The 72,089-nt window shown below is 37.2% G+C and overlaps 1 pseudogene; it reads right to left on the reverse strand.

Annotated features, from left to right (window-relative positions):
- Window positions 1–33,852: 33,852 nt before the first annotated feature.
- LOC137205557 (E3 ubiquitin-protein ligase Mdm2-like) lies at window positions 33,853–54,283 on the reverse strand (annotated as a pseudogene).
- Window positions 54,284–72,089: the final 17,806 nt, after the last annotated feature.

Consider the following 72,089-nt stretch of genomic DNA (forward strand, 5'->3'; position numbering starts at 1 on the left):
ACACTGCTTTTAGGCACTGAGGACATAAAATCTATATTCTTAAGAAACATGTGAATACTTTCTGTTAGTATTGAAGGCTAAGCATTGGATATACAAATGCCCCAGTGACTTATTATGATTAATATTAAGTCTACTGTTCAAGTAGAAGGTTTTGGAACCTAGAGGAACAGAAAAGCCTCTTGATTTACAGTGTACTAATTTCTATTGTTTTCTTTGTGTGGGTACCAGATATGGACTATTTCTTCTCTGAGACTAAATGCTTGTCCACTTTTACAAAATGCCTTTTGTTCTGATTGGCTTATCTTTTATAACCTTCTATTTGGTACATAAAATGATATGGCAAAGGGAAGTACAGCATACAGTGACTTTATGGAATGTAAAAGGAGGAGCTGGAGGCTTTGGGAACAATAAACATCAAAATCCTCTACTTATGAACCCATGGTTGCTTGAGTTTTCTTGAGGAGAGGAGAAGGCTTATTTGTGAGAAGACTGAAAATAGAAGAAGACATTGAAATATGGAAACCAGCATTCTCCACTCAGGGTCTTCGTAGAGTTGGTAGAAAAGTGTGCACTCTATTTATGTGCCACGACCGTGATATTAGTATAGCCCAAGATTTTGTAACCTAACCCTACGTTGCCCTCAAGACTGTAGGAGGGCTGTAAGAGGCCACTACTGGGAAAGGTCCGGGTATTGACAATATTTTTAATACTCTCTAATGCTGAGCTTATATCCTTCGAGGATGGATTTATTTATTACAACCAGTCCTGATTCTTTAGGTCCAATTATGGTGAATAAATGAGGATATTAGATCGGGGTACATACATTTTAAAATTATTTCCCTAACCTGGTAGTTTATTAATTATAGAACTAATATATGCCTTTGGGTAAAAAAATAATCCATGCAGCAAAGAAAATTTTTAAAAATTAAAAGCTTCCTTCCCCCACCCAAACTTAATCTCACTCCCTAGAGACAAATAGTGTTAAGAGCTTATTGTTCTGTTTTTATGTGGTTATCTTTTCTCTTTAAACAGTGAACTCATAGATATGTGCTATGTCATCGATAGATAGAAATTTTGAAATAACATGAAAATTAGAGGTATATTATATTTATACCATTAAACACCTACCCTCTACAACTTTACTGCCTAATTTTTAGGACATATGTATGAATGTGTGAGCAAGTATTTCATTTCCCTTTTGATTGACATCATTAATTAAAATAATCAGTTTAAATTATTATTCCTTGACGCATCCATGGTAGACAGAATCTGTTGTTCTTTCTTTAATAAAATATGTGGAATTAGGGCACTTATTGTTTCTTTACTAACATTCCTACTAATTCTTTTCCATTTATCTTAGTCATTCTGTTATTTTACATCAAGGGTTATAACATTACCTTCCTCCTGAATCTATAATTGGATTTTTAAAATTGTGTCTATAGTTTGATTTTATTTATTTATTTATTTATTTATTTATTATAACCTCCAAGTCCATCCATGTTGCTGCAAATGGCAAAATATCATTCTTTTTTATGGCTGAGTAGTATTCCACTGTGTGTGTGTGTGTGTCAGTCATATCTTTTTTTAATTTAATTTTTTATACAGTAGGTTCTTATTAGTTATCTATTTTATACATATTAATGTATATATGTCAACCCCAACCTCCCAATTCATTCCGCCACCACCCCAACCCCCACTTCCCCCCTTGGGGTCCATAGGTTTGTTCTCTACATCTGTGTCTCTATTTCTGCTTTGGAAACCAGTTCATCTGTACCATTTTTCTACATTCCACATATATGCGTTAATACACAATATTTGTTTTTCTCTTTCTGACTTACTTCACTCTGTATGACAGTCTCTAGGTCTACCCACGTCTCTACAAATGACCCAATTTCGTTCCTTTTTATGGCTGAATAATATTCCATTGTATATATGTAACACATCTTCTATAACCATTCGTCTGTCAATGGGCATTTAGGTTGTTTCCATCACCCGGCTATTGTAAATCATGCTGCAGTGAACATTGGAGTGCATGTGTCGTTTTGAATTATGTTTTGCTCTGAGTATATACCCAGTGGTGGGATTGCTGGGTCATATGGTAATTCTATTTTTAGTTTTTTAAGAAACCTCCATACTGTTCTCCATAGTGGCTATATCAATTTACATTCCCACCAACAGTGCAAGAAGGTTCCCTCTCTCCACACCCTCTCCAGCATTTGTCGTTTGTAGATTTTCTGATGATGCCCATTCTAACTGGTGTGAGGTGATACCCCATTGTAGTTTTGGTTTGCATTTATCTCATAATTAGTGATGTTGACCACTTTTCATGTTCCTCTTGGCCATCTGTATGTCTTCTTTGGAGAAATGTCTATTTAAGTCTTCTGCCTATTTTTTGATTCTTTTTCTTTTTTAATATTGAGCTACATGAGTGGTTTATGTATTTTGGAGATTAATCCTTTGTCCGTTGATTTGTTTGCAAATATTTTCTCCCATTCTGAGGGTTGTCTTTTGTCTTGTTTATGGTTTCCTTTGCTGTGCAAAAGGTTTTAAGTTTCATTAGGTCCCATTTGTTTATTTTTGTTTTTATTTCCATTACTCTAGGAGGTGGGTCAAAAAAGGTCTTGCTGTGATTTGTGTCAAAGAGTGTTCTTCCTAGGTTTTCCTCTAAGAGTTTTATGGTGTCCAGTCTTACATTTAGGTCTTTAATCCATCTTGAGTTGATTTTTGTGTATGGTGTTAGGGAGTGTTCTAATTTCCTTCTTTTACATGTAGCTGTCCAGTTTTCCCAGCACCACTTATTGAAGAGACTATCTTTTCTCCATTGTATATCCTTGCCTCCTTTATTGTAGATTAGTTGACCATAGGTGTGTGGGTTTATTTCTGGGCTTTCTATCCTGTTCCATTGATTTATGTTTCTGTTTTTGTGCCAGTACCATATTGTCTTGATTACTGTAGCTTTGTAGTATAGTCTGAAGTCAGGGAGTCTGATTCCTCCAGCTCCATTTTTTCCCTCAAGATTGCTTTGGCTATTTGGGGTCTTTTGTGTCTCCATACAAATTTTAAGATTTTTTTGTTCTAGTTCTGTAAAAAATGCCATTGGTAATTTATTAGGGATTGCATTGAATCTGTAGATTGCTTTGGATAGTATGGTCATTTTCACAATATTGGTTCTTCCAATCCAAGAACATGGTACATCCCTCCATCTGTTTGTGTCATCTTTAATTTCTTTCATCAGTGTCTTATAGTTATCTGAGTACAGGTCTTTTACCTCTTTAGGTAGGTTTATTCCTAGGTATTTTATTCTTTTTGTTGCAATGGTGAATGGGATTGTTTCCTTAATTTCTGTTTCTGATCTTTCACTGTTAGTGTATAAGAATGCAAGAGATTTCTGTGCATTAATTTTATATCCTGCAACTTTACCAAATTCATTGATTAACTCTGATAGTTTTCTGGTGACATCTTTAGGATTCTCTATGTATAGTATCATGTCATCTGCAAACAGTGACAGTTTTACTTCTTCTTTTCCAATTTGGATTCCTTTTATTTCTTTTCTTCCCTGATTGCCATGACTAGGATATCCAAAACTTTGCTAAATAATAGTGGCGAGAGTGGACATCCTTGTCTTGTTCCTGATCTTAGAGGAAATGCTTTCAGTTTTTCACCATTGAGAATGATGTTTGCTGTGGGTTTGTCATGTAAGGTCTTTATTGTGTTGAGGTAGTTTCCCTCTATGCCCCCTTTCTGGTGAGTTTTTATCATAAATGCGTTTGAATTTTGTCAAAAGCTTTTCCCGCATCTATTGAGATGATCATATGGTTTTATTCTTCAGTTTGTTAATGCGGTGTATCACGTTGATTGATTTGCGTATATTGAAGAATCCTTGCATCCCTAGCATAAATACCACTTGATCATGGTGTATGATTCTTTTAATGTGTAGCTGGATTCTGTTTCCTAGTATTTTGTTGAGGATTTTTGCATCTATATTCATCAGTGATATTGGTCTCTCATTTTCTTTTTTTTGTAGTATCTTTGTCTCATTTTGGTATCAGTGTGATTTTGGCCTTCTAGAATGAGTTTGGGAGTGTTTGTTCTGTTGCAATTTTTTGGAAAAGTTTGAGAAGGATGGGTATTAGCTCTTCTCTAACTGTTTGATAGAATGCACCTGTGAAGCCATCTGATCCTGGACTTTTGTTTCTTGGAAGATTTTTAATCACAGTTTCAATTTCATTACTTTTGATTGCTCTGTTTATATTTTCTATTTCTTCCTGGTTCAGTCTTGGAAGGTTTTACCTTTCTAAGAATTTGTCCATTTCTTTCAGATGTCCATTTAATTAGCATGGAGTTGCTTGTAGTAGTCTCTTATAATGCTTTGCATTTCTGCAGTGTCCATTGTAACTTCTCCTTTTTCATTTCTAATTTTGTTGATTTGAGTCCTCTCCCTCTTTTTCCTGATGAGTGGCTTTTGTTTATCTTCTCAAAGAACCAACTTTTAGTTTTATTGATCTTTGCTATTGTTTCTATTTCATTTATTTCTGCTCTGATCTTTGATTTGTTTCCTTCTACTAACTTTGGGTTTTGTTTTTTCTTCTTTCTCTTGTTCCTTTAAGTGTAATGTTACTTTCTTTATTTGAGATTTTTCTTGTTCGTTTAGGTAGTATTGTATTGCTATAGCCTTCCCTCTTAGAACTGCATTTGCTGCATCCCGTAGGTTTTGGATCGTCGTGTTTTCATTGTCATTTGTCTCTAGGTATTTTTTTGATTTTCTCTTTTATTTCTTCAGTGATCTCTTGGTTATTTAGTAATGTAATGTTTAGCCTCCATGTGTTTGTGTTTTTTACGTCTTCTTCCCTGTAATTGATTTCTAATCTCATAGCATTGTGGTCGAAAAGATGCTTGATATGATTTCAATTTTCTTAAATTTAATGAGGCTTGATTTGTGACCCAAGATGTGATCTCTCCTGGAGAATGTTCCTTATGCTTTTGAGAAGAAAGTTAAATCTGCTCTGTTCAGATGGAATGTCCTATAAATATCAATTAAATCTGTCTGGTCTTTTGTGTCATTTAAAGCTGTGTTTCGCTATTTATTTTCTGTCCATTGGTGTAAGTGGGGTGTTAAAGTTCCCCTCTATTATTGTGTTACTGTCAATTTCCTCTTTTGTAGCTGTTAGCAGTTGCCTTATGTATTGAGGTGCTCCTATGTTGGGTGTATAAACATTTATAATTGTTATATCTTCTTCTTGGTTTGATCCCTTGATCATTATGTAGTGTCCTTCCTTGTATCTTGTAACATTCTTTATTTTAAAGTCTATTTTATCTGATATGAGTATTGCTACTCCAGCTTTCTTTTGATTTCCATTTACATGGAATTTCTTTTTCCGTCCCCTCACTTTTAGTCTGTATGTGTTCCTACGTCTAAAGTGGGTCTCTTGTAGACAGCATATATATGGCTCTTGTTTTTGTATCCATTCAGCGAGTCTGTATCTTTTGGTTGAAGCATTTAATCCATTCACATTTAAGGTAATTATCGATATGTATGTTCCTATTACCATTTTCTTAATTGTTCTGGGCTTGTTTTTGTAGGTCCTTTTCTTTTCTTGTGTTCTCCACTTAGAGAAGTTCCTTTAGTATTTGTTGTAAAGCTGGTTTGGTGGTGCTGAATGCTTTTAGCTTTTGCTTGTCTGTAAAGCTTTTGATTTCTCCATTGAATCTGAATGAGATCCTTGCAGGGTAGAGTAATCTCGGTTGTAGGTTCTTCCCTTTCATCACTTTAAATATATCATGCCACTCCCTTCTGGTTTGTAGAGTCTCTGCTGAGAAATCAGCTGTTAACCTTATGGGAGTTCCCTTGTATGTTATTTGTTATTTTTCCCTTGTTGCTTTTAATAATTTTTCTTTGTCTTCAATTCTTGTCAGTTTGATTACTATGTGTCTTGGCTTGTTTCTGCTTGGGTTTATCTTGATTGGAACTCCCTGCATTCCTGTACTTGGGTGGCCCTTTCCTTTCCCATGTTAGGGAGGTTTTCAACTATAATCTCTTCAAATGTTTTCTCGGGTCCTTTCCCTCTCTCTTCTCCTCCTGGGACCCCTCTAATGCGAATGATGGTGCATTTAATGTTGTCCCAGACATCTCTTCAGTTGTCTTAATTTCTTTTCATTCTTTTTTCTTTATTCTGTTCTGCAGCAGTGAATTCCACCATTCTGTCTTCCAGGTCACTTATCCATTCTTCTGCCTCAGTTATTCTGATAATGATTCCTTCTAGCATAGTTTTCATTTCAGTTATTGTATTGTTCACCTCTGTTTGTTTGTTCTTTAATTCTTCCAGGTGTTTTTTCTTTAATTCTTCTAGGTCTTTGTTAAACATTTCTTGCATCTTTTCAATCTTTGCCTCTTTTTCCAAGGTCCTGGGTCATCTTCACTATCACTAGTCTGAATTTTTTTTCTGGAAGGTTACCTTCTCCACTTCATTTAGCTGTTTTTCTGGGGTTTTATCTCATTCATTCATCTGGTACATAGTCCTCTGCCTTTTCATTTTGTCTATGTTTCTGTGAATGTGGTTTTTGTTCCACAGGGTGCAGAATTGTAGTTATTCTTGTTTCTTCTGTGTGCCTTCTGGTGGATGAGGCTATCTAAGAGGTTTGTCCATGCTTCCTGATAGGAGGGAGTGGTGGTGGGTAGAGCTGGATGTTGCTCTGGTGGACAGAGCTCAGTAAAACTTTAATCTGCTTGTCTGCTGATGGGTGGGGCTGAGTTCGCTCCCTGTTGGTTGTTTGGCCTGAGGGGACCCAGCACTGGCACCTACAGGCTCCTTTGTGGGGCTAATGATGTAATCTGGATGACTCATGCCAGGGAGTTCTCCCCAGAACTTCTGCTGCCAGTGTCCTTGTCCCCATGGTGAGCCACAGCTCCCCCCCCACCTCTGCAGGAGACCCTCCAACACTAGCAGGTATGTCTGGTTCAGTCTCCTATGGGGTCACTGCCCCTTTCCACTGGGTCCTGATGCTCACACTACTTTGTGTGTGCCCTCCAAGAGTGGAGTCTCCCCATAGTTTGATTTTAAAACATGATGACTAATATCAATATAAAACTTCAAGCACAATTCACTATGGAGGTAAATAAAATGAATGACTCTTTAGAGAAGAAAATACAACCTAGTGTGATTAAAATTACGGCTTAAAGAAGAATCTACCAAGTGTCAGTAATTGATGAACTCCACTTTCTAGATCAGGTTCAGTTACCAATCTGTCTTTTACCCATGTGAACAGAGTTCTTTTACATTTGTTCCCTATATCTCATGCGTATTAATGGTTTGACTGTATCTCCAAGTCTCTGGAAAATGTTTTTCATCCAAATTGTGAAGATATATCACTTCTCTATTCCTGATAAGAAGTCTGATCATCTGGAATAAGTAACTTGTTTTACTTTTGAACAATTTTATAATGTTCTCTTTATCCTTGTAGTTGTAAAAAATCATGAATGCATCTCAGGGTTTAAAATTTTTTCATTAATTCTGTTTCAGTTAACATGGATAGACATTTCAAATCTGACCATGTTTTCCCTTAGATCCATTGTTTCTCTGATTATTTCCTCCCTTCCATTGTTCTTCTTTCTCATTCTGGACCTCTTACTAGGAGTAAGCTGAAAACCTGTGGCTTACTTCTCAGTGTGCTTACTCTTTGCTCCTCTTCCGTGCCTGTGTTCTTTGTTTATCTATTTTCTGAGCATGTGTTTCAACTATATTTGCAGATAGCCGTCTTTTTTTTTATCCATGTCTATTTTGTAATTTATATTGTCTAGTTTTATAAAATTTAAGCAAGCTATCAAATGTATATATATTAAAGTTAATAAATAACACATATAATTATATATATGCATATGGACATAAATTTTTATTGTCAGATTGCTTTATTTAAAACAGTCTTGTGTTGTTTTACGGACACATTTTGTACTTGCTTCTCTTTACTGGTTTGTCTGTTTTCCTCAGGGTTATTGTTCATTCTTTCATTGTTGGCATTCTCTTTAAAATTTATTTATCTTTCCTCTTCTCAAATGCTTAATGATGTCTAGTTATCTGTGATTATCTGTGAATGAAGAATCTGTTAGGAGGAGATTGCAAAGGAAAGGTATAGTCATGGCGGATACCCATTCCCTCTCTGAGCTGGAAGACTTTCTATTCTTGGACTGAAATCCAGTATAAAAAATGAAATAATGAGACTTTTATTTTTTGTCTTGTAAATTTGCATTGGTATTAACAAAAGTAGGAATTACCAGTTAGACAATTACACCATCGCTGGGAGCACAATGTACAAAAATGATGGCTCTTTCAAGGAAAAACATCTTGTTTGGATGTAAAATCTAAGTCTGTCAACGTATTTTTATATTGGAGTAGTCATAATTCACACAATGCCAGATAAAAATAAGAAATTATACTACTTCTTAGTTGGTATTGTGTCAGTAAGTTTCTTGTTCAGAAAATTTGTATCAATATGTTTGGGTTATCCAGTCCCACTGATACTGGGCATTCTGTGAAAAGGTGTCTAGGCCTGGGTGTACAGAAGTTGATCCATTCATTTATTTATTCATTTAACTAATATTTGCTCCGTATGTATGATGTGCTAGGCATGCCACTGAAAACTGGGTTTAAAGTGTTGAACAAAGCACAGTAGGTCTCTTTCCATAGTGGATTAGTAGGATGTAAAAAAGACACACAACAAATACATTACAGATGTAATATGTGATGGAAAATCACAGGGCTCTAAGAGAAAATAAATAAGTACAAGTAATCAAATACTATCCTTCAAAGAAGTAATATTCAAACAATAAGATAAAGAGGAAAAGAAGAAAAGGGCCTCTGATGACAAAGTGTGGCTCCTGTTGCAGAAACAAGATGGGTGCATTTTGGGGTTAACTAAAGAGTAACGTTATTTGAAAGGAAGCGAACTGTGCAAGGCAAAGTTGGAGAACAAGACAGAGGCCCCAACATGTAGGGTTTTGTCCTAAGGAAAATTTGAAATTACTAAATTATTCTAAATGTGTGAATAGCGTGATTAGATTTACAATTTAAAGATCAACTTGCTTCTTTGTGGATGACAAATAAATCAATGGAATTCAGTTGAGAATCCGGAAATAAACCCATACATATCTGATTAATTTATTTTCAATAAGGATGCAAGACAATTCATCGGGGAAAGAACAATCTTCTCAACAAATGATATGGGGCAACTTTATATCCAGATTTAATCACTTTGTCATGTCATATTTAACTCATACTAACTCAACATGTGTCAAAAACCTAAATGTAAAAGATACGACTGTTAGAGTCTTGGAAGTAAACTTAAGCCTGTGACATTGGATTAGTCTATAGTTTCTTAGATCTGACACCAAAAACATAAATAACCAAAGAATAAAATAGAAAAATTGGATTTCATCAACACTAAAAACTTTTTTGTGTGTCAAAAGACACTATCAAGGAAGGGAAACGACCAGAAAATGTGATAAAGTATTTGCAAATCATATAACTGATCTAGGTCCAGTATTCAGAATATGAAAATAGCACTTGCAGCTCAACAATAAGAAGACAAGCCAATTTTAAAATGAGCGAAGGGTTTTGGTTTTTTTTTTTTTGCGGTACGCGGGCCTCTCACTGTTGTGGCCTCTCCCGTTGCGGAGCACAGGCTCCGGACGCGCAGGCTCAGCGGCCATGGCTCACGGGCCCAGCCACTCCGCGGCATGTGGGATCTTCCCGGACCAGGGCACGAACCCGTGTCCCCTGCATCGGCAGGCAGACTCTCAACCACTGTGCCACCAGGGAAGCCCGAAATTCTGTATTTTTAATCTCATATGAATTGTTCAGCTCTGGGCTGTCCTCACAAATTTCATTGTCCATTATTATAATGCTGCTCTAGATCTCAGGGGAGAGAAACTTTCCATTCCTTCAAACAACCCAAAGATAAAACGCACTAAATGACACATTGCCCAGACAATTAGAAAGGGAGACCTAAGGTATACTGATTGGACACACACTAAAAGGGGGTGACAGACTTAATGCGTTAGGAAAACTGAGACAAGAATTGAATGTATTTCATGCCGTTCTCCTTTAGCTCTGGACAGGGTCAAAGCTGAGATGTCAGTGTTGGCAGTAAGAAAGAGGAGGTTGGTAAACTGACATGTAAAATTAGGGGAAAGGAAGAGATCCTTGTAAGCATGAAATTTACAACTCTAAAGGGCTCAATGGAGCTCCCGTGGGCAATTAATAAAGATTCTGCACAAACATGCATTGGCAGATAGGTGGCTCCGAACCCAGCCTTTCCTGCAATGGATCAATAATTGTAGAAACTTCAGCTGATCTGGGAGTAGGGGCCCCTGGGGAAGAGTAACTGAATAGAAAGCATGGATTTCCGAGACAAAATTTCAGAGCAGATTCAGCAGTTTAAAATGCATGGTTCAAAAGAGTCTCAGAGAAAATGGCCTTTCCCTAATGGGAGATTGTTAGAAGCAAGTAAGTAGGGCTGAGGCTTTTGAAATATCTACCTTAAGGGTAAGACTGAAAAGTCCATCTGACTACAAGGAGTTTGGGGCTGAGCTTTAAATCTTCCTGTACATCTTTAAGCTTCCCCTAATGCTAGGGCAGTCTCCTCAGGATATCATAAAATATCCCTTTGGTTTTACTAATAAAAAATAATGAGTTTCCAAATTTTCCTCTTCAGTCCTTAAGTGTTTTAATTGCCTAGAACTGAGCTGTATCTCAGGATTCAGCACACTGGGGGTAAGCTCTTACTTTTATCCAATCATTATTTAAAAAATAAAACAAAAAAAAACTTGTTTAATTTTCCTCTATGCTCATAGAATTTTTCAGTAAATTTTAATTATCCTAACAGATTCTCTTTAAAGTATTGACATTATCTCAAAAAAAAATCTATGTATTTGGTTTCAAAATTATCATACTCATAAATTTCTACAAGCAATACTTATAATTTTGACTAAAATGTAACCTTCAGGTTGGGTTTTTGAGTTTGTCCAAAAATCTTGCCATACATTTCCCCAATCTTTGCATTAACATATGAACTGGGAAGATTGATCATCCACTACAGCCATCCCTAGGTACCTGTGTGTGATTGGTTCCAGGACTCCTCAGATATCAAAGTCCACGATGTTCAAGTCCCAGAGCTGGCCGTCCATATCCACCATTCTGCATCCAGGGATTCAACCAATGGCAGATATGTCGTACTGTTGTATTTACTGAAAATGTGGCCTATATGTGGACGCTGGCGATTCAAAACCATGTTGTTCAAGGGTCAACTGTATTTTGTTCTCAGCTAGGTGCTGGGAGCCTGGTGAGCAAATACATTTATATTAACTAAATAAATAAGCAAGAACCCATTTGGTCTACCAAGATTTTCAAAGATCTGGTTTTCAGGAAGGCTTTGAGTTCTGCTAATGCTTCAGGACACCAAACACTACATCATCAGAAGAAATCACTCTCTTTGATTTTTATAAGGCATAGCATTAAGAATTGTATGGTGTTTCGGTCATAAGTAGGCACATGTAGTAGATACTTAACAAATTTCACAACATTCCCTAAAGTCAGATAGCATTAGATACATGTTGCTGATATGGAAACTTAAGTTCAGAGAGGGCAAGAGAATTCCCCAGGTGCCTACAGCTAGGAGGTAGCCTAGTCTGTATCAATCTCCACTTCTCCAGTCTATGCTATTCTAAAGCCTTGTTTTTTTCTAACAGGCTGAGTGCCTGTCCCTCAGTTACCATTTTATGGGGCTTTGAGAAGTACCTTGTTATTTGAGTATCTGTATTTTGGATTCCAGGTAAAATGTTTTACCTATAGTAGCTAAATTCCCACTGGTGTTATCATTCCCTGTAGCCTCTTCGGAAAACAGTGAACTGGACATGCTAACCCAGGCCCTTTCTCTCACTTTCCTGTGAGATAAATCCGTGTTCAGGCTCCCAGAAAACATAAGAAAACTCTGCCCTTTCATTTGGACAGTGCCTCAGAACAAGTGATTTTTTTTTTTTAATGAAAACTTATTTATTTATTTATTTATTTTATTTTTGGCTGTGTTGGGTCTTCGTTTCTGTGCGAGGGCTTTCTCTAGTTGTGGCGAGCGGGGGCCACTCTTCATCGCAGTGCGCGGGCCTCTCACTATCGCAGCCTCTCTTGTTGCGGAGCACAGGCTCCAAACGCGCAGGCTCAGTAGTTGTGGCTCACGGGCTTAGTTGCTCCGCGGCATGTGGAATCTTCCCAGACCAGGGCTCGAACCCGTGTCCCCTGCATTGGCAGGCAGATTCTCAACCACTGCGCCACCAGGGAAGCCCCAGAACAAGTGATTTTTGTGACAGGGTATACGATTGGGGGCTGGTGAATGAATAAAATGGAAGACTTAGAGGATTTGGCTGTTCTTATGTCTCAAATGTAAAATGTTTCTGAAGCCAGCATTCCTGCCTCACAAATGATAGTCGAAGTGTGCAGCCCTGTGATACCAAAGCTTAATGTGGCCAGACCTTGAACTTTCTGTCTCCATCTGACTTTCCAGCATTTAGCAGCTAGAATACAAAACGCTCTGCAGCATCTCTGCCTCCCAGGTGTCGGAAAGAGCAAATGCAGAAGGACTTCCAACTCAGTGGGCTTCACACAAACTATACCCCAGAGAGAAAATCTAACCAGTGCTTCAGCCAGGTGCATGATGTGGTTCAGAGGCAGAAAACATTTGATTCATGAGCAGGAGGCACTAAAATAGAGCTTTGGGAAGAAAGGAGGGATCAAGTGTTGATGGAAGCAATATCGTGCGTGAGTTCCAACATGTGCACTGCTTCACCTGCCATCTCTTCGTCGCTTTAACGATCAGAAAAGATCAGAGAGAGCAGGTGAGGCAGAGGGTGCGACAGGAAGCAAACCGACCCCAAAACATCCTGAAGAGGGAAGGGGCATTACTTCTTCCAAGGAGAGAAGGGGGCTTGCGCCTCAAAAGAAAAGATTTCCAGGACCTTGGGATTGGCGCAAAGGGCAAGAAAGCATTAAGACCACATGGGATGGTCTGATTTGCTTGAAGAGGGTAAAATAAATTGTTGATGGTGTTGCTGCTGCCCCCCCATTCCCCCCCGTCTTCTTCCCCTGCTTCTTCTCCTCTTCCTTCTCCTTCATTTTCTTCCTCTTTTACTTTTAAAAACATTTTTTTGTTGTTCTGAAACAGGCTTGGCAGAATTTGTAACAAAATTTTTTGAGCACGCTGTAAAAGTAAATCTTCCTTTGGGTACTCCTCTCTAACTGATTTAGTCTGTAGTGACCGCGAAGACTGGAGCTGTTTTCAGGGCTTGGGGAGAATTTCATGGATTTCAGAACAGCCTGTATTTGCTCACCAGACAGCCCTGGACATTATTTTTAGGACAAAATCTTCCTATGGGAATACTTTGTAATCAGAAACTTTTAATTCTCTGTCCTTTTCATCATCACATAATAAAGGCTAGGGCTGCAAGCGAGGGATTGAATGGCAGTCAGCATGGGAACGCTGACAATGAAAACAGAAGCCCTTAAGTTGGCAAACATTTAGGTGTACCAAGGACTGGGATTAGCACTCAGGGAGTAGGTGGAAATACCAAAATGGATTTAACAGGATGTTTGTCCTTGTAGGCTACCTCTTCTAGATACATTTCATTGCATTTAATTTGTTTGTATTGATGATATTATTCTCAAAAATCTAAGTCCTTTAAGGAAAAGTCTGATTTGGCAGAATAAATGGTGAGGCCAATGTGAACATTGTTTGTTGATCCTTATTAATACAGATCTTCCCAAAGGTTAACCCATCAAATGGGTTAAAGTAGCTTGTAGTATTTATCCTTCCAGCCCCTGTGGAGGCTGGGTTAAAACTCCAGGCACTCACAGCCCCTGGGCTTGTCACTTCTGGCCTCAAACAGCCTTATCAAATTACCACAGTCTGCTGTACAAATATTATCATACTCTGTGTGTACTGACATCATTATGGACTCTACTACCTTGTAATCTCTAATCATTTGATGTCAACAGACATGCAGAAGAATGAACGAAGTAGTGGGAGCCATTTGTATACCCAAAAGACAGGACTCACACTCGCTCAAGAGGCTAATTTTGTCTACAAATCCTGAAGTTCTATCTACAGTATTGTCAAGTGTTGGACACAATAGTAGCAGCCCTTTTCCAACTTGTTTTTTTTTTTTTCCCCATAAAAGATGACCTGCTTGAGAATTGTCCTTCTTGATACCATGTAGATGACTCATGCATTTTAATTGCTGCAAGTTATACAGCAGAGTGTACCTCTCCATTTTATCCCGCTCTTGCTGGTCAGATAGGCTGTTATTTTTTTCACTGTAGTTGCCAAGGCTCCTGTGTATAGCCATATGCAAATATGCTGAAAACACTTCAGGGAAATTGTTCACATGTGTTGGGTGTACTCTCCTCCTGGGATATGTTTGGAAATGTATCTGTGCAGCTTGTTCATACTGATATCTGGAGGACACTACCGACAATTGATACCAGGGGGCCAGGGATGAGAACAAACGTATGGGCACCAAGGGGGGAAAGCGGCTGGGGGGTGGGGGTGGTGGTGGGATGAATTGGGAGATTGGGATTGACATGTATACACTGATGTGTATAAAATGGGTGACCAATAAGAACCTGCTGTATAAAAAAATTTAAAAATTAAAAAAATAATTAATATCCTACAAAAAATTCCTGGCACAGTAATGAATTAGCCATCAAAAACACCGATACCTCACCTGTGAATAAAGAGTGCTCAGGGTGTATGCTTAAAAGTGAAATTGCTGGGTGTGACGGATTTAGTAGATTGGTACTCAGCTTCCATTTTAGATGGTCCCTTGTTTGCCTGACCATATCGCAAAATCTGGAAAGTTAGGGGTTCCCTTCAATCTGTCATAGCAGGCTTGTTTTAGATTTCAAGTCAGATATTCACGTGGAAACTCGGAAGGGAAAAAGTGAGGTGAAGGCGAGGCTGTTCTGCTGATAAGCAGGCACAGAGGCTTTTTGTTTCTTTATTTTTCCAGCAACAGGCAATGTCCCACCATCCCACTGTCCAGATCTGGGATACAGGGCACCCTTTTGCCTGTGAACTGCAGGATCTGACAATTGTGGTGACAGCTTCTGGCCCTGGGATAACAGCTATATGGTGGTATTCCATCCTGATGCCCCAGTGTCCTCACTGTGGCAGGGGCACCAACATCCCAGGTGGGCCAGAGAGAGGGGCTGCCATGGAAATCATTCTCAAGGGCCCTGCACGGGGTTTGTTCCTTCAGCCTTTCTGACAATATGATATGCTCCTACCCTCCTGTCTTGAATTACTTTCTGTTTCCGATCTCTAGTTTTGTTTTCATTATATTCAACTGAAACGTGGCTGATGCACTTGATTTTAGAAATTAGATATCTTAGTTTTTACTAAATTTTGCCCTGCTGCTCTTCCAAATAACTAGATCAGTTTACACCACCACATATATGAGTCCCCGTTTCCATAAGACCTCAAAGACTTTGGGGACTGTCGGAGCACTACTACTTCTCCTTCTCCGCCTTTTCCTCGTGGTCCTTATCTGTCAGTCTGATAATTGTAAAATAGCAAACTGCTGTCGCTATTTGAGTGTCCTGATTATTTGTTAACTGAGCGCTTTTTCATGTTTACTATTTGCTTTCCTTTTCTGATAAATGCCTGATGATTTCTCTAATCTCTTGTGCTATTGATTTGTTTATAAATTTCTATGTCAATATGTAGAAGTTCTTAGTATCCCTTCCACCCCGGTCATTGGCTGGAAGCAGCCCAAGGGAGTGTAATCTGGGGATAATTCAGCAATGATTCCGAAGCTCAGCAGCTGAGGTCCTTTGTCAGTTACACTCTGTGAGAAAAGGTCGGTGAGATGCATCCTTCCTTCTTGCACTGTTCAGGTCTGCTTCTTTACTCAGGCTTGGGAGCAGTTCCTCCACGTCTTCTGTGGCTTTCTTTTCTGAGGGGAAACTCAGAAGAGGACAGTTAATGGGATGAATTAGAGGCCCCATTGCTGCAAATGATCTCAGGCTGCAGCTGAGCCTCCACAATACATTCCAAGTCCCCTTGTCCTCAGCTACCCCTGCATCAGGGCTGGGTGGCTCACCTGGGGGTGTGACCCAAACCTTCCTTCCTGAATGGTATGAAGCTCTGCTGGTCCTTCTCTTTTCAGTTCTGGATGGCTGCCATTAACCATGCATAGCTTAATGTGGCAAGCAAGTACCAGGAGGTGCCCAAGCCCACAGGTACTGGGTTCACAGGTATTTCTCTTTGCCTCCATATTGCATAAAAGGACACTTATCTCATCCTGTTGACCAAGGTCAATTACACCTGCTAATATAATGACTTCCTTTTTGCCTGCCTTTCCCTGGGAACAAGGAGTCCAAAGTGCCTGGGTTAGCCTTTAGTTCAGTAGGATTCCTATCTGTGTCCCTTAGCAAGAGTGTAACCCTTTGGGGACCAGGACCTCCAACCCTGAAGAGCCTCAAGTTGTGGGGACAAAACTATGAGGTCCCCCTGTGAATCATTGGGAATGATGGTAAGCAGGGCCACTCAGGCCTCCAGCCCTTGGTTTCCAAACACACGAGTACTTCCTATGGGGACAGAGCACCTTATAGAGCAATCTTTGTTTTAATAAGTGCGCTGGGTTAGGAAGAGTGGCACCCATTCCTTTCTGGATGTTTGCTTTGAATTGGCATTTCCGCTGCACTTTTAGGGGTTCATCATAGTGTTCTCTGAGTCCAGAAGCCTCTCAATGGCATCGTGTATGATATGACCCATGACTGTCATAGGCGGGGGCCATTCCAGCACCACCTTCTCCTTCTGTGCTTCCTTCACTTCACATCAGTCCCTGATCTGATGAAGTGTGTAGGTCATGTCTGTGGATCAGGTATGTTGTAAGCCCGCAGATAGCTGTGTGGGGGAGGAAGAGAAAGCCCATACCCATATGAGGTTGAACGGATGGTCTTTTCAGGATAAAAAGGGTTCAATGTAATCAACTTGTCCGCAATAGCCAGTTGGTCTCCTCAAGGAGCAGTGCCATACTGGGTGTTCAGTGTTGGTCTCTCTTACTGACAAGTTAGGCATTCAGAGGTATCAGTAGATCTGCCTTGGTAAGAGGGAGTCTGCACCGTTGGGCCCATTTATAGCCTCTGGTTTTATCATGACCACTCTGTTCATGTGCCCATCATACCACTCCTGGAGTGGATGATGACAAAGGCGGGCTAAGGATAACTGACTCAGTTACATTGTAACATTACTCAGTTACTATCTTTCAGGGCCACTTAGGAATGTGGGCCTGCAGTCACTGAGCCCGTTTTGTTTGCACTCACATACCAAGCTGAACTAGCCATAAACCAAGGCTGGCTGCTTCCCTCCTCCCTCTGCTGGAGGAAACCTCCTGGTGGCCATAGGTGCAAACTGATGGACAGGCAATGATGCAAAACTCTACAGGTGGTGTAGCGTCTGGTCTGTATATCATGGATGTAACGTGTGCTCTCTGCTCCTGCTCAGGTTCATTTCCAGGTGTGCATATAGACAGGTGCTCTGTGACCTCATGACCTCATGAACCTGACAGAACCCAGCTCATAATAGGAAATTCCAAAGGCATTGTCACTTTGTGTCCTGCATTCTAGTGCTCCAACACTAACAGGACTCAGTATGAAGTCAAAAGATGTTTATTTCTTAAAGAGCTTATAATTGTAGGTGGTCAATCACATGGCCCTAGAATGCCAGGGGCCTGCATTGTGACTCTCCCACTAGACCTACCATAGTGCATCCTTTCCCTCCAACACCATAGTGTTTGCTAGATTGTGTGGCCCAAGTGGTGGCACTGATTGCACTATGGCCTGGACCGGCTCCAGTGTCCTTTCTTACTCCAGGAGACCTTATAGTCTTTCATGTTTCCCAGTAATTATTCCTAGGTGTGGTTGTGTTGCCTATAGACCCAAAGGGGTCTATCAGGCACTGTGTTTGTGGTGGAAGATGCAAGATGCAGCAATTCGTCTTTTACTTGGAAAGGACTATCATGGCACTCTTCTGATACTAGGTCCCTCCAAACTGTACTGAAGTGTCCAGTCTCTGAATCTTGGAAGGTTTATTTTCCCTTCTCTGGGATGTGCATCTAACCAAGGCCTAGAGAGCACTAGTCACTTATTTCTCGTCTTGCCAACTCAGCATGATGTCTTTGGGGTAATGAGGCAGCGTGGTGGTGGTGTTCAGATGCCCAGGTGGTCCAGATCTCTTAGGACTGTATTATGACAGAAGGCAGGAGGCTTAACATAGTCCTGAGCAGAATTGTAAATATTGTCGTCTGTCCCACATGAATACAAACTGTTTCTGACCTTGTTTTCTAATCTGAATGGAAAGGAACACATTTGCCAAGTCAGTGGCTGCACGTCATGTACCTGAGACCTTATTCATCTATTAGTTTAGCACCACACTGAGCACTGCAGCTACAACTGGACCTACCACTTGATTAGGGCTCTCATAGAATGCAGCCTTTCTCCAGGATCCTTCCAGTTTCTCAAGGTGCCACATCTTTGAACTAAATGAAGATGTGAGAAAGCTTGAATCTTTTAGGTATTTAAAGGTTGAACTAACCTCTAACCATCCCCTCCAGAGTACAATAGTATTTTTTAAATAACTTATTCTTGTGAAATTCACAAGACATAAAACTGTTTAAAAATGAATAACTAGGGACTTCCCTGGTGACACAGTGGTTAAGAATCCGCCTGCCAATGCAGGGGACACGGGTTCGATCCCTTATCTGGGAAGATCCCACATGCTGCCGAGCAACTAAACCCGTGCTGTGCACCACAACTACTGAGCCTGCGCTCTAGAGCCCCCAAGCCGCAACTACTGAGCCCACAGGCCACAACTATTGAAGCCCACACTCCTAGAGCCCGCGCTCCACAAGAAGAGAAGCCACCACAATCAGAAGCCCCTGCACCGCAACAAAGAGTAGCTCCTGCTTGCCGCAACTAGAGAAAGCCCGCACACAGCAACAAAGACCCAATACAGCCAAAAATAAATATAAATAAATAAATTTATTAAAAAAAGAAATGAATAGCTAAGTGGCATTTGGTACAATGTTCTACTAAATGTTACAATGTCATGTAATCATTACCTCTATTTAGCTCCAAAACATTTCCATCTCTCCGGAGTAAAACCCTGTACACATTTCCCCCTTTCTCCAGCATCTGGCAAGCAATAATCTATATTCCTTCTCTATGAATTTATCTATAATAGATATTTCATGTAAATAGAATTGTGTGATATGTGATGTTAGGTGTTGTAGGTTCATCCATGTAATAGCACGTATCAGTACTTCATTCATTTGTATGGCTGAATAATAATTCCATTATATGTTTATAACATATTTTCTTTATCCATTCCTCCATTGATGGACATCAGGGCTATTTCTACCTTTTGGCTATCGTGAATAGTGCTGCTATGAACATGCATGTACATGTATTTGTTTGAGTTCCAGTTTTCAATTCTTTGGGGTACATACCTAGGAGTAGAATTGTGGGGTCATGTGGTAATTCTATCTTTAATTTTCTGAGGAACCAACAAACTTCCGCTGCCACTGAACCGTTTTGTTTTCTTATCAGCACATACAAATTTCCATTTTCTGCCTTTCCTCACCAGTGCTTGTTATTTTCCACTTTTCTTATTCTAGCCATCCTAATTGGTATGAAATGGTATCTCATTGTAGTTTTGATTTGCATTCCCTAATGACTAGTGATGTTGAGCATCTTTTCATGTGTTTACTGAGCCTCTGAATATCTTCTTTGGACCAATATCAATTCTAGTCCTTACTCCATTTTTAAATTTAATAATTTTTGTTGTTGAGTCATAAAACTTCTTTGCATATTCTGGATACTAGACCTTTATCTGATATATGATTTGCCAATATTTTCTCCCATTCTCTAAGTTTTCCTTTCATTCTCTGTATGTTTTTTGATGCCCAAATATTTTATTTTATTTTAATGAGGTCCAATTTATCTATTTCTTTCTTTTTTTGTTCATGCTTTTAGTGTCATAGCTAACAAGGTAATTATTACTTTTGTGTTAACTTTAACACTCAACATAATGACTCAACATAATAAAAGTCCTGCCCTAAGTTTCACCAGGCTTACTTAAAAACTTGGTTTAGTTCTGTCATAAAATGTCATGGACTCACTTTAGTGATCATTACAACTTATGAATGTCCTTTAAATCACCTTCTTTATTGTTTAATAGTAAAAGTAAATGAGTACATTGGTTCATCCCAATATATTTTTAAGTCCAAGAGTTTTTCAAAGAGATAATTGCAAGTTTCCAATTTGTCTGATTTACTAGAATTTTTCATCTTGGGGATAGAAATAGATTTAAGGTCTCACTTTCCAACTTCTATCAATGCAGAATTCCCTTTGACTCCTTGTAGATGAACAGTCTACTTGAATTCTCCCAGTGACAGGTCAAACAGTACTTCAAAAGGGTCCCATTGTGTGGTTGGACAGCAGTAATTGTTAGAAAACTTTTCTTTAAAATGAGATAAAGCCTCACGTATTACAACTGTGCCCCCTTTGACCTAATTTTATTTTCTAAAGCTACACAGTAGGAGCCTATTCTTTCTTTCCTTTATGGTAGTGCCTCAGATGTGTAAACCTATACAGTCAATGGCTTGCCTATGTATCCAAGCAAATAGTTACCAGTAGCTCTTCCTCAGTCCTAATTTGGATTCTAGATTTTTTGTCTTCCAGATCACCCTCCTCCAACAAAACTTTAGTCCGTGTTCTTAAAATGTAGGAGTCAGGATAAGACTAATGCTCAACTGTGATCAAAGCCAAGCAAAGTAATTATTTGTATATCTTGGTTTAATTAATGACACTCTGGTCGCTTACTCCTTTATAAGCCTCATTTAACTCCGGTCCCTTTCATCAACTGTCATTTGTTTTCGCAGAAGTAAAAATACCAGCCCCTAAGGAGAGCTCCAAATCTCTGCATGGGAATAAAGGTGATATTCTCCCATTATGAAGTATATTATCAGGGATTCCAAGACCACACAGGAAAACTCACAATACCTTACAAGGAAACTGTATTATATTAACATCAGTCTGCCTAAAACATATCGTATCTCCTCCTGAAATGGACCCTATTCATGCGTCAACTTCTAATTTGGTCTTTTATAATGTATTGGCTCATGCCCACTCTACATCTAGCAAGAGAATAAATTGTCACTACTCATATCCTCATGAGAATAAATTGTCACTACTCATATCCTCATATTTTTTTCCATCCAGACTTTCTTTGTAGTACATAGGATGTGCATGTGTGTGTGAGTGACTGTGTATATGAGAGGAAGAAAGAGAGAGAAAGGAAGTGAGAAAATGAGTCAAAGTGTGGAGAAGAATTTAAATTCTATGTGTAATTAGAAACAGCTATAAAATGAGACTACTTGGAGTTTCAGCCAAATATCCCTAAAATTTTCAATTTTTTGGTTCCTGTCTAATTATATTTCTTTTAAAAACTAAGTGATTGTGTATTTTTTCTATTTTTTTTTTTACTATGGCAAAATACGTAAACATAAAATTTCTCATCTTAACCATTTTAAAGTATATAGCTCAGTGGTATTAAATATGTTCGTAGTGTGTTACTATCACCACCAGCCATCTCCAAAATGCTTTTCATCTTGTAAAACTGCAGCTCTACACCCATTAAACAATAACCCTCTCTTCCCCCTTTCCCCTCATCCCCTGGAAAAACACCATTCTACTTTCTATCTCTATGGCTTTGACTGCTCTTAAGGACCTCATATAAGTGGAACCATAGTGTGTGTGTGTGTGTGTGTGTGTGTGTGTGCATGCACACACGTCTGGCTTATTTCACTTAGTGTAATGTTCTCAAAGTTCATCCATGTCATAGCATATTGTACAATGTTCTTCCTTTTTAAGGCTAAATAATATTCCATCATATGTACTACCACATGTGCTTATCTATTTATCTATCAATGAAAACTTGGGTTACTTCCACATTTTAGTTCTTGTGAATAATGCTGCTATGAACATTGGTGTACAAATATCTCACTGAGACTCTACTTTCAATTCTTTTGCATATATACCCAGAAATGGAATTGCTCGATCAGATGGGAATTTTATGTTTAATTTTTTCAGGAACCACCATGCTGTTTTCCATACCGGCTGCACCATTTTACAATCCAACCAACTGTACCCAGTTTCTCCACATCTTCACCAACACTTGTTATTTTCTGTTTTTTTTGTAGTAGACCTCTTAATGGATTTTAGGCAGTATCTCGTAGTTTTCGTTTGCATTTCCCTAATGATTAATGGTGTAAGCAATTGATTTTCATGCTTATTTGGGATGAGGCCTGAGGCTTAACAGATGTGATGTCTGTCAAAGACATAAATGATAGTGTTGTTAGAATGTGAACTCATATGTCCTAAAGGAAATGTTAGCAGTCACTGTAATGATCTGTCAGGCAGCTTTGGTGGATTAATTTCCCAGAAATTCTCAGATGCAGGAACAATTGTTTCTGGTTGTTTGTCGTTATCTCAAAACGACTTGAAGTTACTTACTCCAATTTCTTGTGAGCATGTTCAGAATGAATCAGCATTTGAGTAATGTATATCATCATCAGTATAAAATAATAAAGAATAGAGAGAAAACCAGCTTAGGACAGTGTAAAGCTAATTTTTTGTATGGGTGTGATAAGAAGCAGAAGGAGTTCTTCCTGTGTGATAATCAAGGTGATAATGTGCCCCATTATGGCAATTTGTTTTATATTTCTTAAAATAGATATGACTGAGGAAATGACAGATGGAGGTCAGGAAAAAATTCATGAAGTCCTTCACCTTATATTCATAAATCAATGACTTGGTCCCAGAGAGTTGGCTAAAAATATATTTCTCTTTCAGATGAAGGAGATTATGTTGTGAAAAGAAGAATGTGTTGACTGAATCACTGAGAATATCATCTCTTGTCATTAACACAATACTACAGCATTACACAGAACACAAGGAAAGTGATTTTTTTTCTTTCACTTGTACTTTTCCAGTAACACACAGATCTCTCTCTCTCTCTCTCTCTCTCTCTCTCTCTCTCTCTCTCACACACACACACACACACACACACACACACACACACAGATTTCCATTTTGTAGAGGAAACCATGTGAGTTTATAGTCAGAAAAATAATTGGGGTAGGCTAAATGTTTGGCCCTGGGAGGGTGAGTACTTAAGGAAGAAATGATTTAAATAAAAATGCACCAGCTATTTTCATGGGGGAAGAATTAGAAAAACTATCCAGAAGAGATTATGTTGAAACAATATTAGTGCCTGAAAAAACTAGACTTCAGATGTTTTCCATTCTAAGAAGCCAATACCAGCATCAACTCCCAAAAGCGATCTGTGTGTGAAATGACAATCTTGGGTTGAGAATGCAGTCTGTAAACTTCAATGTGAAATACTGATTTTTTAAAAAATATTTCCCTTTGAAATAAAACTGTAACCTTTCAAACTTATAATCAGGTACAACCTAAACTATAATGAAGGTATTTAGCGTGTCAGGAAACAAGAAGAAAGAGTTCAAATGTCAAGGTAGCGTTGAATTTCTAGTGAGATTTGCACTCTTGCTTCTATTTTATTTTTATTGCATTCCATAAGCGTCACCGGAAAAAAAAAAAAAAATCCTTTAAAGAAATACATTCTACAGCTTATCACTCATGTCTGAGAAAACTCGTTTAATGCTTTTGTTGGCCATGATACTGAAAATAAGTCTTGATTGAAGCCAGCACAGTCATATACTGAAGTACACAAATAGACAAGTTTGCTGGGTTTATTCTCCAGCCTTGCTGCCAGAATGCAAATGAGCTTTTGCAGGCCCAGTTTCAAGCTGTCAAGTGACAAAGTGGGGAGGGGGCAGGAAAAACAATCAGTTGAGTTAACCTAGCACAGAAGTCTACAGATTATTTATGTTTTAAGAAACTGAAAACAATGTGTGTTTTGTTGGCAACTTGAAAGATCAGTGCCTGAAATGCTCCTTAATATTATGTAAACGAATGGAGCCTGATTAATTGTAGAGAAGGCAGGCACCATACCTGTGAAGAGTGAAGTTGTTTTCCTTTCAAATAAATGAATTGGGTGCAGAAGACAGGAATCCTTTTGCAGCTGCAGATAGCATTTATAGATTGCTTACAGGATGATGACAGATTGGCATTGTGATTTCAAATGCCAAGCAGGGATCTGTATACCTATTCTTTCTATTGTGACTCCAGAATCCTAGGGATTCAAGGGTAGTTAAATAGGCAAGTTGTACTCTCATTTTATCCCTAGCATTTTGTAACAGAGATATGACCCCTGAGGTTTGTAAAGGGTGTAGGATTGCCTCATCATTGTTTTTTGTTCACTTAGATAGATTAAGACCAATTTAGTACCAATTATTATAGAGCCATTAATTCAGTAAATCAAAATTAACATACATTATTTTGGTTCTTGATCCAACCCTGACATAAATATTGGGAAATTAACTTGTTTATTACCTACTCAATGTTGACTGAGAATCCAAGGATGGTTAATAATGTGTCTGTGATTAAAAGGAAGGGAAAGGTGAGTTATGAAGGGTTCAGTGGAGGAGACCTAACTATGTGAAACTTCAAAGAAGGACATACTAGCTTCAGGCAAAATGGCAAAGGATGTCTTTTATAAGATAAAGGGACTCTGAAAATAACAGATGCCTTTGAGGTTTACCTAGCATGTACGAGCATCAAGACATTTTTAGTAATTAAAAAAAAAAAAACTTGAATATGAACAGAAGAGCCAGAGGAAAGTAAAATGATTTGGTATGGTTTGGAACAGCAGATGTTTACCAACTGGCAGCAAGAAGTTAAGGCAATTGGAAGGAGATGAGAATAAAAGAGAAAAGGTTAATTTGTTTGACATGAAATGCAAGAAAGATAATTTTAGTTTTTGCAGTTTTAGATGAGATCGGTGATTTTGCAGAAATAACGCAGGTTTTGTGGAGAAGCATTAAAGAGAAGATAACTTTCTGAGATTTTTATGAAATGAGAAATCAGAAAACAGGATTTGGTAATGCATTGGAAGTATAGGATGCTTTGAAGACATTTTCTGCTTTTAGCTGATTTATGTTTATATTACAGCTAAATACAAAATGTTGGCTAAAATCTGTGGCAGAAAATAACAAAGAACAGACTATTGAGTAGGACTCTTTGTTTTTGCCCAATGTTTTAAATAGTTTCCATTTATTTTATTAAAAATGTATCTATTACCTTAAGTCCATTTCTGATCAGGAATAAGAAAAATTGCATAGTTTGTTACATGAACTCATAATTACCTAGCACATCCATACTGTGTAATCTGGAGTTTCACTCCATTAGTAAATATGCCTTATAACTGTGCAGTCCATGTAGTTCCAATAGAAATGTTTGAATAATAGGTTTGCCTTCCTGAGTTTACTGTCTTGGCTTTGGTTAATAGTCATATTGTATTTGTTGAATAAGGGTCTTAGTGCATGTACTTAAATTTTTTTTTTTTGTCAGACTCATCTTCTCACCCCTATTCTGTAATGAAATAATCATATCACAAAGACAATTTACTGCAAAGTACATGCTCATTAAGTTGCATTGATGAATACACAAAATGCACTAACTAAACAAGATGCAGATGTGAAAAATTCCTTTATAGATTATACTCTGCGTTTATGTACATGCATACACACACATACCTACATACGTTTAAATGTGAAGACTGACATCCTAAAAATACTTTTCCTTCTCACAGTAAACCAAGTTACACTACTTTGTTAAGCAAAAGCATGAAATTATTCTCATCTTATGCATTGCCATCTGGCATACTTGTACTACTTTTTTGTGAATCACAGAAAAAGCAATTCAAAACCAGACATTAAATAGACTCATAAGTAATTATCAACATATTAAGTAGTTTTTGAAGACAGGTTTGAACACATACATTCCAACAGGATTTTCTTAGGTTGATAGCCACAAGCTGTTTAATTGAGAAAAATATTTTATAATATTATTGTAAAATAATTTGGCAAACTTTCTATGTACATCTGCTTCAAGAGTCTTATAACATGCTACATTACAAAAGTCGTTCTGTTCTGTGATTCAGACTCATCTCCTTTTCTTCGATATTTTTCATGTTTTATTAATGGGGAAGGAATCCTCATAATGAAGGAAGTTTCTTTATCCTGAAAACACGCAGATTTTGTTTTGCCTTACAGATCTCAGGATTCTGCAGATTTGGAAGCATGGTGGTGGAGCTAGTCTGTTATTTGTGGACCAGGTTTCTTGTCAAGGGGGCCATCAGATACTCTCCCATTAGTTTTTGTGAAAGCAAGATAATGATGTCACAAGAAAACCGATTCCACTTGTTACAGTTCTAGCCTTGAGAAATATACCTTTATATTTATCCAAAACAGATGCCCCTTCTAGCACAACTACTCTGGAGGAGTTTGCAATTCCACATGGAAGCCATTTGTAATTCTGGCCCCACTAGCTTACAGGTCACTGATCCTCTTTAAATGTGGTTCTTGGACCCAACACAATACTCCAAATATGGCCAGACCAAGTCAAAGTATAGAGGAGTTTTCACTTTCAATGTTCCTAATAGAAATATTACAGTAATTCACAGACGACATTTGTCTTGTCAGGAGCCATTGCAAACTGTTGCCTAAAACTGATCTTGAGTCATTAAGATCATGAATATTTATTAATTTTTTGTTTCCTCAGATATTTATTCCTAAACATAGACATTATATTTAACCCTATTAGATCCCATTCTATTAGCTGTTTCTGATATTAACTATTAGAAAATCTTCCTTTAACAGCCCCTTAATTTTTATGACCATAAAAATAAAACAACTTTTAGTACAGAAAAAGTGTAAAAGGTAGGAAAAATAAAATATATATAATGCCCAAAGCATCCCCATTGCAATTATATGTGTAACAGTTTTATATGCTGTTTTTTTCACTTAAAATTACCTTATGGGTATTTACTGCATTTTTTTTTTTTTTTTCTTTTGCGGTACGCGGGCCTCTCACTGTTGCGGCCTCTCCCGTTGCAGAACACAGGCTCCGGACGCGCAGGCTCAGCGGCCATGGCTCACGGGCCCAGCCGCTCCGTGGCATGTGGGATCTTCCCGGATCGGGGCACGAACCCATGTCCCCTGCATCGGCAGGCGGACTCTCAACCACTGCGCCACCAGGGAAGCACTATTTATTGCATTTTTAATGTTCTTTTGAAATGTGATCTCTAGGAAGGGCTGAATAATATTTGACAGTATGAGTATATTATATTTAATTAAATAGTAGAGGGCTTCCCTGGTGGTGCAGTGGTTAAGAATCCGCCTGCCAATGCAGAGGACACGGGTTCGAGCCCTGGTCCAGGAAGATCTCACATACTGTGGAGCAAGCAACTAAGCCCGTGAGCCACAACTACTGAGCCGGCGCTCTAGAGCCCGCGAGCCACAACTACTGAAACCCACACACCTAGAGCCTGTGCTCTGCAACGAGAAGCCACTGCAATGAGAAGCCCTCACAGCACAACGAAGAGTAGCCCCCGCTCACCGCAACTAGAGAAAGGCCCCGAGCAGCAACAATGATCCAACGCAGCCAAAAATAAATAAATAAACTGTAGGTAATCATTGAGTATATTTGTCCATTTTTTATATTGCATACAATATTTACTGTGTTTCTCAGTAACTGTGGAATCAATTATTGGACATAGAATTCTTGGATCAAAATGTATGGATATTCAAGGGAAATCTTGATGCATATTTCCAAATTGAAATTCATTTTCAAGGTACTGTTTTACATCCCCCATAATGTCCTTTATATTTATATGATAAACATTTATATGTATGTATACATTTGTGTGTGCATATATATGTTTGTATGTGTATATATATACTTATATATGTGTCCACACGTGTGTGTGTGTGTGTGTGTGTGTGTGTGTGTGTGTGTGTGTGTGTATAGACTCTTGAGAGCATGGAAAGAAAGAACAAACCTGGGAAGGTTATACTATGAATTATCATGACCTATCTTATATCTGACTCTTAACTGTGGGGTTGAAGCTGGTATGTAGGGGTACATGGCAGTATCAGACTAGTCCAAAAATTTACACCTTGGTGTGTGTGATATAAAGGTACTATTATGGATCTGACCTGTATTTAAAGGAAACCATAAACAAGATAAAAAGACAACCCTCAGAATGGGAGAAAATATTTGCAAATGAAGCAACTGACAAAGGATTAATGTCCAAAATTTACAAGCAGTTCATGCAGCTCAATATCAAAAAAACAAACAACCCAATCCAAAAATGGGCAGAAGACCTAAACAGACATTTCTCCAAAGAAGACATACAGATGGCCAGCAAACTTTTCCTGGTTCTTTCACAAACATTTTTGTAATGAATGGAGCCAACTGTCTAACATTTTAGTAGGATATTACCATTATATGAAAAGTTTCATATCTGAAATTCATCTAGAGGTAACAGTAAACCCACAGCCTTTAGTGGAATATGGTCAAAATTGTTGCTGTTATTTCCTGAGAAGACAAATACTCCATTGAGGCTTTCTTGGTGGTTGCAAAGGTTTATTTAGTGAAATGTAGAATATAAACATTTATTGACTATCCTGGATTAGCCACAATGCTGGACACTGTGGTTTATTTAGACTAGTAAAGAAATGTCCCCTTTTTTCTGAAAATCTTTCTCTCTAAAAGGGGATACTGAAAAATTAGTAGTGCTCTCTGTACAGTAATATAGATATGCACAGATGTCCATGTCAGACTACCTGGTACCCTAGAACTTTCAGCCTTAGCCTGTACTTTCTTCTTGAATTTCAACTAACTTTTCCTTTCTTCCTTAGTCACCTATCTCTGTTCTGTAGTGACTAAAATAGTACCTTGGGAAATAAAAGATAAGGGGTGGGCAAATAATGGGCAAAGAAATCTAATTAAAGAGAAGTACACTGTATCCTATACTGTTTCTTCACTGAATACCATAATTGCCTTTGGGTTAAGATGAATTCAAGAACTTGGCAGCAAAATTTGCTAATGTTATATCCCAGCACTTGCTTATTAGAGATCACAGCTGTTCTCCGTTTGCCAGTAAACAGGTCCATGCTGGCCATGAAGCCAAGTCTGTTCCCTAAGTAAACTGGTGTCAACCCTGTGTGTTAACACCACTCATTGCTGAATTACCAGTGAGAGTACCTTTGTTGCACAGCTATTGATGTTCGCAGATCCAAACTGGAGAAGAGTCAGGAATGCAAACAGATCTGCAAGTTAGAGGATTGACAGACCTCAGTCTTAAACCACAAGACTTCTAAGATTATTATTTATAAGTCACACTTTGTAGTTTCTATAAAATTGAGAACTATCACTGCAGCCCCACAACCCACAAACTGGCAGATATTTTCGAGAACTCAAACTGTTATCTGACATCTGCAATGTCTAATGAAGAAAAGGGCTGCACATGACAATGGTTTCCACCTTAGCACTAGTAACACGGAGGGGAGATGATGAAAGGTAAAATAGGATTGAAAATTGGCTTATCAGGCTGCATCAGAAGTGGGTGTGAGAAATCCCAGCTGCAGATTGAGGAACCAAAAAGACAGCACCCTTCATATTCAAGGGTGGCCACCAAAATACTTCCTCAGCCACAGTGCCAATTAGTTCAAACATTTGCACTGCCCATATTAAAAGAGAAAACTCTAAAACTTTAAGTATGTGTGAGAGGGTGGAGGTGATGGTGGTGAATAAGAGCTCAAACAGACTTTCCTTGCATTTCTGGGAAGCTCTGCAAAACAGGTACTCATCTAGGTCATCATAACAGATGATGTGGCCAAGGACTAAATCCTATTGACAATCGATAATTGAGAACCATTTAAGGAAATAGGAATATATGAAGGAAACCAAGAAAGAGCAGCCAGAGGTAGAAGGAAAGCTAAAACCTGTGATGTCACAGAGCCCAGTGAAAGAACATTCTTTAGAACATTGAGTGATTAAAAACATCAGATATCGAGTAAGACTCAGAACGGAGAAGTGGTTTTGACAGCAAGGAGCTCACAGATGATCACAGCGAAATTGAGCTGTCAGAGGAACCTAGCAAGGTAAAGCCTGATCCTTGTGAACGAATGAGTAAATGGGAGATATGAAAATGAGAGACAGGAAGAATAGACACTGATTCCAAGATTATATTTGGATGAGAGAGAGCTGAGGCTGTTTAAATGATTATGTGATGCAGTCAATATATGGTAGCAAATAATTCCTCTATCAATGGTGTCACACATGTCAATCTCCATTCTAGCTCTTCCATTTTCAAGCAGCATGACTTTGGACATTTGTCCCGGTCTCAGTCTTTTCATCTGTAAATGTGTGTCAGTATACTTTCAACCCATGTTAGCTAATTGTTTTCTTTAAAAGGGGGAACAATCAATGTAGCAAGGTCTCTTGGAAAGTAGAAAGCTATAGATTCCAGAACGGAAGTGAATGAATTAATCTTACAAAGGAGGAAGGTCTCTCTTACACTGTGGTGAGTGTAAAAGACAAAAATAAGGGTCCAGGTTCATTTACCTTTGTGGGTCTGGCGTTGACACATTTCCAATTTAAATGGCATCTATTTTCTCTGAAATAAGAGGTAGAATGTAGAAGGCTTAAGGGAGACGGCCTTAAAATAACCAGTGTAGTGATGATGAGAGAACAGGATTGCCAGAAGGTCTTGAGGGCCTATTTCATGTTAGTGAAAATATGTTTAAAGGAACGGTACTTTGTGAGGCACTCATTCTTCTCTGAACAGTGTACCTAGCCTGGCTCTTGATTAAGGAAGGACAGTTGGTGTGGTCCAAAATCAGTGTTCTGTAAGGCGGGTGCGAGAGAATGACAATAGACCAAGTGAAAGGAGGATATCAGAGAGTGGGTCGACTTGAAATCTATTCAAAATTGAGAAGGATGTGCACAGGAGTAGAATAGGATACAGATAAGTTGGGAATAATACTAAGTGGAGAACTTGGAGGGTAGAAAGTTGTATTAAAAAACTAGAGGGCTTCCCTGGTGACGCAGTGGTTGAGAGTCCGCCTGCCGATGCAGGGGACACGGGTTCGTGCCCCGGTCCGGGAAGATCCCATGTGCCGCGGAGCGGCTGGGCCCATGAGCCATGGCCGCTGAGCCTGCGCATCCGGAGCCTGTGTTCCGCAACAGGAGAGGCCACAACAGTGAGAGGCCTGTGTACCGCAAAAAAAACCAAAAAAACAAAAAAACTGGGGTGTTATAAATGAAACTTTTCCAGAATTTAAGGACCAGCGGTGTACCAGGGTGAGGGGGTATATCCGAAGGTTGGGGTTAGAGGTAAGATGACTCATTTTATGCTTGTCATCCTTACATAATCATTAATAGTTCCCCTTTCAGTTTTTTCTTAATCAAGCACTTAATAAATCATGTATTTATTTGTAAATCAATAAATATGAATACTAAACCTAAAATGTAATCAAGACTACATTAGTAATCCATAGGCATGTGGAATGAGACTCCGTTTTCACATAGATATGAGTATTTTATAAATAGTGTAATCATCACATGCATATACCCTGGATATACATTGTTTATATTCTCATTATTACTACCAACTTTCCACAGAAAGGGTGAATTCTACGTTGTTCTATTTGATATATTATAAATTACAAACTAATAAAGCTCTACTGTATTTGAGTATCACCCTTTGGCTGAAGACTGGTCCCTTCAGCCATTTGTTTCCTACTTACATATGCATACATGGTAAGTTGTGTGTGTGTGAGTGTGTATTTTTGTTTTTGAAATTTATAATAGCCATGTTCTGTCAGTGACTAGCATACAAGTTGCTGTACAAAATGACCCCTCAGTTCTATTCTAAACTTACAGTTCAGTTGATTTTATTGCCCTCACCTAAGTACGTACAACTGTCATATACAGGAGAGAAACATTGGAACCTAAATAAAAATGGTAATCTATACTAGTTTGCTTCAAATATGACTCACATTTAAACATAAATCAAAAAGTTAATGTACACAGTTTGAGAGATACTTTAGAATCCTATGTTCTGACCCTGTCTTTCTTGAAGGAAAGTGATACATAATTTTTGGATAATTCAGAAAAAAGCTACGACCTTTCTGGCTAGTTTTTTTTTGTTTTTTGGGGAGTGTATGATGAGATTTTATTGGCTTATATTTAGATGTTTCTTTTTTATATATATATCTTTATTGGAGTATAATTGCTTTACAATGGTGTGTTAGTTTCTGCTTTATAACAAAGTGAATCAGTTATACATATACATATGTTCCCATATCTCTTCCCTCTTGCGTCTCCCTCCCTCCCACCCTCCCTACGCCACCCCTCTAGATGGTCACAAAGCACCGAGCTGATCTCCCTGTGCTATGCGGCTGCTTCCCACTAGCTATCTACCTTACGTTTGGTAGTGTATATATGTCCATGCCTCTCTCGCGCTTTGTCACAGCTCACCCTTCCCCCTCCCCATATCCTCAAGTCCGTTCTCTAGTAGGTCTGTGTCTTTATTCCTGTCTTACCCCTACGTTCTTCATGACATTTTTTTTCTTAAATTCCATATATATGTGTTAGCATATGGTATTTGTCTTTCTCTTTCTGACTTACTTCACTCTGTATGACAGACTCTAGGTCTATCCACCTCATTACAAATAGCTCAATTTCATTTCTTTTTATGGCTGAGTAATATTCCATTGTATATATGTGCCACATCTTCTTTATCCATTCATCCGATGATGGACACTTAGATTGTTTCCATCTCCGGGCTATTGTAAATAGAGCTCTGGCTAGTTTTAAAATGAACATTTTCTTCTGTTATCACATTTCTGAATTCATCTTTCCAAATTCACTGGTTCCTAGAATTAGCCTTAAGCAAATGTCTGAAACCTAGGAAACTGCCAGGAACCATGGAATCCAGAATCCAAGAGGGTACTTCAGAGTGTGTTAGATTTGTTTTCAACTTAGAGGAAACAATAGATTCCACTAAATCCTGAAACTGAGTGTGAAAAAATGCCTGATACACAGAGTTGAGCCCCCCTCCCACCAGGACAACTCCATATTCTACTATGGAGCCTTAAAAAGTTTTGTCTTGTGGATAAATTATGATTATTCTCAAAGACTTCTCAGTCGACAACGTCTTTACCACCAATTCTTTATATACTAAAGTAGCCAAAGAAAAAGGAGTACAATTTAACTACATAACACCAAATATAACTACCAACTTTTTTTTTTATCCGGAAAGAGTATTTTAAGAGGCTCTGAAAGATCAGAGAAACTAAGACTCACAAGTTAAGGTGTATCTAAAATATTAATATTGAATATTTCACACAAAATTTTTCTCCTTACACGAAAAGTACTAAATACGTTACATTTAAATGTTCTATATATGTGTATACACACACACACACACACACACACACACACACACATATATATATATCAGATACTTCTCATTTAATAGAAAGTGGATAAGATTTAAAACATAAGGAGTAGGGGTAAAGGATGAGCTGTATATCCAATTCAAATTGTATTAAAATCCAAATATAAACAGAAGTTACATTTTCCTAAATGAAAGCAAATATTCACTATCCCCGCCAAAGTAGGTAAATTATACTATTAAGAGAAAAAATATACATGGACTGAGATACTTTCTTGCTTTGATATATGTAAAAAATAAAAGCACTTGTTATGGTTGTCTAAACGTTTAGGGTTATATGGTTAGAAATATATAATGCTACTTTTATGGATAGGTCAACTCGGGGAAATAAATTAGCAGAATCATTTGAATTAGCTGTCTTCACACTGGGCAAGGCTTACTTCTCTCTCTCTCTTTTAAAGCTTTTTGATGTATAATTGATATACAAAAGAATTGCACATATTTAATGTATACATTTTGATGAGTTTGGACATAAGCATACACCTGTAATGTTATCACCACGATCAAGGTACTAACCAAATCCATTTCCTTATGTTCTTGTTTGTGTGTAAGAAGACTTAACATGAGATCTATCCTCAACATATTTTGAGTGCACAATACTATGTTGTTAACTACATATGTATATGTATATACATATATATAAACTATTTTGTACAGCAAATCTCTAGAAGTTACTCATCTTGCATACTTTTTAAAGGTTCTTTGTACATGTGAAACATTCCATAAGATGTCCTGTGTTGCCACGGAGGATGCAACTATTTTTAGGTGGACTGTGGCAAATCACACAAGGATCAATGACATTAAGAGGAAAGCTAGATTCCATACTCGCCTCTTTGTCTTGTGTTTCTTCCCTCTCAAACTCACTGACATCTTCCTGGCTGTTAGAAGTGGTGCTGTAAGGGTTGATGACTGAGAATAGTGGTCACCTTCTTGGGACTGAGAGGCTCAGGTGAATTTTATCATCTTCTTCGGCATATGACTCTGAAATCATTCACTGTAGGGTTTTGTTTTTTGTTTTTCCCAATTAGGAACATCAAATCCATCTTCCCCTTGTGTTGAGTTTTCTAAACTGGCTTTCTCTGACATTTTCCCTTTATCTTCAGGAAGCTAAGTCTCACAGAAGGTCCAACGTCTGTTGCAAGGCAGTGGAAGGGGAGGGTTGATTTCATTTCATAATGTACACTTCCAGTAGTCAATTAAAGACATTTCAGGATCTTCTTCAAGTGAGTCTGTATCACTCTTCCATGTCTGATGTACAGGAACTTGATATACCTCGCCATCTTTCTCGAGAGTTATTCTTCCGCACTAAAGCTATCATCTTCTGAATCGAGACTCAACTTCAAATTCCAGAGAATTCATCTGAAACTGAATCCTGCTCCAACCACCTGAATGTTCACTCACACCGGCATCACGGTCCGGATTTGATGGCATCTCTGTGAATTCTCTGCTACTTCTTGCACAACATATATCCCTCATTACACAGAAAAACAGGCTTTCATCAAAGAAAGAGAAACGCTATCAGATTTCTGTGCTTTCTTTGTCATTCGCCAGGTAGTTCATGTGAATTTTCTTCTCAGAAGTCATCACTTCTTCCTCTGAATTCCCAAACCACTCATATCCCAGGCCTCTGGGGCTCAGGAACACACTAGGTCTGGAGGAGGTTTCTGGGAGGTGAAAGAAGTGGGACCCCTAGAGGTATTAGGGATACCCCTCCGGCTGGGCTTCTCTGCGCATCTTCTTTTCAGGCACGCAGACCTCACAGGCTCGAGGGGCTCCGGTTTGCTTGGGTCTCCCTGCGCGTCACTGGGCGTTTGCACATGTACACTCAAGTCTCCCCATCCTCCACCAATTCCCCTTTTCATTTTCAAAATTGCCCAGGTTTGGACACAAGTTCTCTTTTCACGCTATATAAAGGTCACTAAATATTATGAAGCTGAGTAAAAGGGAAGGCAGGGTGCTTGAAGGGTCATCCGAATGGGTGCAGAATTCATGGCCCATCAACGAAGAAAAGATAGAGGGCTTTAGTAAGAATATTCGTAGATGAGTACACAGTAATAAAACATAATTAGGTGAAATCTAAAAACTTAAATTTCAGTCTTCGCACACTGTAGACAGCAAGCCAGTAGAACACCTGGGACCTAACACGTAACAGCATCTAACATTCACAATGGTGAATGATTCTATGTGATACTGCTCCGATTTAATTACCTTCAGAAGTCCAAGTCTGGTTCCTTCCAAAATTTAGCATCTATTGCAAGCCTAATGAGTTAAAAGTTGGAACTGCAGAACAGAGCCATTACCAAAATAACAGTAATCAACATACTCTTACAGAACTCCTAAAGCGATGATTCACACAGGATTTCACAAAAAAACTCCCATTAATGCTAATGAAATTGGGTAAGCCACAGGCTGAAACTCTCCTATACATCGATAGGTGAATAGTTCCCTGAGGTACTTACTTAAATGAGGGAACTTAATTTTCTCTCCACTAATCCTCTCTGGATGAAAAATAAGAAATCATGCTTTCGATTTCTTTTTAAAGTAGATGGCACAAATTCAGAACCATTCGAGTAGATTAATCAAAAGCCACATTAGGGCTCAGTCTAGCTCATTTTTTAAAACAATTATTTATTTATTTATGGCTGCGTTGGGTCCTTGTTGCTATGTGCCAGCTTTCTCTAGTTGCAGCAAGCGGGGGTAACTCTTCGTTGTGGTGCCTGGGCTTCTCATTGCGGTGGCTTCTCTTGTTGCGGAGCACAGGCTCTAGGCACGTGGGCTTCAGTAGTTGTGGCTCGCAGGCTCAGTAGTTGTGGCTCGCAGTCTCAGTAGCTGTGGCTTGCGGGCTTAGTTGCTCCTCGGCAACTGGGATATTCCCAGACCAGGGCTCAAACCCGTGTCCCCTGCATTGGCAGGTGGTTTCTTAGCCACTGCGCCACCAGGGAAGTCCCTCTAGCTCAGTTTTGACCAGTCAAACCATCTTCCATTCAGATAGATGCCAGTTGGCCAAAATCTTGAGAAGTCAGTTATGTTTGTGGCTCTGAAAGTAAGCCATTAAGTTCATTCAATCTTGCTTCTTTGAGATTCTAGAAAAAGAAACTGTGCAATTATTGAGGGAACTAGTTGGGAAGAAATAGAAATTCCTGATTGCCTTAGTATGAATTGAACAGTTCCATCACTGATTTAATTAGCTGCCTAGGGAAGGAAAGATCATGAAATGTTGAGTTAGAAACAATATAAGACCATTCAAAGACTTATACAAAATGATAGGACAGGTATAATTAAGTTTCTGGGGCAGAAGTGTTATTTTGTGTATTTCAGAGGAAAGTAGCAACTTTCACTACCATGTCAGTGTTTTTGGCAGATAATGATCATTATGATAATATCAACTTGGTTGTATACAATTCTTGACCAGGGCAAAATAAATTTTCTGTTTTATCTTCTTATTTATTACAACTTCCTGGTATATAGGTAGGGCTGTGTTATGATCTTATTTTGTAATTGACGAAGTGAAGCTCATTTTGGTAAGTTACCTCATAGAAAAAAAGTGGTAGGCCCTAAAAGTAAAACAAATTGTAAATAAAATAAGTATGCTGATTTTGATGAAGAAGATGAGGTCGCAGAAAGCAGTCTTAAAATCTCATTCAGCTGACCTTTGTTCTTTTACAGCTGATGCAATTAAGCCTTAAAATGGGAATTTTCTAAAAGTCATAGCCCAGGATCTTAATGTCAGAAGAATTCTAGTGTCTTGCCTTTTGGTTAGTGATATTTAGAAAGTTTTAAAAATAGGGATAGATCCCCAAATACCAAAATATGTCTTTGATTATATTATCCGTGAACACATAAATAGTTGCTATTATTTGTTGCTCAGTGAAAAGTATCTGATGCTTCTTATTGTGACTAAAACCCAAATTACATTGAATTTAGCAGACACATTTTGGCTAATTATGTGGCTTTAAGCAAATATAAAAAGTTTGCTAATTTATTAGACATTAAGAATCAGTGCCACTACACATGGCATTTTAAAAATGACTAGTATAAAATCTACAATTATAGTTGGAGATATCTCAGTAATTGATAGGATAAGTAAAGTAAAAATCAGTAAGAACAACACTGTCAACTAACTTGACCTACTTAACATTTACAAGACAGAGGGCAGAAACCTAAAAACAGAAGAATACATTTTTTTCAAGCGCACACACACTATTCACCAAGATAGATCATATTCTGTGACACAGATTCTAGAATGAAACTGCACAACATATATCCTCAGACCACAATGGAATGAAACTAGAAATCAATAGATAATAGTTGGAAAATTATCAAATATTTTGAACTTAAAAAATATACCCCTGAATAAATCCTGTGTCAAAGAAGAAAACAAAAAAGAGATTAGGAGAGATTTTGAATTAAATGAAAGTAAAAATACAACATACCAATATTTATGTGATCCGTTTAAGTGGTGCTTAGAAAAAATTGGTAACAATGGGAAAAAAAGAAATGTTTCTAATCAATCTTTGGAGATTCAACTTAAGAAAGTAGAAAAAGAAGAGCAAATTAAATTCAAAATAAAAAAGAGCAAAACTAAGTAAAATTCAAAATATAAAATAAATACAGAAAATCAAAAAAAACAAAACTGAAAAGATCAGTAATAAAATTGATAAAATTCTGGCCAGACTAATTAAGAAAAAAAGAGAGAAGATACAAATTACCAATATCAAGAATAAAAGAGGGAACCTCACCTCAGATCCAAAGACATTAAAATATACAGGAACATTGTGAACAACATTATGACTATAAATTTGACAGCTTAGGTTGAGTGGACAAATGCTTTGAGATAAATACCTAAAAAGGGTGAATTTTACTATATGTAAATTTTATTTCAATAAACCTGACTATTAAAAAAAGGAGAGATTGGGTTATTCAGGAAAGGAAACAAAATGTACCACTGCTGTAACTATCAGTGATATGTTCTTTGATACGCTTTACACTGATATGTTCTTTTTTTTATAATATGGTTTTTATTTAATTGTTTGTTTTTATAGCTCAGCCTAACATTTTTGGCCAACATAAAGATTATACACAGGTGCTTAAAACTCAATCTCGTAATATCTACAAAGTACACATTTATTTCCACATTTTTCCTTCCATCATTTTTCTTTAACTGATCTTGTATTTAAGACACTTGATTCACTTCCACTTTTTTATATTTTCTAGTACAAGTGAAGATTTTTGATATAAGATACAGAGCTAAGAGTCATCTTCCCTCCCTGAATGTGGCAGATCCATTTGGTTACATTATTTATTTTTCCTTGGTTTGAACCTTAGGAATTTGACTAAATTGTAATGAAGCTAAAGAGTCTACATGGACTGATACTTTGGGGGAGATTTGAAATCGTTGCATTACATTTGCACCTCATCTTAGTTGTGGGCTTTGTGTGCTGGTAGTCAATCACTACTATAAAATAAAAATGCTTTCTAACATGAGCATTAAGTATTGATTAAGTTATTAATTCCCCACTAGATCCAGGAAGAGAAAAAAAATAGATCAAGATAGTCTTTATTAGTCAGAGTGATAACAATAACATGATAGCCATAATTTATCGAACACATGTGCCAGTGTGTTAGGCAATTTTCATTCATTACTTAATCCTTATAACATCATTAAGACATGAGAATAATTCTCATTGTATCACAAGGACTGATACTAAAGACTAAGATATATTCTGCCAAATAAATTAGCAAAACTTAAGGAGAAAAAAATCACCAGTGTTAGCAGTGGCTGTTGGGAAATGTATGAATTCAAACTTGCATTGTGGATGAGAGGTTAAATTGTGCAAAAACTATCTTATTAAGTAATTTCTAATATATATAAAGAGCCATGATAACATAAAACACATGAAGGTGTTTTATGTTTTGTTAGATTAAGCCTTGAAACATACTCTAAAGGAATAATCCAGGCTACACAAAATAAAAACAAAAACCTGAGATTAATGATATTAATTTGAGCAGTAGCCATAATATTATTTTTTATTTAGCAATATTTAATAATATTTAATATTGAACAATATTTATTTTAAATTTATATTTAACAATATGTAATATGCAACAATAATTGTTAAATAAAATGCAATGTAGCCATATGACTTTATATTAAATGCAATATGCCACACACCCAGCCATATGTATATATGCACGCATATGCATAAATATATATATACATACATATACATATGTGTGTATAAAAATAAATGCAGCTCTATATTTACATTTCCTTTGATTAAAACTATTTTCAAAAGTGTGATGCACAGACTAGATTGAAGTGGCCAAAAATTTAATGTCTAATATTTCTCACCACTTAGGTTATATTCCTGCAACAGTGAATTATTTATAGTACTCCAAGTAAAGCTGTGGTATGAGCTTTGATTTGTGTATTTCTTTTTCCTGGAATGATCTTCCTGTCCTTCCTATTTTGAGGCAGCCCAACTTATTCCTTAAGATAACACCCAGGAATTATCTTTTCTGAGACTCTATCTCTACTTCCTTTCTGTGTACACCTAAGGTTCCTGCTAACAGTTCTATCCTAGACTCTGACACATTATTATAAGATGGTCTCTTTGTTGGCTTTGTAGGAGGCTTCCATCTCCACTGGGACCCTTTGTGAGCTCAGAGGCTGTTCCATTTCTTCTTTATCTTCCCAGGATCTAGCAAGTTCTGGATGTATAGAAGCATCATAAGCATCCCAAGAACTGAACCTGTATGATATGAAGTTCAAGCATGTTTATAGTAAGATAGTATGATTACATTAAGATAGTAAGTTTTCATTTTTAAATTTCTCATAATTTTACACTGTGGTTATATTGTTTTTATAATGATGAAAATATATGCATTCAAACAAAATGAAATAGGATGCCGATGCATACTAATGTCTATCTATAATTTTATCAATACCACTCTTCAACCAGCAAATTGTAGAAATACCTAGAGATATAGGTATGATATATTTCATGACAAACTTTAAATGTTTACTTGAAATCTGGGGTCAAAATTGAACAAAACTTATATGAAAAAGGAATGGTGCATGTCCATAGAAGTCAACCCTATATGTCATTGCAAAGTATATTAAAGCATGAAAACTGCAAATAATTTAGACAAACATAAACAAATAAGTATTGTTACAAAACACAATATATATAGCTGAGGGTAAACTCTGTCAGCTAACAAGGAAAACTAGGTGTCCCTAAAAAATTAAAACAGAAGGAGGAAATAATAAAGATGGCAATTATACAATAAATATAGAGAGATTCCAGATATTTAGCTAGGAAGATGTCCTTTCATAAACATACAATTTGTGTGCACTCTAACACCATCGTGGACACGTGACACGGCATTTTGAATTCCTGTGATTGTTTTAGTTTCTGGGAAGTAAGGGAGCAGTAGCAGGAAATTATTTTAAATTTCCTAAAGACACTTACTTGAGCAGGCTTCTTAGATTTACTGCCCAATGGTTGGGTAGCTGCTTTTTGGCTTCAGTGGAGACCTGATTTAGGGAGTGTATACCAACTAATTGCGGGGTGTTAAAACAGGAGGAAAAACACAGAACTTGTGTGGGAATACTGAGCCTCTCTGAGGTGGTATTTTTCTTTCAAAATACCAACAATAAGATACCATCTGACACATTAAAAGTTCTGGAGGCCAAAAAGTTTATTTGAAAACCCTATTGTGACACCCTAAGTAAAAGAATCTCTAAAAAGAGAAAGCTGAAAAAAATAAGCCCAAAATGGAAATCACAGTCCAAAAGGAAATAACTAAGTTAAAGCACAGACATGATAACTAAGCATAGAACAGAACATCTTTGATCCTAAAGGCATATCCAGAAATCATCAAAGGCAAATGTTACAGGTAAAAGAAATAAAAAGGATTACCTCGAGAGAAAGGAAAGGCATATATTTAGATGCACTGTTAGGAGAGAAAACAAAACCAGGCAAGCAGTGAAAGATGTGAAAATTGAAAGGGAAAATCAAATCAGTGGCTTTTCTGCCTCATCCCTCTGCCGGCATCCAGATAGCACACTTTGGAGTCCAATAGAGTGAAAACAAGATTGGGCAACTTCGGCAGAAACACATCCTCTCCATTTTTAAAATAATGAAAACAGTAACAGAGGCATGACTAGGAACCAAATAGGAGAAACATCTAGGAAATTTCAGAAGGGACAGTCAGAGAGGCAGTGAAAGGGAGTTTATTCACTGGAATGAAAATCCAGCATGGCTGGACCAGGCTACATGTTTCAATGGCCTGGAAAAAAAAAAAAATGTGCTGAGAAAACTGTGAACTGTCTAATGATCACATTTGGTCAAGCAAGAAAAAGGTTCTGGGCTACTGGGGAAGAGCTGGATCTAGCTCGGAAGTGATCATAGGAGGCTGTTTAAATTCCCAATCATGGCACTGAGTCATCATCTGCCCACAGGGTTTCTCCCACAGCACCTCCTCTTTGGTTCCTTGGCATGGGCTCTCTGTCGTTGTCACAGCTGCTCCTGAGAATAAACCCAGACACTTTACTGAGGTTTAAAACAACCTGTGTCTTTTGGACCATGCCTTCACGCCAGCCTCTCTCCTATCATTCTCCCCCATGTTTACTAAGCTCCGGCCACTCTCTCCTTCCACCAATACCTGAAGCTCAGCCATCAGATTTGTGTCTTTACACATGTTATTCCCCCTGGAAAAAGTCATCTCCATTTCCCCTCATTCAGGTATCACCTTATCAGAGAGGTTGTACACCCCTCTACCCTTCACTATCACATCACACTTTTAATACCTCATAAAATGTATCAACATGTGAAATAAGCATGTGTAATTATTTAGTTACTCTGCTTTTTATGACTCCCACAAAATATAAACTCTAAGAAAGCAGAAACCTGGTTTGCTCACCACTCAGTCTGAAACAACTAGAGGACTGAATACTATCTAGCAAGAATTCAGTAAATGTTTCTTTAATTAAGGGGTTGACTGGCAGAGGAACAGTGATCATCCCAGGCTTGAAGCAAAGATGAGGAAGAACAGACACATTGTTTCAGGAAGGGTGCAGGGCACGTTATATACATTACTTCATTTAATGCTCCACCAAACCTGAGATATAGGTATTATTACCCCCACTTTACAGATAACGATTGAGGCTAAAAACATTGCAATAACTTAAAGTCACATAAAGAGGGAAAAGTTCATTTCAAATCTGATTCTGGATTCCATGTTCTACCAAATTTACCATACTGACCCTTCATAATTTTGGACATTTCCTTCCCTAATCGGCTCATTTTGCAACGTCTTCTGTGAATCAGACTATATATAATAACCTTCTTCCTTGAGTGATATCTTGTTCTGATCATCAGTTGGACTTTTAGCAGAAAATACGTGAATTCAAGGTGCTAGCTATCATTTTTATGCATCTATTCTATTTCTCTGACTAAGCAATAAAATCTTTTAGGGCAATAATCTTATCTATTTCTTCTTTGCCTGCCCTGTTTTACCGTTGGCCCTGCTATATCCCCAAGGCTCTGACCTTCTGTACCCCCTGTCCTTTTTTATCCCCTGCCTTTCTATGTCTTCTGCATCCTTATGTGTTCTGCCCTACCTTGAACCACAATTCTCTATACATCAAGATAAGCTGGATAATAAGTCAGCATAAAAATAAGAGAAATTATAGTTAATAAACTTCCTTATTTCCAGACACATGTTCATCATTTTTATGGTAATGGCTGGAAGATGAATAGGGCAGCAAAATTATTTAGAGTGAATGATATTCTCAATTGCTTCATCTGTCCATGCCTGGTGACCACAGCCTCGTTCAAGTCTCTGAGCTCATCTTCTTCCTTCGAGCAAAAAATTTGCCTAGTAGTTTATAAGCATGTGTTTTAGAGCAAGACAGACCTGGGTTTACGTTCTGACTCTGACTCTTCCTAATATACCTGATTTACCTGTCTAATCCTAGACTCTTTATCTGTAAAATGGAGTTGTTAAAATGCTTCTTTCAAAAGATTCTTGTGAGGAATAATTAATCTGATATATGTAAATGTAAATTTCTTACCAAAAGGGCAGGCCCATAGAAAGCGTTCAATAGCTAACCTGTTCAAAATTTGTGGAAATTCCACCTTTACCCCTTAGGAGGGTTTATACCGTCAGGCTGCAGAGAAATTTTCTTTCCTCTTAGAAGACTGTCTCAGATTTTTCTACAGGCTCTCAAAGTAATTAAAATATTTACTTGTTTTTATTAGGAGATGGTACCTCTCTAGTTTGGGGGAAAGTACTATTCTTTTTCAAAAGATTTGATACTGACATCTGAGTAAACAAGAGGACAAACTTTTTCATTTCAAGGGAAACTTTTGGTTCCCATTAGTTCACTTGGTTGGCTTTCTTTTTTTTTTTTTTTTTTTAACTTCTCAGTAATTTTTTAAATGATTTTCATGATTATAAACTAAATGTATGAGTTCTTTGTCATTCACAGATTTAACATCCACAATACTGATAATTTGAAAATATGATGGATACCACTAGTTCTCATTGACAACTGGCTCTTTGTTCCATCTTGGACATATACAAGTCTAAAATCCCTGCCCCTTGAAGTTAGGTAGAGCCCTGTGAAAACCAATGAAATGAGAGCAAAAATAGCATCTGCTGCAGGTTGATGCAAAGAAGATCCCTATGGGGTTCTCTAGCATCTTCTTCCTCTGCCACTGCAATGGCAGACAAAACTTTATGCTCACTTGGCAGAACCAAAGAACTGAAGCAACATGGGTTATGAGTGGCAATCAGGTGCCGTGGAGAGTCCTCCAGGTTTTTAACAAAGTTGACATAAATGGGATAGGCAGTGGTGGTGAAATGCTTTTGTTGTATTAAGTCAATGAAATTAGAGGGTTGTTTTGGTTATCACAGTATATTCTAATATGCATGTTCAGGAAACAGTAAATTCATCAGGTTTTAGTTGCTTAAAACTTGTACATTCCCAGACAAGCTGATTTTCTCAACTGGCCCTTGGTGGGCTACAGGCAATTGAACGTTTAAAATGTTCTGATAAGTGTGTTTTGTATGTTTGGAGCTTTGAAGGAAATTCTACCAGTTTATCCAGACAGTTCGTGCAAACACTGGCATTTATGGTAGGCACCTGCTTTCTTCTGGGCAGTCTCTAGTTTTGGTAATTGCAGTCAGTCGTGAAGGCAGTGTGTTTTTACATGGTCAACCCCCAATAAAAACCTGAGACTTAGGCTCAAGGAAACTTCCTGGTAGGCAACACTTCACATATGTTTGGTACAGTTTATAGCAGGAAGAATTGTGTGTCTTGGGCGACTCCACTGGGAGAAAACTCTTGGAAGCTTTTGCTCCTGGTTTCCTCCAGACCTGGCTGATGCATCTTTGCTGATTTTGTCTTGTATCTTTTCACTGTGATAAACCATAACCGTGAGTACAATGACTTCTGAGTTCTTTGAGTCCTTTTAGTGAATTATTTAGTGTAGGGATGATCTTGGGAACCACCAAGACACTTCCCTACCTAATACAGAGAATTAGCACTGGAGGTGGGGTGCTGTCATCACAGAAACCTAAACTACGTGACATGGCTGTTATAGGTGCCTTAAAATATGGTGATTTATATCAAAAAGTGGCAGAGCATTTGTCATACATGATAGAGTGATAAAACTCTTGCCTGGAGTAATTTAAGAATTAGAGCATATAAATGATGAACTTTTCCTCTTGAACTCAGAGCATAGGGAAAATGTTGGAAAATAGAATTTTGTTAGTGTGTTTTGAATAAAATTGGCCACACTTTATATGATGTTTTAAGAAAGTGATGAGCTCAGGAAATAATTGGCTATGGAAAGGAATGACGGAATTATAAGCATTCCAGGTTTTGCAATATTGGTGAAGCAGACAGCTTTTGATCCCAAAATATAAGTGATGAATATTATAAAAACTTTGAAAGTAAAAAATCGGTAAGAATTTAGCCATGTAACAATGAATAAATTAAAGGCCTTCCTGTCTTTTGTTAAAACTTCTCAAAAGCCTTAAGTACTTAAAACAAAGATCAGATTAAAGGTCAATGCCCAATAAATTAATATCAATATTTAAAATACCTTGTGGTAAAGATCAGATTTATTTGTAGTGGAGCCTTTTCTTACACTATTCAAAATTGACTCAGTAGATCAATTTGGATAGAAAAAAAGTAAGAGAACAGATAAATAAATAAAATCAGAGAAAATACTGGACCTGAGAACATGTAAATAAATGTATAGTTCCTCATACATGGATCTGGATGGATTCAAATATGTAAGAGCCCTACCATGTGTGTATGTACGTATGTGTGTGTGTGGAGTATCATATCACTAAAGACACTTGGAGCCTAGACTGAAAAAGCCTGTTATTCCTTAAGACTTTGACTGGTCAGAAGTATTGATTATGTCCAGCTACCGCCAAGAATTAACTCTTAATAATTCCTGAAATAATTCCTTTAACTCTGAGGTATAAAGACAATAGAAGTAAGGGAAACATTGCAGATTGGTATCAGAACAGAGCAGGGTTAGCATCCAAGTTCCATTATGGACTAGCTATGGAACACTGGGCAATTTAAACAAGAGTAATTATAATGCCATTTCTAGAGGTCATTGTGAGGATTAAATGCATGCAGTTGCTTAGTGTGATTTCTATCACATAGAAAGCATCCAATAAATGTTAATGTTCATTGTCAAAATGATCCTTGGGCCCTCACACTTCTGCAGGCAGATAGTGGATTGATAAACTGTTACAATCGTTAGGAAGGGCCTTTTCCCCAAAGTCCACTTCAGATAAGAACATGGAAGATAATGAGAGACAGAGGGAAAAAAAGCTTTCAGAAGATGGAGCTAGGAGGCCTCTGAGAACAATGGAAAAGGGAATTTCTCCTGGGAGAGAAGATAAGGAATATTCTCTACCTTCAAGATAGGTGGTTCACACTATGTCTGCTCAGTGGGATTTCAGAGTTTCTAATGACCAGTAACTGCTATTCAGAGTTTCTAATGACCAGTAACTCTCAGTTTTCTTTTCTCAGAACACGAATGTTTATTACAATTATCCTAGCCTTGTTTTACCATTATATACAAAGCATGTATGGGAAGGAGGAGATGAATGTCATTTGAGTTCATAGGTTTCCAGTCCAAGAGGAGCCACGTCCAGATCTGATGGAGAGACCGTTATTGCACAACACCTAAACTTTAGAGCTCTTGTTGGATAAGATTGAGGTGGTCTTCCTTGGCAAGGGGGTTTGTATTAGCATGAAGATTAAACTTAATGTATTAGAACTGGGAGAAAAACTGTAGCAGGATTTACCAGTGTTCATCAGTATTCAATCCTCCTTTCCTGCCTCAAGTTACAGGAACGGCACTTCGCAGCCTCCTTATAGTGAGATGAGGCCATGTGACTGGTTCTGGCTGGTAAAACACATCACTTTCAAGCAGAGGCAGTAAAACTACTCTGAGAAGTTTTTAATTTCATTATTCTGCTACTGCAGCTTTTATGAAGGAGTCCTCCCATTGTGATGGCCAAGTCCCAAGAGTGCAGCAGGCTGGGTGGAAGACAGCTGCCACTGAGAGTTTCCTAGACCTAGGGCAAATTTTTATAAATAAAAGTTATCATTTTTGTGTGAAGCCCAAAAGATTTGTGGTTATCTGTTAAAGCAGCATACCTTACCTCATGTTGACTAAAACCATGAACACTGCTGAGCGTCTGTGATCTAAAATTGTTTTCAGTATCTCTAAGGATGAATTTTAATCTTTTCCACAGTATGGTTATATGCTGGTTATTGTCAGTTTGTGCTCCCAGAGGTCAGAGTGGCTGCAGCATATTAAAGATGGAAAAGGGTAGCGCAAGAAAAATTTCTACATTTAGGAAGTTTAGATTATAAAGAACTTTTTAAGTCATAGCAGTATGAGTGTGGATTTTAGTTTCTAAAAATTATGGAAAGATGTTGAAAGATATTAATCAGAGGAGTGAGATATGATATACATTTTATAAATATTCTGGTCTATGTATAGTTCAAGAATGGAAACGTGGATAACAGTTTTAGTGGCTATTGCAGTTCTCCAAGGAAAAGATGATGTGATTTAAACTAGAGTGGTCATAGTGAAGTTTGAAAAGTGAGGATAGAATCCACATATGTGCTGTAGTTAGGGTTAGAAGCAGTAAGACTTGCTGATCACGTAAGGAAATGCACTAGAGACTTACTTCTCTTGAAGAAAATACAATTTTTGAGAAAGTCAAGAGACTATACAAACTCCTGTGTATTTGCAGAGCTAGAAATTTGCAAAGATCTTGGGATTTATCCCTTGTAAATGTCAAGGGTCTTATGATATCTGCTTATTGTAGAAAACTTGAAAAATACAGTTGTACCCAAATGTCATTGAGAAGCGGGTATGAATTGCATCTATGCCATAATTATATTTTTTCCATGCACTTCCAAGTTCATTTCCTATGACATTCTTCTCCCCAGCACAGGTGGAGACACAGACCTCCCAGCGCCCATTATCTCTGGGAACATTCAAACCTGTGTTTCCCACACCTCTCCAGGGATGTCTGCTCTTCCTCACTCTCTCTAATTTTGTCCCCGAAGTCTCAAATTACACTCCCCACGACACACACATATAGGCACACACAAACTAAAACTCTCCAGAGAGTCCCAAGGCTAGTGCTTCTATAAATGTTTTAGGTGTGCTCTAATCTATATGACATGATCTTTTTAAATGATACTTTAAGTTTTTCATGTGAAAAAGCTATTGTTTTACACCTTCTGCTACTTATATATCATCCAAACTCTCTCAAGAAAACAATCCAGTTATACTTGGGGCCTCACCATTCGATCCATATCATTGCATCTAAAGTCTATGGCTTATCATCATTCCTTCATTTCTGCTTTTACTGAAAGAATCAAGTCCCCCATCATCTCTTTTGGAGACTACTTAAACAGCCTCCTAACAGATATTCCTCTATCTAATCGTATTTACAACAGTCAGCACTCTACAGTGCAGCCAGAATAAACCCACTACAAGGCTGACCTGATTACCTCTACCCCTCAGCTAGCTCCACCGGAATCTTTCTGCCCTCTGAATAGACCCTACGTTTCTTTTTATACTTGTAGCAGCACTTACGACTTGCCACTGCCTACTTCTAAAGCCTTGTCTTTTAATTCTTTGCCCCCAAAACATACACCTTATAGTGCAATTGATCTGAATACCATTCAGTTTCTCAAATGTGGCAGGATTCTCACATGCCAGTGCCTTCATACGTCCTGATCTTTCTTTCTGGACATATATTGCTAAAATTCCTTTAGGATCTCAGTCTCAATAGCTCTTCTTCTGTAAGCCTTTTGACGTTTTCCTAAACCAGATTCTATGTTCTGAATATGTAGTTTCCAGATACCTTGCGTTTCCTTGTTTATCACATGTATCCCATTTGCATTGCTATGGGGTTTTTTTAATCATCTATAGACACCACCTGACTCCATGAAGACAGGGAATCTCCCTTGCTCAGCACATAGTAGGCACTTATGGCAAATGCTTATTGACTTATAATTGTGTTGTAGTTTCTTGTGCCCTGATTCCTCACTTGCCATTTGAATACAAGCCAATAAGTAACTAATTGTGTGCATTTTAAAGAGGAGACAAAATTATCTACCTTAGGAAATAGTGGCACGTGAGTTCCCTCACCAAGTTTCTCTACCACACAGGGAAGAATATGGAGAAAAATAATTTTAAAAGGAAAAAAAAAAGCCCTAATATCTAATTAATGTGTTTCCTTCCAGTCTCCTTTATAAGCCTGGTAGATAGACAGATTGAAACCATGGTTAGTTGGAGAATCAATAGATGACACAGAGCTGGATAAATGGATAAATTATAATTGAAAATGAATATGGCTGTGTGTATAGTTTTTGGGTTTTTTTGATTTTTTTTGATGTTTGTATGTGTGTGTATTTTGTTATTCTTAACATTATCCAGTGAATCATTTTCCGTTTAATTAAAAATTGTTCCTGATGCCCACGTTATTGAAATATGTAACACACATTATTTATTTAGTCTTCACATTCAGTAACACATACATTATTTCCATTTTTTCTCATTATAAATAATCCCCTAGCAAACATTTCTGTCAAAATCTTTCCCTGAATCTAGATATAATATTAATCTTTCACATTTCTATGCTTCTTTGCTCTGGTGCCTGGTCTTCCTATGGGAACTTGGAAATCACTTAGTGCACCTACACTAAGACCCATTTTTATAAGCCAATCTACCTCTTTGCAAATTCTTCTCAGCATCCTTCTCCAGATTGGTGTAGTAGCGTTCAAACTACTCAGTTAGAAAGCATCAATACAGTGGAATTGTGTGAACTTGAAAATTCATTTAGATGCCTCGAATCTGGGTTTCCTCATTCTTACACTGATAATCACCCTACTGCCTGTTCTGCTCCTAATAGGTGTTTATTATTATTATTATTATTAGCTTCTGTGTTTTATGGATCACTAAGGGAAGACGTATAAATGCATTTTAACTAATAATTTTGTGCGGATGTATAAAAGTGGTTGATAAGTTTTATTTTCTTTCAAATGATTTTCATGCCCTTCGTATCACTTGGATTAAGTTCAGATGCTTGATTCACACACCGTGTGTTTGGATCATGCCCAGGGTCTGAGGATTGGCACATAAGGCTCTTCGCAGTTTTACTCCAAGTTTCAGCTACAAACTCATTTTTGTGGATTTTTTTCTTTACCAGATGTACTTACCTTGCCATGTTTTGCAAAATTTCAAGGTCTTTTCTGCACACGGTGTCTTTCTATAAGCTCATTTCTCTACTTGGAATGTCATCTTCCATTCATTCTCCCCCATTGGCAAATTGACACAAATCAGACTGAAGGGTATTGGCAACTCATTTTGAAACAAGGTTTTAAAAGACTCGTGTGTGTGTGTGTGTGTGTGTGTGTGTGTGTGTAGTGTATTATATAATATATGTGATTTTTTCGGAGTGTATATGTGTGAGTGTGCATGCATGCTAATGTATATCCAATGTGTGCATGTTTTAAGTGTGAGTGTGTAGGGGAATATATATTGAGGATTAAAATAAAATATACTTTTTTCAGAGTTTCTACATGACAAAGCTTTCAGCCAGTGAACTTCTAGTTAATGGAAAATTAAGGATAGGACTGTGGTTCTGAATAGCTTTTATTCAGAAAGCAAACGGGTGATGGGTTACCTGAGGGCTACAACACCTGTACTATCTATTACTGTGTGAAGCTGTCAGCTTCCTATCCGAGGATGACCTCATACAGCAAGGTGCAGATGCTTCACTGTATTAGTTATAACAGTACATTGGAGGGGGTGAGAACAGACATGCATTATTGTAAGGAAAATTAACAACCACTGTCTGCAAGCGAAAGAATTGAAAACGACAGGCCAGTTTTAAGAGGGCTTTTGTTTGGGCTTACATTTTTCACCTAGAAATGGACACAGTTACTGAAAATTAGAAATGAAGCTGGGCTTTATACAATGAAATGAGATAATTTCACGGCCAAAACAAATGGGCTTACATTGAAAGGAAAGCCATTAAAATATACCTAAGCAGTAGGTTAATGGGAGAGAAATTCGATTTGAAAATGAGAGAACATTTTCAGATAGAAAGGGCAGGCAGTGGAACAGGGTGCTTAATGAGGTACAGTAGATAGATTCAAGTTTAATCTAGATAATTTTAGATGATTACAGAAAAAGCTTAGGCTAGGAATTTTTTTTCCTACTTTTTCCCCCACTACTTGATACCAAGTATTTGACTGGACCAGAAAAAAAGTACTCTATCATCTTATGTGTTGTCTTGTATGAGGTCTATTTTCCAAAACTAAAAGTTCAAAGAGTTTTTCTCTAAGTGACTAGATGTCAGCCCCATGAAATAACTGCACTGGTGTCAAATAATGGTCAGACAAAGGACATTCAGTATTTTCATTGTTCCTGACCTTGACATTCTGTCCAATGAGTAGTCTCACCTTGGTGGTTACCCCTTCTCGCTGTTCACCTCACAGATTGTAAGTCTGCCCTAGGAAATAATACACTGGTGAATGAACGCTCTGGTAGTCAAAGGCTGCTTGGAATTTCCCAAAGATGAAAATTTCTCAGTTATGCTAGTTCCTTTGTAGTGGTGTTTGCACTCCTTGTAACATCCTCATTATTTTCCTCAAACCTTTATCCAGGTTTTGCTTTTGCTGTAGATATTTAGTGAATGTTCTTTAGCTCTCCAGCAGCTTGTAAGATTTGTTTTGCCTTCACTGCCAGCACTAAACTGATTTATCAAGGCTTTCGTGATGCAGCTATAGGGTGTACAGACAAAAAAGAGTGTTGTACAGGAGGGAGGTGGTCTTGATCTCCTGTCGAGGCTTCAAACCTGTTGGGACATATTTGTTGTCATGGGGAGGCTCAGGTGGGCATCACACAGGTTCCTTGGCTCAGACTTATTTTTCTGCTCCACACTACTAATATTTCTGCTTAAGGGCTGTATGAACTAGGCTACCTGGGTCCTATAAAGAAGCACCTTGTCAGCTTGTATGCTAAAGTATTCTACTCCTTAGAGAAAGTTTCATGAAATGGTTAAGGATGCAGATTCAGGAGAGATATAAACCTGGCTTCAGGTTAGCCACCTATTTATTGAATGTTCATAAACTTGTTGCTTATTTCTTCATAAGGCAGATTTATTATCTCTCTTTTTTTTTTTTTTTTTTTTTTTTGCGGTACGCGGGCCTCTCACTGTTGTGGCCTCTCCCGTTGCGGAGCACAGGCTCCGGACGCGCAGGCTCAGCAGCCCTGGCTCACGGGCCCTGGCTCACGGGCCCAGCCGCTCCGCAGCATGTGGGATCTTCCCGGACCGGGGCACAAACCTGTGTCCCCTGCATCGGCAGGCGGACTCTCAACCACTGCGCCACCAGGGAAGCCCAGATTTATTATCTCTTAAACAGACATATTACCTTATCCATTTCTCAGGTTTTTGTTTTAGTTTTTGTTTTGCGGTACGCTGGCCTCTCACCGTTGTGGCCTCTCCCGTTGCGGAGCACAGGCTCCGGACGCGCAGGCTCAGCGGCCATGGCTCACGGGCCCAGCCGCTCTGTGGCATGTGGGATCTTCCCAGACCGGGGCACGAAGCCGTGTCCCCTGCATCGGCAGGCAGACTCTCAACCACTGCGCCACCAGGGAAGCCCCATTTCTCAAGTTTTTAACAGAAATATATGGAAGAGTATATTAATATCTTTTAAATATAGAGTGTAAATCAGTTTAATTTTAACTGTTAACTAACAGATAAATTTTGTGTCTATGGTAATACCTAAAGTGATAGACTTAGTACTACTATTATAATTATTATCATCTCAGGTTAGAAATATTTAGGGAAGCTACTATAATACCTTCAAGTTTAGTCCAGCTCCAAAAAATATGTGTGTGGGATATATTATCTAGGAAGATAACTCAACAGCGCAAGGCTACCTCAGAGAGCATACATGTTACCTTTCCAAATGTGGTATAGAATAAATTCCTGATGTGGCTACTGAAATGATAAACCCTACATCAGGCACTATGTTAAGGCACACATTCTAGAAAATCTCAGAAACCAAAACCGACTGGTAGTAACTCTCAAAGTACTGAAACTAAGCCGTATACCCAGTGAAGACGACCACACTGGCTGTGTGAATGTATTGGTCCCTTAATAATTTTTTAGATGAAAACAACTGCACCAGCTTTCTTTTTTATAACATAAAGGGGTTAGTAGCAATATCAACCCAATTCTTATATATGTTAATTAAGACTATGCTGTTCTTTCAATGTGATAAGCTATTATTCTACCACCATTAGAGATAAATTTCTATTATATTTTTCTTTCAGTCCCTACCTTTTATTTCTGGAAATTCAGTAAAGGCTGCTGGGATCTCAGGAACCAAGCAAAAATACCTACTAGTCAAAATAAAGTTGCTACTATTATATAAATCCCATACTATACCTTTATCTAGGGAAAAAAAGTCCATCTCCTCTGAGTAGCTGCTCTCTTGCTTGCTTGCAAATAGAGATATCACCCAACAATGGACAGCACAAATCAGATTAAAGTTGCTTTGTCTACATTCACACCACAGGCAGCTTTAGGAGCAGTGGAGGTCTGCGATTGACTCCAGCAGGTAGAAAGCATGAGTCTGTCTTTTAATGGATCAAGAAAATTCAGAAGAAAATTCACACAGAAAAGAAGACATCGCTCTGGGTTAAGCTAACAGGACAGCCGGATTAGATGGCCACAGATCCTCCTGTTACATTTGGATTTCCTTGTCTTATATTTCTATGAGTGAAGGTCCAAAAGAGTTCTCTGATACAGAGAGCTTGAGTACACAATGGGGCTTAATGTGAAACTGTTTGTTCTCCATCAGTCAAAAGCCTTTCCTTGAAGAACATGTATAAGTGTGCTTACTAGTTTCTGAAGTGGAAAGTTCCCCCATGACCTGCCCCCATCCGAAATGTCCATCTGTAGAGCAGGATGCCCACTGGGATACTACTTCAGGCCGGTCTCTGGCCCCTCCATAACTCACCCCCAGGAGGAAGGAGAGCTTACCTTGATAGTGAGGTTGGGAAGAGGAGACTGAGTGTGTATGGTCCTCCTCCTTTCTTTCTCCTGTCTGTTGGAGGTTCACAATTGCTCTACTCCATCGGTTCACAGTCATGGGTCCTGTCGCTTCAGTGGCGAGGCCTGTGGGTTTGGTTGTGTAGTATCCTCATATCCTCACAACTCATTCGTCAAGCAGTGAAACTTAAGAATTGTGAAGTCTAAAGTTACATGTGGAGACATTTTGAGGAAACCGGTACACGGTATCTTATCTTTATAGTTTTCTTTAAAGCTTGTTAATACCCAGTTTAGAGTAACTTCTGTGCAGTTAATGACCTCTATGTTGTTTCTCAGACAGGTTTGTAGGTTACTAAGATTTTTTTTTTTAATAAAGCTGTGAGGTTGTAACTACTATTTTTCACCAGGGCTGATGCAAGGCCAGCTAGAAAATTATATGTCCTTCGTTATTATTATTAACATACCTTAAAGTTATACCCATCATTTGATAATTAGCTTGTGAATATTGGAAGTCCAAATAGTAGCCCTATGTACTGAAATATGCCGAACATACAGGTAGAAATGAAGGCTCCTGCCAGGCTGGGATATATAACCTTCACACAGATACAGCTAGAGGAGAGCCGATCACCAATACTTGAACCACCTCTTCAGTTATTAGTATTCAAGAAAGCTTATGCCTGGGTGAATTAATCTTGAAAATTAGCCTGGTATGAAAACAGTGTTGGAGCATAGGGAAATGGTAGAGAAACTGAAGCATGGTTTAGATGAATAGGAGATGGTATCTGAAGAAAAGTGTATCTTTGAAAACGACTGAGGATGATCTAGGAGAGCCAAGCAAAAAGAGAAAAGGCATATTCCTCAAAGAAATTCAAGGTTTCAGAGGCCACGGTTCAAATGAAAGGGTAAAAAAATGTACTTAGGACACCATATACCAAGATTTACCTACTTTTAAGGTTTTGGCTAGACAAGAGGTAAATATTTTTATTGATAAGCAAGCCAGAAAAAGTGATCAGGGCTTGAGAAAGCTCACAGAAGAATATAGTTAAGATCACAGAGATCAGACTGAAATAATTCCTTTGGATGGAGCTAGGACCCCGGAAACTATTGAGAAATGCCATCTCAAAGCTACAGATACAGTACACACTAAAAACGAATGGAAAACTGTATCCTTGAAGATTGTGATAAATTATAATAACAGCTTATATACTATTGGAACAGGTATAATAGAAGACTAGGAGTATCCGTGTAAGATGCTCAAATTATTGTTGAGTGAGTTTCAAGGTAAATTGATTATTATAAACAGAGTCACCAGTATTACCCATACTGTCGGGAGGAGGCAATTTCCCCCCTCTATCCCTCTTGAGTTCTTGTGGCTGGACTAATAATAAAAGTGACACAAGACAGATTAATAAGAGAAAACCCAATTTCATTTCATGTGTACAGGAGATCATAAAATGATGCTCAGAGAGTGACCCAAAGCAGGCAGATTTTATATCTTTTTACACAAAGAAACAATAAATTTGTGAGGAGTTGACAAGATAAAGCAATAGGTTTGGGTGCTTAATTAATAAGGGACTTCAGCAAAGTTTGGGCTTGGGTAGTAAATTAACAAAGTAACAAGGTTTATGTATACAGATTTCTGGACTCTGAATTCCCTATCTCTGATGATAAGGATATTTTTATACCTCCCTGTACAGGGAGGACACCTTTCATATGGGAGATTTATTTCCTGCTTTCAAGAAGACAGAGACCGGGAGTCAAAGGGTTCCTCTTGCATCGGCCATTTCTTAGGTAACTTTAACTCCAAATTATCAATATAAAATTGAGGTGCATTTTGGAGTGGCCTGCCCTGGACCCCAGTAGTTTTCTCAAAGAATATGTTGTGGAAATTTTATAAAATAAGGCAAGATAAAGGATGGATGATATGAACCAGGGGGAAAACAGGCAGATCTCAATAAGTAGAATCCAGATCTGGGCTAGATTTGGGGTTCAGAGAAGTCATACTCTTAGAAACGATTTCCCTGCTCAGGAGAACAAAAAGAGAAATGTTCTGACAGAACCAGAAATGAAAGGCAGCACATTTCTTTCAACAGAGGATTCCGGCAGGGTCTGAGACATATATTATAAAAAAAAAGTAAAAGGCCATTCAACAGAGAAAATTAAGCACAGCTGTTTTCCCAACAATCTAAACAATGAAGACATTTATACATCAAGAGGGACTCCAAGGACTATTGTGAGGGCACCTCTCAAGTTGGAAGAACAGACAGAATTAGGTTGATACATGTTTAGGGATATCAGGAAATTGAAGACACCCAAATATGACTGAATGAGATCAAGCACTATCTGGAGATCAAATAACTGGAGTTGTCCAAATTATAAATCAATGTATTTTGCCAGTAGGATTGCCTGTCATCAATATAAACACCCTACTGTCAGGAGAAAGCAGCATTGGTAGAAAAGTTTTGGAGTGTAGAAGGAAAGGAAACTTGATTATAGAAGAGTAGGCACTCAGATGCTCTGAAACACAGCAAGACAAATGACAAGGAGCCTCTGTACTCCGCATTCTGGTACCTTGTTCATGCCAGAATATGAGCCACTGAAAAGCCCTTAGACATTAATTTGATGCTTGTCCTTAATTGGTATGAGTGCATTTACACTTCTGGAGAATTTTGACATGGAACATGCTTTTCTTCCTTTTTTTTCTCTCTTTTTCTTCTCCCTATTCCTCCTCTCTCTTTTGTTTTTGTTTTTTTTTTCTTTTCTTTTTAAGGAACATAGGAATATGTGACTTCTTGTTTCCAGGAAGAAGTATGCTAATATAAGATATGCTAATAGGGGATTTTGATTTATTTTAACATTTTTTTGTTTAGATTGACTCGAAAATTGCATATGTTTATTTTCTTTGGCTTTATAGATAATTTTATTCTTAAAAATCTGATCCTGGCAAGTGAATTGTATTCAAGTTGGTCCATGTATTTATTGAAATTTACATCAGTCTTGATGTGGTCATTTGACCCCATTACAGAATCTCTAAAAAACTGTTCTGGACCAAGTGGCTTGAAATAATTTGGGATGGAACATTGGAAAACCCTAGCCTTAGGTACAGTATGGAACTAGAATGGAATTGGTAAATGCACTGTTGTAATATATCTTAGACTTCTGGGTAGCCAAATCTGTATTATGTCATGGTATTCCCAGAAGATGATCGAGAAGAGCAGTTGTTATCGTTGGGGAAGTGGCCTCGTGACAGTAAGGCAGCAATGTTGATCTCCTTCATGGTAGAAGAATAATCACATTCTTGGTCGACCATGGCTTAGTGGCTAAACCCAGTGAGTTAGGATGTGGAAAGACATGGAATATTTGGGGAAAACACTTCCTCTCAAACTGATGTTTTTTTACATGGTGTTAAAGCCCCATTATTGTAGCAATTCTTTCCCCTCCCTTTTACTATCCCCATATAGAGTTGAAGTAAGTTATCATACTGGTGAGTTTGAGAGAGGAACTGGATTCAGGTAGCCAGTCGCCTTACTGGTTAAGTGCTGACCAGAGAAGACACATCTGTTTCATAGCTTTTGACTGTGTATAGAACAAAGAGAAAGCTGGCTCTTTTTCATGAATGTGAGAATGGTGGTGCAGTTCTTAGAAATAAGTTCAATTCAGGTAATTATCAATAGCAAGAAGTTATAGAGGGCCTCTCTGGTGGCGCAGTGGTTGAGAGTCCGCCTGCCGATGCAGGGGACACAGGTTCGTGCCCCAGTCTGGGAGGATCCCACATGCCGCTCCGCGGCTGGGCCCGTGAGCCATGGCCACTGAGCCTGCGCGTCCGGAACCTGTGCTCCGCAATGGGAGAGGCCACAGCAGTGAGAGGCCCACGTACCACAAAAAAAAAAAAAAAAAAGTTATAGAAAGGTCAGGTTCTCTTGAAAAGAATCTTTGCTCATGTTGGAGCAGTACAATGAACTCTGCCTAATCAGTGAAGTGATGATGTAGTGGGAAAGCAGTAGGGATTGTATGATATAGGAGCAACACTTTGCTAATAACCCCGTAGCCTTCAAGCCAAGATTAAAGTCAGAAACTCATTCAAACAAACAGAGGTGACGTACCAATGCTAGGTCAGACATTCAAAAATCATTAAAATGATTCAATAAATGACGCCACATGCACACACACAAAATCTACCAAATGTACATAAAATAAATATATATAAGTATACAGGTCCACAATGAAAGACTTAATGTTCTAGTCATTGAAAAAAAATATATGATGAAGATGGGAAAGTTTTTTCAGATGAAGAATGGTTTATCTTGGTTACAATGCAATTCGTAATGTAGTGTTGCCCTTAACTGATGTTTGGATTTATTGTTTACAATGCACATGCAAGGTGTGATGATTCAGGAAAGTGGTTTTGATTTTTTTAAAAAACGCCCGAAAACTGATACATTAAAAAAAAAAAATGATGACAGAGGCAATATCCATTTCGGAGTGCTGAGTGTAATGGTGGACATGCTAAATATATAGCTGAGTAATTTCAAGCATTCTGTCTGAAAAGAAAGCCAGAGATCTTAGAAACATAGTCCATCCTCAAGGAGTCCCACTTATAGGAAACAGACCAAGAGAGAAGACCAGGGTCCCCTAACTTGCACATTCCTTGCAAGTAGGGAGGTGTAAGGCTGCCGACAGAAATTTCATTCCTGAAACTTATAGGACTCTGACCATAGTCAATGAGTAGCAATAACTTATTGAGATCATCACTATTTTTAGAGGAAAAGAATTTTACTAGACTTACTAGTTGTCTTTTCACCTGTTGAGGAGAAGTGTCATTTATAGAGAACCGCATGCTTTACTGCAGGTGCTGTCTGGGTTAGTGCCAAGGCAAAGTAAATTATATTTGCATGATTTTAAGTTGTTAAGTCATCAATAAAAGAGAATTAGTCATGTTTACAAAATTTAAAAAGCCATTAAGCAACCCAGTGTAGTCCTATTGAAATTTGACTTTTGGTAGTACAAAATATATCTCTTTAATTGTTTAATTCAATAAAAAGCATACATATTTTACAGATGTTTTCATAATTAAAACATAATACACTAGTTTGTATTTAATAGATAAATAAATTACACCACAGCTTGTATTTAATAAATAAATAAGTAAACTTTCACATTGAAGTCAAAATGAGAAACTTGAAATAATGGATTCCATAGCTAACCAGTTCACCAGTTTTCTTAAGAAACTTATTCAGAAACTGACAACAAAATATTAACTTGGAAGTTTTTTATCCCTAAATGATCCTAAGTTCATAATTAATGAGCCTAAATAAATGAACCATTTTTTTTTTCAGTATTGGTGAATGTGTGAAGCATTAAAACATGAACAATCAATCATTTAATTTATCATGTTTCTCACATTATGTTCCTGGATCACTGATATGAGGTCCTTTAACTCTATTTTTAAAAAATATGTATTGAATGATGCACAGGATAAATCTCAGTATTTATAGAGGAATATGCATCAATGTCATAACTTCCTCATCCATGCCCAGTTGTTCTCCACTTTAAACAATACTCAATGTATTTCTCCTAATGAAATGCATTCCCAGGAGAGGTAAGAACTTTACTTTGTTCGGCAAACTTGATAGTTAGGCATGTTATCTTTCATATTCACATTTTGTTATTAACAGCAAATTCATCTTACACGTACAATTCACAGATTAATAAGTGAAAAGGCTTTCATTAATAATTAATGACATTTTCTTTATTTGCTGAAGATGGAAATTCAGTGAGCTGAGAACTTTTCTTAATCTTTTTAAACAATATCTAGCAAAATTCTCTGTAAGTTCCATTATACTCTACTCCTGTGATATTCTAGGGCTACATACGTCTTATAGTCAAAATATTTTGAATAGGTTAATCACATTTATCCAATATTTATTAAGTCTCCACTTCAACAAAATAGTGTAGAATATAGAAATGGAAAATATGTGGGATTCTTTTTTCTCTTCGGGTATTTCTTCAAGTAGCATATTCTGATATACTGTGTTCCTTCCATTAATTTATATGTTCAACAAATAGTCACTTTGCTCTTACCGTGTGCTAGCACCATTCCAGGACCTGAAGATTGAATGGTGTTGAAAACGTTTTTGCCCTCTTTGCCCCTAAAATCCAGAAGACAGATAAGAAATAAGCAATTCACAGATAATTTACTTTGAAATAATATGAGAATAATTATGTCCTTTAAAATGAAATACGTCAGAAATTAAATTTCTTCGTATAGTTTTTGTGTTTGTATGTTCTGAATGCATATCTAAAGAATGAACGAAAACCTGTTTTCTCAGTACTTTACTGTGAATGGAAATAATGTTTTAGCTTCCCAAGAGGACCTCAGAGGAGGAAGAGTTTTGTAAGCTCCCTAAAAACAATGACCACATACATCTGGTCCATCTAGTATTCTCAGAACACAATAAATGATTTTAGTATATAAAAGAAAGAAATACTGTTTTGTGATTTAAAAAGTCATATTGTTGCATATTTACATAAAAATCTGTGCAAATTAGTATTTTACTGCTTCCTGGCATTCTTATTACAATTCCCTCGCCCATTCACTCTCCCACTCTTCTGGAAGATAACAGCATATCATTTTCTCTCTCCTAAAAAATCCCTGTAGACCTCCCCTTTCTCTATGTAGAGCCAATGTCTTTCTTTCCTATTTTACTGAGAAAGTAAAAGTGATTAGAAAATATTTCGGGAGCTTCTATTAATACATCTGACCACCTATCTGCAGCCGTGCTCCAATGATCTTTCTTCTCTGGTGTTTTATAATAAATGAATTACTTCTACTCCTAACAGAAGTTTGTCAGCTTGCACATGAGATTTCATGAATTTTTCCCATTCCAGGATATTGCTTCCATATCTGCTCTTTTTTATGCCATTATAATTTATCTTTCTACTGTATCTCCCTCATCAGCATACACATATCCTATTCTCTCTACTCTACTTCCCTCTCTTGTTATTGCCTTTTCTTTCCTTTCCCTTACAGCAAAACTCTTCAAAAGTGTTGTCTATATTCTACCACTGGTTTCTCCCCTACTTTGAACCCATTTCATTCAGGATTTCTTCTCCACCAGGCTTCCAAAAATTATCTTTTCAAGGTCACCAATGGCCTCAGTTCTTGGTTCTCGCCTTGCCTTGCCTATCAACAGAATTTAACAGCTGATTACTGTCTCCTCCTAAAACTATTTTTTTCTGATTGATTTCCAGGTTATCACCATCTCCTGCTTGCCCTTCTTTCTCACTACCAATCCTCCATACCCTTGGCTGGTTCTTCCTCACCTCCACAAACATTTAAACTTCAGTGGTCAGTCTTCTTACTGACTTTCTTCATTCCCTATATTCACTGCCTTGGTAATTACTTCCAGTTACATAATTTTGAATACTTTCCCTTTACTGATGAATCCAAGTATAGCTTCCTAGCTTGGTTCTTATCCCTGAACTCCAGATTTGTATCTGCAACTACCTATTTGACACTGCCACTTGGATTCATAACTGGTATTTCAAATTAACATGGCAGGAAACTGAATTACTGAACCATCCCCTCCTCCATGAAAAATAATAGCCCTTCTACAGTCTTTCTTACACTGATTGATGACAACCTCATTCATCCATTTGTTCAGACCAGTCCTTGAAATGATGCTTCACTCTATCTTTTTCTTCCTCACCACGTACATTCCAACAGCAAATCTATCATCTCTCCTCAAAATATGTACATAATGTTACTACCTTCCACCACTTCAGCTGCACACCCTGCCCAAGTTACCATCCTCTTTCACGTGATGATGCTCAACTCTTTGCTGACGTAGTAAGGCTTCTGCACTTACACTTGCAATGTGTTCTAAGTTCTCTCTGCATTTGGCATTATCAGTCTTTTGTAGTAGATAGGCAGTGACATTTTATTTTTATTGAATTTGCATTTCCCTGCTTACTAATGAGTCATCACACATTTTCACATTAACCATTTGGATATGTTCTTTCATGGAGTTTCTGTTTAAACTGTGTTACCTACATTTAAATAATGTATCTTTTCTTATTGATTTGAAGACATTTTTTATATATTCTGGAAATAAAGCCTTTGTTGATTACATGAGTTGTAAGCGTCTTCTACTCTGTGGGTTTTCCTTTTAATTGTAGCTTTTGATGGAGGTAAATTTTTACTTTTGGTAGTCAAATTTTATCAAACTTTCCTTTATGGTTCATCGTATCAGTTTCTTTTATTCTATTTTCCTACCCCAAGGTCATGAATATATTCTTCTCCATGCTTTTCTGAAAGTTGTGTCTTTCACATATAGGTATACAATCTCCCAGAATTCGATTTTGTGTGTACAGTAAGTCTCCTACACACGAACTTTCAAGCTGCGAACTTTCAAAGATGCAAACATGCATTCACACATCAGTCACGTAAGTTAGTTCACGTGTCTGGTGTACACTGTCACATGCATACACCTCTACAAGTGGTTATGCTTTTGTGTACTTTACTGTACAGTACTGTATAGAGTACAGTAGTACCGTATCTTTATTTCTGGATGTCCAGAAGCAAGTGTAAAAGCAACAGTGATATAGCTGTTACTGCTAAGAAGCTCCAAGCACCAAGAAAGGACAAAGAGAGACAAGAGGAAGAAGTAACTGAAGAACCAAAGAGATTCACGATGCAGGAAATGGCAAGGGGATTTTCTTTATTTGAGGAGGCACTGTTAGTTTTTGAGGCACAGGACCCAAATGTAGAATTGTACACGAAGGTTGCAGCAGCCATTCAGAATGCAAACCAGTGCTACTGTGTCATCCATGACAAGAAAAAAAAAGCTACTACCCAGAAATCACTGGATCATTTTTTCAAGAGGGTGGATAGAATTGAATCCAGCAAGGAACCAGAACCTGCGCCATCAGTGTCAGGCGTGAGTGAAATTGCAGCTTGCCCTCCGTCTTCTATTACTGACGATCCTTCAGCTCTACCATCTCCCACCTCCTCTCCCTCCTCCAGTCAGTAACTCTTCTTGCCTGTTCACTTAATGCCAGCCCCTGTATGCCAGCTGTTGTACTGTACTACTGAACTTTTCAAGGTACTTGACTATAAGATTAAAAACGTTTTCTCTATTTTTTGGTATATTTTTAATGTATTATTTGTGTGAAAAGTATTATAAACCTATTGTAGTACAGTATTTTATAGCCAATTGTGTTAGTTGGGTACCTAGGCTAACTTTGTTGGACTTATGAAAAAATTGGACTTAACGAATGCACTCTCGGAATGGAACTCATTCATATGTAGGGGACTTGCTGTACTGTGACAAAGAGGCCAAATGACTTTTGTTTTTCATATGGATATCCAATCTCCCTTTGGAAAAACAGTCTTTTTCCCACTGATTTACAGAATCACTTCTAAAACAAATTGAATACCCAAGTATGGTGATTTTCCCCTTGGGTTCTCTGTTCCATTCTACTAAAGGAGGATGAAAGGTCTTCTAAGGCACATAAAAGAAAACAGAAGTCATAAATTAAAATACTGATATTTTAATTTACTAATATTTACTGATATTTGGTATTATTAAAATAGATATTTTTTTAAAGTCTTGGCCTAATATAAGTATCAAAATAAATGTCAACAGATAAAAACCACACGGATAGAAGTATAGTTGTCATATTTAAGATATAGAGCATCTCCGTGAGTTAATAGAAAAATGATGAACAACAAAATGGTAAAATAGGGAAAGGAAATAGTAATAGAGAGTTCACCAAAAAATCAGTTAAAATGGTGCAGAACATATAAATACCCTTATTTTTTTGTAATTAAGAAATAAAATTTAAAACAACAGTGAAATGTAATTTTCATCCTATCAATTGCAAAGGTTATTTGTATGTTAGAATATTCTGCTACTGAGGAAGAATGAAAACTGGCTCTTTCATATTCTGTGGGTGGGAATAGAAGTAGGTGATACCTTTTAAAAGGTGTATCAATACTGGCCTAGGTATTCCACTTATGTATGTACTCATCAGCTAATTTTATCCTCACAAAACTCTATGAAGCCAGTACTACTTTATTATACCATTTTACTTATGAGGAAACTAAACCAAATAAAGGTTAAGTGAGTTGCCCAAGATCAAAGCTAGTAAAAAAAAAAAAAAAAAAAAAAGAAGAGCTCAAATTTGATTCCAGATAGTTTGACTCTACACTCCAGGCTCTTAACCAAATTTGGTTGCCCTTCCCTGAATGTGTGAGGCTGTTCATTGCAGTAGTTTTATCCAAACAGTATTGGTATGATGTAAATACCACACAATATAGGAATTTTAGAAAATACCTTCATGCAATGGAATACCAAGCAGTCATTAAGAAAAAAAATGCTGTAAATCTATAAATGCTGCTTAAAGGATACATAAGAACCTGGCGACAGTGGCTAACATTGCAGTGTATCCTGGAAATGTGGAGGCTGATTTATTTTTCCTTATACGTCTTGCAAGTTTTTAAGTTTTTACTATAGGCATTTGATACCATTATATACACTTTCTTCAAGAAATAAGCAGCATAGTAACTCAAAACCTGTCTTAGTAATGAGAAAATGTCATACAAACAGGCGATCAACTCTGTGTGGTCTGGGTCCACCCCAAGGCCTGCACCAGACACACATGCTTTCGAAAGAAAACCTTTCATTCATCCTTTCCTGCCGTCAGTGTGGAAACCTCGGAACTGTGCCCAGAGCAGATCTGTTATCAGAAGCAGGCTGTGGTTTAGCCCTTCACTTACTTATCAAGAGAAAAATTTGAATGTAATCGCATCCATGACGTTTGGGAGGCGGTTTGCGGAGGTGGACGGAAGCTGTGCGGCTGCCTGCCGGGCTCCATCCTGCTTTCCAAGAACCCTAATCGTTCATTCCTCAGAAGAAATGTCAAGCAGCTCATGCTGTCAACAGAGCAGATGCTCCGCCGACGTCTTTGGGGAAGTGTCAAGTGACTGGAAAATGGATGCCAAAGCTGACAGAAGATCCTTACCCTCTCACTAAATTTCGTGTTCCCTATGACCTGGTATGTGGTCATGTACCCCAGGCCTCCGTGTTAGCAGCAGCTCCTGCAGGGGGAGACTCGACCACGTGCTCACTGGGACGCCAGAGGACTGAGCTTCCTCTCTGCCTCCTTCACGAGATGCTCGCCGAATTACAAAGACAACTGTGTTTATTTAACTCGCTTTACTCTGTGAAAGTTTCTCTTCTTATCTGACAGTTTTTACTTGGGAGGTATCCTGTTTCTTTCAGTATGTGCCTTAAAAATATTGTTTTTGTATCTGTTGTCTTTTTTTACAGTTTCTTCTGGTATATACATTTTTTTCATAGAAAGCTTTTATTAAGACACAAAGTAAGCAATACAAATTTGAAACTTTTATATTTTCCTTGTGCTTACCTTTGCACTACTTTATTTGAAATTAACAAACACCCACACAGCTTTTCGACTCCATTTTATAAAGGAGGAAAGTGAAACCTGCGAGTTCAAATAACGTGTCCAAAGTAGCACAACTAATTGGAGATGTATGTGGGTTGAGAGCTCTAGTTGGCCATGTTTTCTCATATACTAAGATCACTACTAGGTCCTCTTTGATTGATGTCTTCACCCTCATTAAAAGTGTAACTTAAGTTTAAAAATTCTAAAACTAAAGTCATTAATGTATTGGTAGCTGACTGCAGAAAAGCTGGAGGATATTGGACACAGAAGGATAATGGAGAGGAAGAAGAAAGGGGGAAGAGTAAAAGGTAAAGAGAAAAAATATTTGGCATTTGTTTGCTAAATATTCTTATATTTGGGGGTTATGAATTATATTTTTATGTTCATTCCCACATAGAAGTGTGCATAATTGTGTGAGTTCTCTCTCACTCTGTTCTGGCCTCAAGCATATACAATTTTGACAAACACTTCTATAGGGAAAAACTATAAAATTAGTAAACATTTATTCATAATGAGAAAAGAAATTACAATAAATACCATAATCATAATAAGATCCAGGAAAACAATATAATGTTTTATTTATAAAATTTTTAACATAATTCTTTATTTTTCCTACTATTTTATTTTGGCTGCATTTTCTTTAATATTCCTTTATTTGAAAATGAGTTTGTAATTATAACTTCTGACATGAGAATGCAAAGTCAATTCAATCCTTCCTCTAGGGATATAAATTAATTTCCTTTAATAATTGATAGTTTAGGAAAGATTACTTAGTTTCATAATGTTTTATTGGATATGTTATTTACATTCTGAGGCAGTCAAATTTGGGGAAACTGTAAATTTTCTTTATAGCTGAGATGTAAGATTCAGAATAGTATTGAATATGTATAAAAAATAACAAAAAAATGGAAAATAAAATAATGAAACATAATTAGTTTTATTTGTTTAATAAAATGTTAACAATAAATAAAAATACATATATTTTTATAAATGTGTATGTACATATATTTTTTTTTCTTAAGTATAGAAGGTTACTTTTGAACACAAATCTCTGAGAACTGTATTCTGCTCTTATCATTTTACGTCTGATGATTTGAAGAATTTAAACAGAATAGTTTCTAGCACAATTCAAGCAATATTATCTTTCCTGTATTACCCTGATATATCTAATCCCAGAAACCACAGAATACATTCACAGTTTTCACACAACCTTTAGCCGTGTACTTTAGTTCAGTGTCAAGAGTCACCCCAGTAGTTTTTTCCTGGTGATCAGACCTAAATCAGACCTGCTAATAATAAATTGATTAAATATGAAATGAATCACACAATCATGTCCAAATCAATAAATTGTCCTTTTAATGAATAAGGTCAAATAAAAAATACTTTGTAATAGCAATTTTATGGTTTGTTTAATATTTGCCAGTGTGAGTTCAGCATATTTTTCTAATGTATTTTCTAAATCGTTATTGTTGATCACTATATTTTGGAATATTCTTTGACATAATGAGGTAACAAATATGTAATCTCAATAAAGAAATTGAAGCTCCCAAATAGGACCAAATTGAAAATTTGCAACTAAAAAATATAAACCCTTCAGTGAAAAAAAATTGATTGGATAGGTTTAACAGCAGGTTGAACACTAGGAAAAAAATCAGTTTATTTGGAGAAGGAAATAGAAACTATCAAAGCTAAATCCCAAAGAAAAGAAAAGCTAATAAAAATAAATTGTGCCTCAGTGACCTATGGGACAATACAAAGATGTTTAACACACATGCAAAAGAGTAAAAAAAAATAAATAAATGGAAAAAAATTTGGACAGAAAACATATTTGATGAAATAATGATTGAACATTTTCCAGATTAGATGAGCGATAAATACAAAGACCTAAGTAACTCAAAGAACCTTAAGAGGATAAACATAAAAAACAAAAGAGCACATATACCAAGAGAGATCCAAATCCAACTGTTGAAAACCAGTGAAAAGGAAATACTCTTAATAGTGACCAAAGAAATAAGACATTTCATATCAGAAATAATTCAAGCTGAAAAAAAGAAAAACACTAGAATTTATACTAACCTAAGTATCTTGAGTAGAATGAGAAGTCATTAGAAGGCTCTGAGCAAAGTGATGTAAACTACACTTGATCCTTGAACAACACAGGTTTGAAATGCACCAATCCACTAATATGTGGCTATTTTTTCCCTTCCAGTTTTATTGAGATATGATTGACATACAGCGCCATAGAAGTTTAAGGTGTACAGCATAATTATTTGATTTACATACATCATAAAATGATTGCCACAATAAGTTTACGAATACCCATCATCTCATATAGATACAAAATAAAAAAAAATTTAAATATTTTCTCCTTGGGATGATAACTCTTAGGATTTACTCTCTTAAAAACTTTCATATATGACATAGCACTATTAATTATATTCATCATATTATACATGCATCCCTAGTATTTATTTATCGTATGAATAAAACTTTGTAACTTTTGATCACCTTCATCCAATTCCCCTTACCGCTGCCCCCTCCTCTCATAACTACAAATATGATCTTTTTTTCAGAGATCAGATTTGTTGTTTGTATGTTTGGTTGGTTGTTGAGTTTTTTGAAGTATTATTGATCTACAACACTATGTTAGTTCCTGGTGTACAACGTAGTGATTTTATATTTCTATACAAAATGCACATCATTATAAGTCTAGTTCCCATCAGCCTACACACAGATATTACATTAACTGTATTCCTATATTCTAGTTCATTTATTTTGTAACTGGAAGTTTGTACCTCTTAATTTCCCTTATCTATTTCACTCATTCCCACCACTCCCCTCCCCTCTTATCAACTACCTGTTTGTTTTCTGTACTTATGACTCTGTTTCTGTTTTTTTGTCATTTTGTTTTGTTTTTAGATTCCTGACTTATTTTACTTAGCACAATACTTTCTAGGTCCATCCATGTTATCACAATGGCAAGATTTCATTCTTTTTTTGTGGCTGAGTAGTATGCTTTTGTATATATATATACACAACACATCTTCTTTATCCATCTATCTATTGATGGTAACTTCAGTTGCTCCCTTGGTGAATAATGAAAAAAAGGGTACATATACCTTTTTTGAATTACTGTTTTTGTTATCTTTGGAAGAATACCCAGAAGTGGAATTGCTGGATTGTACCATAATTTTATTTTTATTTTTTTGAGAAATCTCCATGCTGTTTCCATAGTGGCTGCACCAATTAACATTTCTACCAACAGGGTACAAGTAATCCCTTTTCTACATATCCTCACCAATATTTGTTATTTGTTGTCTTTTGGATAATAGCCATTCTGACATATGTGATGTGACATCTCATTGTGGACTTGATTTTCATTTCTCTGATGATTAGTGATGTTGAGCATCTTTTCATGTGTCTATTGGCCATCTGTATGTCTTCTTTGGAAAAATATCTACTCAGGTCCTGTGCCCATTTTTTTAATCAGATTATAATGTTTTAAGTTAAGTTGTATGAGTGCTTTGTATATTTTAGATATTAACCCCTTATCAGATATATTGTTTGTAAATATCTTCCCCATTCAGTAGGTGGCCTTTTTGTTTCATTGCTAGTTTCCTTCACTGTGCAAAAGATTTTTAGTTTGATGTAGTTCCATTTGTTTATTTTTATTTTGTTTCCTTTGCCTGAGGAGACATATCCAAAAAGTATTTCAAAGACCAATGTCAAAGATAGTACTACCTATGTTTTCTTCAAGGAGTTATCATTTCAGGCCTTATATCTAAGTCTTTAACCCACTTTGAGTTTATTTTTCTATATGGTGTAACAAAGTAGTCCAGGTTGATTATTTCACATGTATTTGTCCAGTTTTTTCCAACACCATTTATTGAAAAGGCTGTCTTTTCCCCATTGTGTATTTTTGCCTCTTTGTCATTGACCATATAAGTGTGGGTTCACTTCTGGACTCTCTATTCTTTTCCATTGATATATTTGTCTGTTTTTATGGCAGTATCATACTGCTTTAATTACTGTAGTTTTGTATTATAGGTTGAAATCAGGGAGTGCGATAACTGCAGCTTTGTTCTTTTCTCTCAAGATTGTTTTGTTTTTTGTTTCTTTCTTCCTTTGCTCTCTTCCCTTGTGATTTGATGATTATCTTTAGTGCTGTGTTTAGATTCCTTGCTCTTCTTTTTGGGTGTGTATATATTATAGATTTTTTTGGTTTGTGCCTACCATGAGGTAATATAATTTCTTTTTTTCTGTATACTAGAGTTTATCAGACACATGATTAGCAAATACCTTCTTTCATTCTTTTGGTTAAGCTTCTATTTTCTTGATAGTGTTCTTTGAAATACAAAGTTTTTTAATTTTGGTGAAATCTAGTCTGTCTGTCTTCTTTGATTTCTGTACTTTAGATGTCATAACTGAGAAACCATTGCCAAATTGAAGGTCACAAAATTTTTCACCTGTTTTCTTCTAAAAATTTTATTGTTTTAGTACTTACATTTTTTTCTTCAAGCCATTTTGTTAGCTTTTGTATACTTTGTGAAACAGGATTCCAACTTTATTCTTTTGCAAGTAAATATCCTGCTATGCTAGCACCAGTTGCTAAAAAGATTAATTTATTTTCCAATTGAATAGCATTGTTATTTTTGCCAAAATTCAATTGACCACAAATGTATGGGTTTATTTATGAGCTCTTAATTCTATTAACTTTATCTATAAATCTATTTTTAAGCCACTATCACACGGTCTTGATTACTATAGATCTGTAGTAAGTTTTAAAATCATGTACTATGAATCTTCCAACTTTATTCCCCTTTTACAAGATGAAATTTTCTGGGTCCCTTGAATTTCCATAAAATTTTAGAATCAGCCTGTCAATTTCTGGAAAAATAAAGTTCACCTGAGATTTTGATAAGAATTGCATGGGATCTGTGGTTTGACACAAGAAGTATTGCCATCCTAAATATCTTTTCTTCTAATCAATAAACACAGATACATCTTCATTTACTTAGGTCTTTTTTTTTTCAACATGCTTTGTAGTTTTTACTGCATCTCTCTTACTCTTCTTTTAGTTATTACATTTATTTCTAGGTATGCCAAGTTTTTGTATGTTATTACAAATGGACTTGTTTTCTTAATTTTATTTTATTTTATTATTTTTTGTAATAATTTTTTAACGTCTTTATTGGAGTATAATTGCTTTACAATGGTGTGTTAGTTTCTGCTTTATAACAAAGTGAATCAGCTATACATATACATATATCCCCATAGCTCCTCCGTCTTGAATTTCCCTCCCAACCTCCTTATCCCACCCCTCTAGGTGGTCACAGAGCACGAAGATGATCTCCCTGTGCTATGAAGCTGCTTCCCACTAGCTAGCTGTTTTACATTTGGTAGTATATATAAGTCCATGGCACACTTTCACTTTGTCCCAGCTTACCCTTCCCCCTCCAGGTGTCCTTAAGTCCATCATCTACTTCTGGGTCTTTATTCCTGTCCTGCCCCTAGGTTCTTCATAACCATTTTTTTTTTTTTTTTAGATTCCATATATATGTGTTAGCATACAGTATTTGTTTTTCTCTTTTTGACTTACTTCACTCTGCATGACAGACTCTAAGTCCATCCACCTCACTACAAATAACTCAATTTCGTTTCTTTTTATGGCTGAGTAATATTCCATGGTATATATGGGCCATATCTTATTTATCCATTCATCTGTCGATGGACACTTAGGTTGCTTCCATGTCCTGGCTATTGTAAATAGAGCAGCAATGGACATTGTGGTGCATGACTCTTTTTGAATTATGGTTTTCTCAGGGTATATGCCCAGTAGTGGGATTGCTGGGTCATATGGTACTTCTATTTTTAGTTTTTTAAGGAACCTTCATACTGTTCTCCATAGTGGCTGTATCAATTTACATTCCCACCAGCAATGCAAGAGGGTTCCCTGTGCTCCACACCCTCTCCAGCATTTACTGTTTGTAGATTTTTTGATGATGGCCATTCTGACTGGTGTGAGGTGATACTTCATTGTAGTTTTGATTTGCAATTCTCTAATAATTAGTGATGTTGAACATCCTTTCATGTGTTTGTTGGCAATGTATATGTCTTCTTTGGAGAAATGTCTGTTTAGATCTTTTGCCCATTTTTGGATTGGGTTGCTTGTTTTTTTGATATTGAGCTGCATGAGCTGCTTGTATAGTTTGGAGATTAATCCTTTGTCCATTGCTTCATTTGCAAATATTTTCTCCCATTCTCAGGGTTGTCTTTTCATCTTGTTTATGGTTTATTTTGCTGTGTAAAACCTTTTAAGTTTCATTAGGTTCCATTTATTTGTTTATTTTTGTTTTTACTTTCATTTCTCTAGGAGGTGGGTCAGAAAGGATCTTGCTGTGATTTGTGTCAAACAGTGTTCTTCTTATGTTTTCCTC

This window comes from Pseudorca crassidens, chromosome 14 (assembly GCF_039906515.1).
Source record: "Pseudorca crassidens isolate mPseCra1 chromosome 14, mPseCra1.hap1, whole genome shotgun sequence".
NCBI classification, from domain to species: Eukaryota; Metazoa; Chordata; class Mammalia; order Artiodactyla; family Delphinidae; genus Pseudorca; species Pseudorca crassidens.